We start from the raw sequence: 58,994 nt of genomic DNA, 5'->3' as shown, positions 1-58,994 counted from the left end.
GGTATTTTTCGGAGATAATAACTCACCGACTAAATATTGATCTAAAAGTTAAGTCAGTGAGACAAAAGAAAAGATCTTTTGCTTTCCGAAGATAGAAGGTCATCGATGAAGAAGTTGATAAGCTCCTCGCGGCTAATTTTATCAGAGAAGCTAATTATCTTGATTAGCTCGTTAATGTAGTGATGGTGAAAAAGTCAATAAAAAATGAAGAACTTACATCGACTATACAAATCTAAATGAAGCCTATCCGAAGAATAATTTTTTCTTATCGAAGATCAACCGAGTCGATGCGACTTCGGGGCACCGACTCTTAAACTTCATGGATGCTGTTGCAGGCTATAATCAGATTCGAATGGCATCCGAAGATAAGGAGCACACAATCTTTATAACCAACAAAGACATCTACTGTTACAAAGTAATGTCATTCGGTTTTAAAAAATGCCAGAGCTACTTATCAACGGCTAGTCCATAAAATATTCAAAGCATAAATCGGATGAAATATGGAATCTATGTAGATGATATACTGGTGGAAAAGTTTCTCAAACTTCTGATCATGTTTGAAATCTGAAAGAAACCTTCAGTACACTTTGACGACATTGGATGAAACTAAAATCCAACAAAGTGTGCATTCAGAGTAACTTCTAAAAATTTTTTTTGGATTTTGTGTGTCACAATGAAGAATCGAAGCCAATTTTAAAAAAATAAAAACTATCATCAATATGAAGCATGCAAGTTTTAAGAAAGAGATACAACAACTTAATGGACAGATCGCTGCACTCAGTTGATTCGTATTCAAGATGACAGAAAGATGTTTTGCCCTTGTTCAAGACCTTAAGACAAGCAAACGACTTCTCATGGTCAGACAAGTATCAACAATCCTTTAAGATCTGAAAAGATATCTGCATCTCCATCATTGCTTATAAAATCAAAGGTCGGAGAAACTTTGTATCTTTATTTGGTGACTTCGACAGAAGCAGTTAGTTCGGTACTCGTTCAAGAGGATAAAAATGAATTCAACGATCTATTTACTACACATTAAGGGGCTTCATAATGCTGAAAATAAGATGTTCAAGGGCGGAGAAGATAATTTACACTCTGATCATATTAGCGCAGTGACTTCGTCCATATTTTCAAGCACATCTTATTGTTGTCTTGATAGATCAGCCGTTGAAAATAATTTTATACCGGCTTGATACTTCAGATAAATGGCAAAATGGGCTATAAAACTCAGCGAGTTTGATATCCAATATCGTCTACGTCCATTGATGAAGGCATAAGTTTTGGCCGACATCATCGTCGAGTGTACTATACCTGATAATAATCTTAAGGATGAATTCAATAATAAAATAAAGTAAGTTACAACTCTTAAGTCTGACTTAAACATCGGTGTGCGGTGCTACATATTGATGGAGCATCTAATACACAAAGTAGTGGAGTCAGTCTCATCCTCACTAATTTCAAAGGGATTGTAATAGAATATAATCTTTCGATTTAATTTCAAAACTTTAAATAATCAAGTCGAGTATGAAGCACTCTTAGCCGGTTTAAAGATTGCTAAGGAGCTTGACAATGACAACCTAAAGATCTTCATCGACTCACAGTTGATTATTGGACAAGTTAAGAGCGAGTTTGAAGTCTAAGACTCCGTTATAATAAAGTATCTTCAGAAAGTGAAAGATCTTACATTGACTTTGAAATATTTTGAGATCTCTTACATCTCAAGAACAGAAAATGCTTGAGCCGATGTATTTTTTTGACTTGTGACTACTTTATTCAACTCACTGGGTAGGATATTTAGCGAATGCTTTAAATAACCGAGTATTGATAAAGTTGAAGAAGTGCTACAACTCAATGATGAGCCAAGCTAGATGAACCCGATCATTCAGTACTTGACTGATGGAACTCTATCAATAAACCCTTCAGAAGTCAAACAACTCAGATGGATGACCTCCGCAATATATTTTGATGAATGGCCAACTTTATAAAAGATCATTTTCTCTTCTCTTACTGAAGTGTTTGAGATCAGCAGATGCCGACTATGCACTCAGAAAAGTTCATGAAAAAATTTATGAAAATCACTTGGGGGGCAAATCTCTGACTTATAAAGTCTTACAACAAAGATATTATTGATCCACCATGAAGAAAGATGCAGCTAAACTTGTTTGTAGATGTGAACTATGTCAGAAGTATGCAAATATATAGCATCAACCGATCAGTCAATTGATATCAATTATTGCACCATGGCTCTTCACACAACGGGGAATTGACTTACTTTGTTCTTTCCCTCCGGCATCTGGTCAGAGAAAATTTATAGTGGTTGCCATTGATTACTTCATCAAATAGATGAAAGCTGAACCTCTGGTACAGATCACTGAAAGTAAGATAGAAGACTTCATTCAGAAATTGATCATATATAGATTTGATTTATCATACACCATCATCACTGACAATGATCAACAGTTCAACAATTAGAACTTCAAAGAGTTCTGTACGAAATTTCATATGATGCACAAGCTCACATCAGTCAACCATCCACAATCTAATGGTGAGATGGAACTAATCGAACAATCTTGCATGATCTCAAGATCAGGCTGAATGAAGCTAAAGATCTCTGGGTAGAAGAGCTGTATCCGATCCTATGAGCATATCGAACAACTCCTCACATATCAATGGAAGAATCGTCATTTAATCTGGCCTATGGAATAGAAGCGATAATCCTACTTGAGATTAGATTACCATCAGTAAGTGTGGAACAATACAATAAGTCGAGCAGTTCAGAATATCAAAGAGCCGATCTAGACCTACTTTCAGAAGTCCGACAACAAGCTCAAGTTCGGATGGCAGCATACCGGCAAAGAGTAGTCCGATATTATAATGCAAAAGTTAAACCGAAAATCTTTCGTCCAGGAGACCTAGTCCTAAAAAAGGCAAAAATTTCAAAATTTCTGGATCAGAGAAAATTATCTTCAAATTGGGAAGGACCCTATAGAATAACCAAAATACTTCGATCGGGCACATATCGGCTAGAAACTTTTGATGGAACAACTATACCTCAGACCTGAAATATTGATAATTTGAAGATATTTTATCAATAAAGTTGTGTTGGGTTCTGGTGACATAGCGGAATATGAATTTTTAAAATTTTTAACATATATTCAACAATTGAAAATAAAGTTTAACAATTAAACTAGTCCATTGAAACACAAAAGTCCTAGGAACCCCTTGATGATTACAATCAAACGATCAAAAACATATATATCAGGAAGAGACCAGAAGTCATATACCAACGAGAAGACCACGATCTGATAATTTTCAGACCTCTACGAGACTCCAAAGTAGAAGCCCTCCAATGGTGATTTACACAGAACTGATCAGGGCCCTTCCTAACTCGACATGGTGCCGCAGCCTTCTTCGCAAGTGCACTGCCGATTGTTCTTTACAAGAACTGGTTGCACCACAGCTTGTATACCTTCATGACCTCCACTAATACCTCTTTAGGAACCTTTTTTCAAAAGATCTCACCATATATAATCAGATTTTATGTTCAACATATGAACAATCGATTTTTGGACAAGCATCTCATGCTTTCCATTTTCACTCTTCCCTTCCTTTCCATTTTTCTCTCTCTTTTTTCTTATCTTTTTTTTAGATTTTTTATATTATTATTTTTTCATTTCTATACCTAACTACAGCCCAATTTCATATGTTAAGCCTGGTTGTAGCGTCCCCTATTTGTAGAAAATAAGGGGCGACACCATGGGACGCGAACTCTTGGCGTCCCTTCATTCTTACATGCCTTCATTTAATTTTTAGCATGGAATACAAGTAGATGGAGTGGAAACTAAAGAAGTTAACCAGTAGAAGAACTCTTCCTCTGCTTAGGAAAAATATAACGCCATCATATGGCGCATGGGATAAGAGAGAGGGCGTGAAAAATCAAGAGTCCATGATATTATGGACTCTTCCATATCAACGCAAATATGAAAGGCTATCCAACTTATTTGGCATCCAAATTTCTTTCAAAAGAAGGACTCTTCCTCCTCTTCCACACCCCATATCCCAAGTGCCATCATATGTCACGAGGAATTAAGGAAACACCTAGAAATAATAGAAGGAATCAAGAGTTCAGTATGAAATGGACTCTTCCATTTCAACGCACAAAAAGTGGGCGTCCTATATTTATTTTAATATGGAGTTCCTTCCTAGAGAAGGACTCCTCCTCTTCCACGCCCACAAGTCCCAAGGCACCATCTGATGGTGCAAAAAATTAAAGGACGTGTGAAAGATGTAAGAGAATTAAGATAAGTAAAGGAGAAGGACTCCTCTCCTTAACTACCAAAATAAATAGGATGCGACAAATAAATTGGCATGTGGTTTTTGGCATGCAGATGGTGGATTCACATGAAACTTTTTCATAAAATCTAAAGAAACCAACTAATAAATAGATGGTTCAAACTCAATCATATTAGGTCAAGGCAACAAGCAAAGGGTTAGCACAAACACATTTGCACTGAATCCAATTGGGAACTTGAGTTAATTCATGTGCTAGCAATTCAATTAACCCATTGGATTTAAAATAAATCTAAATAGATTGGATCAAAACCAAATCTCTATTGTGTGTGACCTATTGGGCTCCAAATCTAATCAACAGTGGATCCAAACTCTCGACGTAACCCTAATCCGATTGGATTAGGTTAGCTCAAGAGTTTCAATCAATTAGGACTCTTCCTAATTGATTTTTGAATTAAATTCTTTTAATTCTGATGAGTTCACAAGTCAAGATTGACGTCTAGTAATGTATCATGACTATCCGAAAGATTTAAAATTTCATAAAAATATCAAAATTATTCTTCCGTGATGAGTTATCATGCAATTCAATCCTTCAATCACACAACATCCATGGGTATGAAAATATATCAAACCCAAATACCTATCCATATGTATCTCGATCTGATGATGATGATTCGATTGATGAATCAGTAGAAACTATTTCTACTGTTTATCCCTGCTCTGGTCAGAGACTCTCAGAGTCATCATCCTATGAGATCACATAGGATGTTCTCTCCTCCCACAAGGAGTGACCGATTCTTTATTGACTACTCACAATCTTCATGCATACTTCACCATACCCAGAATATTTCACACACAACTCAAAATGGTATGCTAGAGAATAAACTAAAGTAAGAGTCCATATACATAAGGTACCATGATGATCTCAGATCAAAAGATCATATGCACCACTCCCACTGAAGATCCATCTGTTGACATGCTGTAAGGCTCCATTAGATGTTCTTTTGATGGGTCAATTCAGTGAACTCATTTTCTAATGAGTACCTACATATTTGTATTAGTGTCACCACATAAGTGGTTATGAGATCAACTATCCTCTCCATTGAGCATACATAGGATGTACCAATCTTATCGGAATCATCAATCTCTGACTCGATGATCCAATAACTGAGAATATTTTAGATTGGGACTATCAAGATTTTAGGTCTCACTGGCGTGATCTCATCATGACCCTAAAATCATTATCCTAATCTATGGGGTTTATCATAATCATAAAAATATGATGCAGCAAATGATAAAGCATAATACCTCATAATAAAAATAACTAATGTTATGCAAATGAGAAGGAAGAAAATAAAGAAAAGTTCTTTCGCATCCCTATGCGATTGACTTGTAAGACATTATTCTTTCAATCTCTCACTTGCACTAAAGCCAAACGCCCCTATACCTGATGCCCATGCAATCAGGATGGCGAACACATTGCTACTGTGTAAGGCTTAGTGAACTGATCCTATTATACTATTCTTTATATAAACTTATTTTATGATCATATCATGAATGAGGTGAAAGTGCCTAAGATGTGCGTGGGTTTCTAGTGAGACCACACCCAACTCAATGATGAACCCTTCATTAGACAACTTTCCTTAGCAATCTTTACTAACAATGTTTAACTGAAACTAATACAGTTTGCTGCTTGAAACTCTTTCAATTTACTGCTCCTCTAGTACTTCACAAGTACTATGAGAATGCTTTTCATAGTTTTCATAAGATCCTATCATGGATTTACCCGAAATCAATGATTATGCATAGAACATAATTCACATCTGGCTTGGTACATTGAATGTATGGGTAAGTAAACTCCTTTACACCCATTCATATTGAATTTTTTCAACATAAAATCTATGTACCTAAACTGGAACAAGCCTAACATCCACTTACATCTATCCCTATAGATGCTAAGAAATATCATATGCTTAACCCAAGTCTATTCCATGAAAATATTTGTGACAAGCAAGCCATTGATCGAGTGCAATATTGGGACTACCTTCTCAATAAGCTGTATGTCACCAACATACATAATCAAGAAGTTAGTGGGACTCCTACTTGTCTTCTTGTATACACACAGTTCATCTATATTTGATAAAGTCAGACATTTTGACTGTCTTATCAAAAATAAAAGTATCTACTCCTCAATGTCTATCTGAATTCATAAATGCATTTGCTCTCCCACTAGAGACAACTTCTCTAGATGATGTATGGCAATAGCAAAAATTTGAATAGACATTCCTGATAGCAACCTGTTGGGTCATACCCATAGGTGCTTCAACCATAGTCCATACTTGGTTGATGTACAGAGAGTTCATTTTGAAAGTCATGGTTTCATGCCATCTATCAGAGTCTCTACTCTTGACAATCTTCGAATAGGTTAACGAAATACCATTCTCAATGATGTATGGTGTATCGTCATTCTCAATGATAAATCTATATTTGAGTGGTACATTACACACTCGGATTGACCTTCGGTGAGGAGGTATGTATCATGGTCGTGCCTTATCAATGAACATATCTGATCGAGAATCAACTTGTGGACACTCCACAGGTTATGATAGGATAGCTCATAGGTCTTGAACTTTTCAAGTTCAATTATCCTCCCACTATCCCTTCTTAGAAAAATTTATTTTCCTAAAAAGTGGCATACTTACTAACAAAACACTTTTGTCAAGTAGTGTAGTAGAAGTAGTATCACATACTACTCTTAGGATAACCTATAAACTAATACAAAATCTAATCTAGCACAAAATATATGTACATCAACACTTTTCACATAAGTTGGGCCACCTGCCTTTTGTCCTTTTCATATCTCATATGGAGTGCTCGTCACAGATTTTGATGATATCTAACATATACAGTAATTTCTAAGATATTTTTCAGAATGAGACAATAAGATTTGTGAAGTATTTTAGAGAACACATCATATCATATATGAAGTGTCAATTTCTGGGTTGAGATATTATTAGTCTTTGAATATCCATATGTTCAAGACTTAATATTTTACTTATCTTGAGATATATCACTGTCACATATTTATTTCTTATTCTCATCGATATAAAGAATAACATTATCGAGTGATAGAAATAAGAGACCATAGTCCTAAAATTTATCGGAAGGAGAGTAACTTTTACTCTCAACATTAATTTCAAAAACTATGCTACAATAGTAAAAGATTTGAAATAATGTCTCCGATAAGTTCAGGCATATAACAACGATCTACTAATTTCTAAATCTTTCTAAAAGGTTATATAGGTTCCTACAGCCTCAGCATGAATGGACTATTCATTAGCGCCAAAAGACAAGTAGTAGCCATACTTCAGCTTTATAGTTTCAGCAACACTTTGCATAAGAGGAACCTATATATAGTATCATATACCTAATATTATAAAGCTAAAAATATTCAATGATAATTAATTTGTATCTCATACAAATTATTAGTAGATGCAACTTTTGCATCCTGCTCTTACTTTACATTTGCAAGGCAACTCTTACAATTTAATTCTAATGTTCATCATTGTTGTAATAATTAGATACCCTTAGTGAAGACATTCTTCACTTTTATTTCCTCAACCATTCCATGAAGTTCGATCAATTTAAAAATATATTATGCAGTGATAGTAAAGATGCATATGTGTATATAAGAATATTTAAGGACTACTCATGATGACATGCACAATTTAGACGAGATTTTTATCTAATTGTGTCTTCCACTATTTTGATAAATTTTATAGCCCTCAAGTATGAAATCGAAGAAAACTATCATGAAGTTCTTTAGTGGGGTTGAAATACCAATTCTTCATAAAAAATCTTGTAGATAGCACAACAAGCTTCTATGAGTTCAAAAGTAGGTAACTCTTTACCAATTGCATCTCATGCAATTTTCAACATAACTTTTATCTCTAAAATATTTATAGTCTTGTGGATAGCACAACAAACTATAGTATTTCAGTCAAATCATATCTTTCAATCTTATATGATCATATCTGAATAATACTATCCTTGTGGATAGCACAACAAGGCAGCACTATCAGAATATGCCATAAGCATCACTAAGTCAATATCATGCCAATCACTATAGCAAGCTTTGTGGATAGCATAACAAACTCACTATAGTTTTTGACATACTCTATTGACCTAGTGTGAGCTAAATATAATTAGCTTCACTATGCACCAAGACAGTATCAAAACAGTCTCCACATCAAGCCTTGTGGATAGCACAACAAGTCTACTATAATTCTTGAGATAATACTGGCTTAGCATGAAGGAAAGTATGGGTAGTGTTCTTAACATTTCGCTATTATGATTTAATATATTTTATATGAGAAACTTAAGTCTCATGCACATCCTAAACATATACATGCATCATATGCTATGTAAATTTTAATTTCTAACTATCAGTATGTAACAGCATATAAAGAAAGACAAATGGTTATGGATATTTGAAAAAATCATCCGAGCCACAGGATAATATATGGGTCTAATCCTAGGTGTATTATAGATTGAACCATCTGATAGTCAATCTTAATGCACCTCTACTCTCCAATTGCCTGATAGTCTATTCATCATTTTCATGAAGTCTACCATGAATGCTTAATCTTTATTTGAAAATAGTATGAAATAATTTCTATCTATTCTTAAATATTTTTTTTTAATAATTTTACATCAATATGTAAAAATTTCAATCAATAGTTAGGAATATAGAAAAGAAAGATTTAGCTGATAATATAATACATCAAGGACACCTAGCCCCTATTGCAATTCTTGTAGATGCATTAATATAATCAATTAGCATGAAAGTATTCATGTATACATCATCACATGGATGTACCATAGTTTATAACCATCAACATATATTTTATAATAATTATAAAATATCATAACAAACTACTCATGTTATTTCAATTGCGATATCATTCAAACACATGTCAATGGAGATGTTCAAAATTATGGACATAGGGACCATCTAGGGTTTTTGATTCGGGTTTAACACTTGACCCAAATTTTAACTGTAAGTCAATTATTTATCATTCATTTGAATTAAGTTGACCAATTCTTAGATTAACCATAATCTGATTAGGTCAACATAGATTCGGTCAACCATGACTCAAACCCTAATCCAATTAGGTAAATGATAATTTTGATTAACCTAAATTTAAACATGATTTCTAATCAAATTAAAATCATAAATTTAATTTAATCTATAATCATTAACTCTAATCATATTAGAACAATGAACTATAGTTAAACAAATTCATCAGCAAAAAATCTAATCCATGTCTGATGTATCCTTTCTATGATCAATTTTTTTGGCTCCATACATACCTCGGGCAACAACCAAAATGGTTAACTCATAATGGTGAGTACCTGATAATATGGTGGTCAGTCCTTGAATCTTAGGTGAATGCATCATATGCAAAAATCCTAAGTTTTGATAATGTATATCCATATGTGTCATTCTAAGACCCCCGCGCATCACATACACTGGATTTCAATTCCATCAAAAAATAGATTGTGAAATCTAATCTAAATTTGTCACACAAGTCTAAAAACTATGAAATTTCATATCCAAGATTCGATCATGGATTGATAATACTTTATCATAGATAAAAATATATCAAGAACATCAATTAAACATCAATTAGAAGACATAGTTTGAACTGGATCTAATCCATATCATAAAAATAACATAAAATTTGATTGAATCAATCAAGGATGGATCTGATACCATTGTTGGATTTTGATGATACAGCAAAATATAAATTTTAAAATTTTTAACATGCATTCAACAATTGAAAACAAAGTTTAACAATTAAACTAGTCCATCGGAACACAAAAGCCCTAGGAACCCCTTGATGATTATAATCAAACGATCAAAAATATATATATATCAGGAAGAGACCAAAAGTCATATACTAATGAGAAGATCATGATCTGATAATTTTGAGACCTCCACAAGACTCCAAAGCAGAAGCTCTCCAACAGTGATCCACACAAGACTGATCAGGGCCCTTCCCAACTTGACATGGTGCTGCACTCTTCTTCGCAAGTGCGCTGCCGATTGTCTTTTGCAAGAACTGGTTGCACCACAACTTGTATGCCTTCATGACCTCTACTAGGATCTCTTTAAAAAAAATTTTCCAAAAGATCTCACTACACACAAATCAGATTTTATGTTCAACACAAGAACAATCTGATTTTTGGACAAGCATCTCATGCTTTCCATTTTCACTCTTTCCTTCCTTTCTATTTTTCTCTCTTTTTTTAATCTTTTTTTTATAATTTTTTTCATCATTTTTTTCTCATTTCTATACCTAACTACAGCCCAATTTGGCATGTTAAGCCTGATTGTAGCACCCCCTATTTATAGGAAATAAGGGGCGACACCATGGGATGCCAACTCTTGACATCCCTTCATTCTTATACGCCTTCATTTAATTTTTAACATGGAATACAAGTAGATGGCATGGAAACTAAAGAAGTTAACCTCCAGAAGGACTCTTCCTCTGCTTAGGAAAAATATAACGCCATCATATGATGCGTGGGATAAGAGGGAGGGCGTGAAAAATCAAGAGTTCATGATATTATGGACTCTTCCATATCAATGCAAATATGAAAGGCTATCCAATGCATTTGGCATTCAAATTCCTTCCAAGAGAAGAACTTTTCCTCCTCTTCCATGCCCCATACCCCAAGCATCATCATATGTCATGAGGAATTAAGAAAATGTGTAGAAATAATGGAAGGAATCAAGAGTTCAGTATGAAATGGACTCTTTCATTTCAATGCACAAAAAGTGGGCATCCCATATTTATTTTGGCATGAAGTTCCTTCCTAGAAAAGGACTCCTCCTTTTCCACGTCCACAAGTCCCAAGATGCCATCTAATGGCACACAAAATTAATGGACGTGTAAAAAATGTAAGAGAATTAAGATAAGTAAAGGAGAAGGACTCCTCTCCTTAACTATCAAAATAAATATGACACCACAAATAAATTGGCGTGTGGTTTTTGGCATAGAGGTGGTGGATTCACATGAAATTCTTTCATAAAATTCAGATAAACCAACTAATAAATAGATAGTTCAAACTCAATCACATTAGGTCAAGGCAACAAGCAAAGGGTTAGCACAAATACATTTGCACTGAACTCAATTGAAAACTTAGATTAATTCATGTGCTAGCAATTTAATTAACCCATTGGATTTATAATAAACCCAAATAGATTGGACCAAGATCAAATTTCTGTTGTGTGTGATCCATTGGGTTTCAAATCCAGCCAGCAGTGGATCCAAACTCTTGACGTAACTCTAATTTGATTGGATTAGGTCAGCTTAAGAGTTTCAATCAACTAGGACTCTTCCTAATTGATCCTCGAATTAAACTCTTTTAATTCTAACGAGTCCATAAGTCAAGATTGACATCTAGCAACATGTCATAACTATCCGAAAGATTTAAAATTTGATGAAAATATCAAAATTATCCTTCTATGGTGAGTTACCATGTAATTCAATCCTTCGATCACACAACATCCTAAAAAAGTCATGGATATGAAAATATGTCAAATCTAAATATCTATCCATATGTATCTCGATCTGATGATGATGACTCGATTGATGAACTAGTAGAAACTATTTCTACTGTTCATCCCTGCTCTAGTCAGAGACTCTCAGAGTCATCATCCTATGCGATCATATACGATGTTCTCTCCTCCTACAAAGAGTGATCGATTCTTTATTGACCACTCACAACCTTCATGCATACTTCATCATATCCAGAATATCTCACACATAACTCAAAGTGGTATGCTAGAGAATAAACCAAAGTAAGGATCCATGTACATAAGGTACCATAGTGATCTCAGGTCAAAGGATCACATGCACCACTCCCACTGAAGAGCCATCTGTTGACATGCTGTAAGACTCCATCAAATATTCTTTCGATGGATCAGTTTAATGAACTCATTCTCTAATAAGTACCTACATCTTTATATTAGTGACACTACATAAGTGATTGTGAGATCAACCATCCTCTCCATCGAGCATACATAGGATGTACCAGTCTTATCGAAATCATCGATCTCCGACTCGATGATCCAATGATAAAAAATATTTTAGATTGGGACTATCAAGATTTTAGGTCTCACTGACATGATCTCATCATGGTCCTAAAATTATTGTCCTAATCTATGAAGTTTATCATAATCATAAAAATATGATGCAGCAAATGATAAAATATAATATCTCATAATAAAAATAACTAATGTCATGCAAATGAAAAGGAAGAAAATAAAAAAAATTTCTTCGCATCCTTATGCGATTAACTTGTCGGGTACTATTCTTTCATATGTACAATATTCAGAATGAAATATTGAATTTCAGAATCATGAATGCTTTAGGCAACTACAAAATGATAGTAGACCGATAAATGAACGGTCAATTCTTATCGACTGTATCTCAATTTTTTACTATAAAAATCGACACACCTACTATATTTTAATTTTTACAATAAAAACCGACTCTAGTCGAATAACTACTTATGCCGACTTAGTTTTAACTAAACAAAATATTATACCGATTCGATCTCAGTTGAATCAAAAATAACCGACTTGACTATAGTCAGTCAAAGGATATTCGGCTTACTACCGTTTATCAAATATCTAGACATACCAACTTGACTACGATCAATCAAAAGATATTCGACTTATCATCATCTATCCAAATACCTAAAAGGTAAAGTATGTCTATCGACATTTGACTAATGGATAAATTCTACAACTGTTATTACTGAATATTTGATTCGTCGATCGGTATTCGATTGTCCAACTATGATTCTACAATATTGAAAGTACACAAAAAGAAGAGAGAATTTATGTTTTGAAAATTTTTCTTTTCATTCATTGAAAAAAAAATTATAAAAATTGAATCAAAATCCGATTACAAAATTTAATTACAAAAAGAAAGTGAAAATGCTACACCAATCACCAATCATTTTTTCATCTCCCTGCTCCAGTGCAGCTTTCGATGGTTGGAGCAGGTCCTGATGCAATCGGTATATCATCTTCAGTCGGTGCAGTGCCCTCTTCAGTAGCTTCTTCTAAAATAGGAGGAACGATGCCGCTCAAGTCCAAATTCGGATACAATTTACCGACCCATCTCGACCGTCCTCGTATCCGATGTAGTAGATAGCACATCCGCCTTCGAAAATTTTTTCCTTGAATTCTTTCAAATTCTTGTAGTTCTCAATGGTCAGACTTAGAGCATCCCTCACTGACTCAGCTTCAGCTCTTGTAGAGGTTGACTCAGCATCGGCCAGTGCCAGCCTTTTCAGGGTGGCCTGATGCCTTTCGCGCTCCGCTTCCAACTCTTCAATACATCCATCCCTCTCTCTCCAGAGCCAATGGATGGAGTCCTTACTCCTGATCCAAGATTCGAAAGATGTGATATTTTGATGAGCTGACTCAAGCTCGGCTTTGGAGGACTGAAGGTCGACCGTCATATGGGAGACTTCTTCCTGAAGCTTCTTCTCCTGTTCAGTTGCCGCCTGAAATTTTTTCACGACAGCATTCTTTTCAGCGATGACGGCTGCCACCTTATCCATCCAAGATTGATGAAAATCGATGATCTTCTGATACTCGCTCTCCAAAGCGTGCATATCATGCACCCATTGAAAATAGAAGATAAGTCAAGTCAGATAAAAAAAAAAGAATGTCAGAAAATTATCCTAAGTATCGTCAGATAGAAGAAGAGAATATTTCGATCACCGTCCGACTCTTCCTGTTCTCTCTATCTGTCAAGAGAAGGACAGCTTCGATGAGCCACCTGGCCAAGGCCGACTCACCTTCAGATATCATGATATCGAAGAGTGTGGGAAGGCCCGCAGATAATCCATCATTGGCGAACCTGTCGGTGCCTTCCTCCGTTCTTTAGTTGGTGATCACGTGCTTGAGACTGTTGAAAATTAGTACTTGATTGTGCTCAAGACCATTTCGTTGGAGGAATGACTGGCACAGCTGCTGACTGTGAGGTTCGATCGCAACCGATCAGCCTAAACCCCCACTGATGGAGCCGCCGATAGTTCTACCACAGCTCCGTCGTCTCTCGCCATCCCAACTTCAGCAGATGGCGCTTCATCGGAAGAAGCGTTGTCGGGACTGACAACGCCAGGACTGGCTTGAGAACTATCTCTGACGGAATATTGGTTTCCCTTGTCGGTACCGATGGAGTAGTGATCCGACTCTTCTTCGGTGGTCGGGAAGATCCAACTTCAGTTACTGCCTTCTTCTTGGCAGCATGTGTGCGGATGTCAGTGGCTGATACTCGTGTTCTTGTCCGCATAGCTGCAATCAAAATAAAAAGATCAGTACAAAGCTTAGAAACAAACAAAAAAAAAGTAAAATGACCGACTATGTTGTACTAAGAAAGTTACCAAACTAAGTCCGCATCGTAGAGAGCTTATTCAGTCATCAGCTCTCATTGCGGTGGAACTTCTATATTTTTTAGTCAGATGAAGTCTTCCCGATCATTGGCATCTACCCGACTATTCTTGTTGGGGCTAGTTCTTGGATCGCCCCTACATGAAGAAAAGCTCCAAAAAAAGAAGAAGAGGCAAAGCAAAATTATTCTTCCATCTATGAATGGACGATAGAAGACGGAGATGAAAGAAAGATCTTTTCTCGGGTTGAAGAACCACCAACCCTTGACCTTGGGATGAGGATAAAGAATAAAGAAAGACCGAAAGAGAGAAGGATGAGGTTCGATCGGGATAAACCGACATAACAAGGCAAAGCTAATGATTAGTCGGATGAAATTTGGAGCCTGCTGAGCAGGACAAAGATCATAGTAATCAAGAAGATTTCAAATGAACTTCGAAATTGAGAATCGAAGATCGGTCCGAAGGTCTTTGACATAAAATGCGACTTGGCCTGGAGGAGGAGAATTTACTCGACCATCCGACCAGGGGCGGAAAGCCGATACTGCTCCAGGATATGGTACTATTCCCAGAGTCGTTAACATTGGGTCCGGATAAGGAAGAAACTTTCATTTTCAGATCTAAAAGGGAGTCATCGGTTGGATTCTTCGACCGACTATCTCAAGAAGATAAAGCCTTCTTACTAGCCATGAAAATTAAAAAAACTAGAAAAGAGGAGAAAATCCTAAGAGAAAAACTCTAGGAGAAAGAAGGAAAACTCGATTTGAAGCCAAAGATGTGCAAAAGACAATCCAGAAAGCTCCTAGTATTAGGGCAGCAAAATCTTCTGTTGCAGAGAGGCGACAAATACAAAAGTAAAGCCTGGATTAAAGTAACTTTATATATATAAGACCTCTCAACGGTCCGGATGAAATCAATTAAATCAGGATCTCCTCATATGTCAACACGTGACGACATCAAGATCGATCGTTGGTCGGATGGTTCGATGTACCTGCTTCCAGATCACACCACTTCACTGTTATCCGCATGAAGGATACAGAGCCAATGACATTTGGACATGTAGACACGACCTATTAGTCAGAATCAAATCATTCGGATTCTCCGGACGATGAATTATCTTTTCGAAATGACAGTCCAATGATGATCTCACAATTATCAAAACAATAAAATAACTGAAGATCTCTTATATTTTAAAAAATTATTAATGCTAGCAGCTGAATCGAAGCTCGAAGCAACAACTTCCTTCATCCAACGTGACAGACCACGTGACAATATGCACATTAGGCCACCTTGGACTTGGGAGTGGGGGGCAACTGTTGGGATAATTCTATCGACCCTCGATTCTGACTATAAGTCAGCTTCGTAAACACAGCATACCGACTGACAATCAGTTGATCGATCTATGGTCAGCTATTTTCAACCATCAACGGACAACCATGATAATTCAGTTAATATCCGATCGATGATCATTGGCATATCAGAGTTACCGACTGATGCTCATTCGGATCTTCATGACTATCGACATATAGTCGGCTTATCTTCCCATGATCACATGATGCCGGAATATGCGGAACCTATATATCTAACCATTATAAACGGTTATCAACTACATGTCACGATTATTAACGGGCATAAATAGCCCATTAACTCTATGATTATGGTCTGATAATTTAGTGCCATAAAAAGTGGGACTACGTGCTTAACAGTTATATCTGAATCATCTATAAAAGGGAGGTAAATGAATAGCACGGGTAAGACAATTCTGGGCTGAGACTCTACTATTCAAAATTTTCATCTGCTGTTCACCACTCTCCACTGATTTAAGCATTAGAGGATCCTCGTCGGACATAACTCCAATCAGTGCGGACTTCTTTTACCGGTGCTCTTCTCCGATGACAGATGCAACAGGGCATTGGCTATAATAAAAACTAACAGTACTTGAGATATCTTTAGATCCATGATTATTGTTGGAGTTTTAGTCTCACATCAGTCGTGAGTTAGAGATACTCTATCTTATATGAGATAGAAGCACACTCCATCATCAAGAGATGCCTTTTGGACCAAAGTTCAAAGGATAAAATTGTGAGGTCCAACAGCCGCAAGCGTAGTAGCTATGGCCCAAAGACTGACATCAGCCGTCTCAGCCAATCTCAGAAAGCTTGGGTTATATTAAAAAGACATCTAGCTGTGATTAGGAGGGTTGCCACCAAAACACCCAAGTGTACTAATCATAATTTTCAATTTTTTGTGTATTGGTGTTAGTACAGAGTTTTTCCCCAAACAGGAATAACTGTGGTCTGCCTCCTAGATTGACTTTAATTTTATCTTGAATCTGTTTAATAAGTATTTTACTCCGTCTTTATCCCTCACCTGTGCACATAATTAGCATAACCATGCATGGAGCTGGCATAATCTTGTAGAGAACATACCTCACTAGGTTAAAAAAATATGGTATTTATTTTGGGGTGCCCCGTGGACCGGGGCGTAACAAACACTTCCTGTTGACTGGGATATTTATTTGCGGTCCACAAGATATTTCATATTGTAACTTACAGTCCCTAAGGCCGCATCTTTAAAGTTAAAATGTCAAAAATACCCCCGTCGAGCATCCGATCCCGATGAGATTATTACAAGATTAAGCAAAGCAACCTTCAGAAATTTTTTTTTTAAAAAAAATCCTTTCAAAATATCGCCTTTATCTATCAGCAAGATTAGAGCATTATTTGTTTTTATGTATTAATTACCCTATACTGCCAAAAAGAAGCAAGCTTTTCCTCTGTCATTTTCAGATGGGGATAACATTAACGGGCTTAGTTTGTAGCTTTTCCTTCATGATATTTTATTAGGGATATTAACAATCCAACCCCAGCCCCCAAGCATCAGGCTTCATCATATTCTTTGCCACCACGATGTGTGTATATTCTTAATATTCCACGGCATATAGTTAATATAATGTTATGTACACACTTAATATTGGATGGTATGCACTTAATACAGAACGGTGCAAACTTAATATACTAAACTACACATTTAATATAATGCAGTACATAATTAATATAAATATAATATATAGTTAATATACAATGATATACAGTTAATATGGTACAATACACAATTAAACTCCAACAATAACCCTACATCGTTCCCTTCATCAATTTAAAATCACTATTGGGGGCTATCGGTTCTTGTCCTCCATCACCACTAGATATATATATACACATAATATACCATAGTAAACAATTAGTATATTATAGTATATAATTAATATAATATAGTATACGATTAATATAATACTGTACACAGTTAATGTCCTCTTGTACACAATTACTGTATATATGCACACAGTTAATATACCATAGTAGACAATTAATATAATGTAATATACAGTTAATATCCTCTAGTGTACTGTTGTTAGATACATTTATGCACTTAATATGCCACTGTACATGTTATATCATAAATTCTGTGAGTATTCACCTCAATTAATGACTATGCTATGTTAGATATTTTACTAAACATAAATTATTTTGCATGTATAAAAGCAAGGCCAGGTCTTGTCAAGCATACATTATCTTGGCATGTAAAAGCATGATGAGAAGCCGCAAACCGTCTAGTTATCCTTTCTTGCAAACAGTTGTTAACAAAATTGATAAACCGAAAGACAATAAAATTTGTTTAAGGTGCATAATGGTTTGTTCTGTATTATATCAGGTTCATTTATTTTATTTAATCCAAATCTAGAAATTTGATTCATCCTGATTAAGTTCATGACCAATTAGATCTAGATTACTGCAAAATCAAATCTGAATTGGTTTGATACGATTTCACCCAATTTTACTTGAAATTGACTCGATCAACCAACTAGGACATGCTGAAGTTTTATCAATGTGGATTGAAACGACCCACCAATAACCTCTTGTCCCAGCACATGCGTTGAATTTCTTTTAAATATTTTAAAAAATATACAATCAAAAAAATATTTTTTTAAAAAAAGCCTCCCATCCAATCAAAAAAAAAAAAACTAATATCTCCAACAATGGCAGTGGATCGGGGTCAGACACTGACCTTATGTCATGTGCAAGAAGGGAGAGAGAGAGAGAGAGAGAGAGAGAGAGCCGAGATGGGGAATGCCAGCAAAGCTGAAAGGGCAGTAGAAGATAGAGGAGGATGGCTGTGGAATAGATGTAAGAGCTAGATAGTTGTTATGGATGAGGAGATCTTGATTAGAGATAAAAGATTAATTATTTTGTAACAAGGTGGAGAAAAATTTATAGCGATCGAACCAGAGAGGGGCGAGGTGGAAGAGACATACGGACGGAGGTGGCGAGATGGGAGAGGATGCAGGGGAATATGGAGTTTGTCAATATGGGAGTGGGAAAGTCGGAAAGGATTAGGAGAATTGGGTATAAAGAAATATGAAGGGTATTTTTGTCTTCCAAAAATTTATAGTTAAAATCAAACCAGTCTGTCGATCGGATGTTATAAATCCAGTCCACGGTCCACGGAGGTTAACGATTAAGGCATGGTTAAAAGATGGACCGGTTATTAATTTTTGAACTCGAATTCTTTGCTGTGCACCACATGGTGTAATGCATGGTATATTGTCTATCATATGATAAATGGCTGTGTATGAATATACATCTATTATATATAATCATGCACGATCGTCCACCATATGATGAATGAGATATGCTGTACCCCGCATCATACGGTGCAAAGCAGAAGATCCATGCGGTTGACTTTTTTTTAAATATAATGTTGCGCACAAATAAAAAATCAAATGGCAGCCAAAACGCAGGAACAACTGAACAAGTTCCCCTTTCAGAAGTTTCCGGAGTCCTCGGTCGGTTGCCACCTGAAATTGCTGTGTCAGCTAGAGTTGTCAGCATGCGCATCAAAGAAACGTTGACATACCCACCTCACACTCCCAAAAAAAATAGAAAAAAAACACAGAGAGCTGGAAGGAGAAGAAGAGATTACCATGAATATTTCTCCAATGTTGATTACCAGTGCTTCAGGCCGCGGGGAAATTCGCTGCCATTTCCCCTCCACAAACACCTCAAACCCTTCCACTTGGTCTTGTTGTAGCACTGTCAGCGCTGACGGGTCGCAGTGTGGCCCGATCCCCAGCACCTCCTCGGGCTTTTGGCATGGCGGATAGCTGATACATCTCATGTTCAATTCTCCGTACTTGAAGAATTCTTGAAAATACTCTCGATCCGAACCCAAACCGATCGCCAAAAGCTCCAAGATCTTTAGAGACAACTCCTTCACTTCTCTAAAATATCTGTCGTAGACCCATCTGCTACAAGGAAATTAATCAACCAAACCTTCGCGTTACATTGTATGACGTCTTTCAAATTAAAAGTTAATTAATTTCAAAATGCGTAGTATAAATTAAGAAATTAATCATGCATGCATACCCCATCGGCTCGAAATCCTTCCCAGAGACGGACTTGAAGTAGTCGACGATGCCATTCTCAGATGCAACACTGTTGTTGCCGAGGGACCGCATTTCCCTCCAAGGCAACTTTGAGGAAGTGCGGTCGAGATGCGCTACGGTGTAGCCCCAAAAGCTCCCGGGGTGCCGGTGGATTCTTAGCTTGGCGTCCAAAGGGAGCTGGAAGAATTCTTCCAGGGAACTCATTGCATCATGAGAAAGAGATGGGTCGATGCCGTGGTTGATAACCCGGAAGAAGCCGTAAGTGCTGCAGGCAGCACGGACGATCTCGGCAGCTTAGCGAGCGGATGGCTCGTCTCTTTGGAGAAATATCATGAAAAAATTGATCAATTTTTTTATTGATCAACTTACTCATATTCTCACAGATTTCAAGATAGGTAAATTATTTTTCATGAGTGACATTTACCCATGAAATAGGAGGAAAATTTTATCCATCCAGGAGATGGCTAAATGATTTTCCCATCAACCGGTAAAGTGATCTCTTAATTTTATTCTTAAAATATTCTTTTTCCGATGCTTCTATCGTTAATGCCTAATAACTCAACTAATAAAATATATCTTTATTAGAAGTTGATAATTTTATTATGTTAGGATAATTTGGCATAGACTAAAAGCTTAGTTTGGTACAAAAAAAAATTACTTAATTTGGTACAAAAAAAATTAAGCTTTATAAATAAATCATCAAATTTGACCCAAGAAGCATAAAGGGTATTATGGGAAATATGGATAAAGTTTAGCAACTTACCCGGGAAAGTAATAATGCAAAAGAACATGGGTAACAGATTTCAAAACCACTTTCTCATGTATAAAAGAACATAGGTAAGTTATTTTTTTGTCTAAATGTTACCTGGGAAATACTTACTCAGAAAAATATAGTTTCATGAGTAAATTTTTTACCTACAAAAGAACGGGCTCTGAATGTCCACCACGGGGGCCTTGAGCTCTTCTACAGCATTGGGCCTCAGAGAAGTGGGCCAACTGAACGCTTGGGGTATCTCGGTTTCTTTTCGGAGGAGAGAGAAGTCGTATAGCGTGCGAGCATGGCAGTCTTTTTCTTTGTTAAGGTCGGAAGAAAGGTTTGAGGGGGCGGCGGGGCTGGAGTCCATGACAAGATGGAATGAAACAGACGTTTGCGCTTGTAAGGGGTGGGATGAATGAGTTTTGGATGGGGTATTTGTAAGATAGCCGAACAACAAACAAAAGAGGAGATAGACCTGAAATATTGAAGTGTAGTACCCTTTAGCCATATCTTAAAAATCATTAAACTCGAGTGTCACACCTGGATCGGCCACGTGACACAGTTACTTACCCTTTGGGAGAAAATCCCATAGAATATGCGAGATATGTAATTTGAATACAACATCAACAAAATTAGATAATAGTTACAAAATTAATCATTTAACTGGTATCAGTGATACTCTACCTGTTCGGCATTTCATCCATTATCCCAAGTATTAAGCACATGATTAACAAAAATAAAGAAGTTTTAACTATTAGGTGAAATAAATAGAAGCACTGAAGGAATGGATTAATTTTTTTCAGAAAATAAAAGCAGATGCGTCAAATTTTTGGGCATAGATAGTGATAATGGAAAGTAGAGGGAGTATGCACTTGCATTAGAGTTTATCTTGTGTTTAGTTAGGGTCACGAGAAGAAGAAAAGCACGTGATCAATAAAAATAAAAAAATTTTAACTATTAGGTGAGATGAATAGAAGAATTAAAGGACCATATTAATTTTTTTTAGAATATAAAAAGAAATGCATTAAATTTTTGGGTTTAGATAGTGATAATAGAAAGTAGAGAGAGGATGCACTTATATTAGAGTTTTTTCTGTATTTGATTGGGATCATAAAAGGAAGGATGGATAGTCTCCATCTACCATTTGGTTTAAAAAATTTTAGGAAAGATGGATGAAAAAAGAGATTGTCCATCCATCTAGGCCTATCGTTTTACATCTTTTCAAATTAAGGAATGCTATGAGAGGTGAATTTTTATATTGACAAAATATTTCTTATTAATTTTTTTAATAAAATCTTAATATTTCTTCATTTTTTTATTTTATATATATATTTTTTATTTTACCTATACTATTAAATTTTGTTACTAATTATTTTAATTTTAACACATAATGTCTATAATTATAAGTAAATAATTAAAATTGTCTACTATTCTTTATTTACATTTACTATTTTTAAGTTAACTATTTGAATAAAAATAATTAACTATATACATTAATTAGTTATTTATGTAATTAATATATATATAATTATATAAAATTATTTAATATATAATTAAAAATTTATATAATTAAAAATTTTAAAGATTATAATTTATATTTTGCTTCACTTCTACAGTACAAATAAGTATTATAAATTAAAAATAATAATAATATTTTTTAGAATAGTATAGTTTAATAAAAAAGTTTATAAATATTATCCATCATTTTTTTTATTCTTTTTCTTTCTATATCAAATAGAGGAGGGAATCATTCATATCTATCTTTTCATATTTTATCAAATAAAGAAAAAAAAAATTCATATCTTCCATCCATCCTTTCTCTTATTTATCTTTCCTTTCCTATCAATCCTTCCATTAATCCATCCTTCGTACCAAATAGAGGGTAAGCACATGACCAACAAACATAAAAAAATTTTAACTATTAAGTGAAATGAATAAAAAAAGCTAAAGGAACACATTAATTTTTTTACAGAAAATAAAAAGAGATGCATTAAATTTTTAGACTTAGTGATAATGGACAGTAGAGAGAGGATGCACTTACATTGGAGCTTAAGTATCCTACGACTTTGAAAGAAGAAGTAAAGATGCAGAGTGAGCTTTACAGTCCAATAAAAATTCTTACACATACACATCAATAAAATGATAATAAATAATTATTATCAAATAATTATCAATGATGTAAATTATATGCCACAAAATATCAAAATTATAAAATATGCATAGCAAACACATATATTCTTATATAATAAATCGCATAAAAAAAAATTTAGATGAGCATATATTGGATCCGATAATATTTAGTCTTCAATTATGGACTACCATAATCACATCTAGCTTATGGCGAAGCATTGATACTACTATATTTTTGATCTGTGGCAAGTCATCAATAGTACCATATTTCTAACCTATGGTAGAGCGCCAATAATATCATATGTCCAGCCTGTATTGGGGCATCAACAAGTACCATATTTCTAGCTCATGATGGGACATCAATAATGTGGCTAATTCGGGGCACTACAACCCATCATTCATATATATATATATATATAATTTAATTATATGTATGTTAAGTAAATACATTTCAAGATCATTATATTCTTTTGCAAAATTTGATGCACGTAAGTGCCAAAGTCTATGCAAACTAAGATCAGTAACATATGATACATAAATTTATAAAGAATCATATATTACTTCTGCTATTGACAAACTCAACTTAATCCATATCTCAATTTAAAAATTAGAGTGTACAATATCCTACTCAATATTTTCTTCCGTAGATGGCTACTTTCCTACAGAATTCAAACCAAATATCAAAACCATAAAAGGGATAATCGACAACTCCATACCATCTACAAAATTACTAGGGTAAACTACTGTGTCTTATGTATCCCTTCACTCAACCCCTCGAATCAATTAAACAGAGAAAGGAAGGGAAAGTAAAGAGGCAAAGAGAGGAGACAAGAGGGAAGGCTCTCTCTCTCTCTTTCTTAGAAAAGAAAAAAAAAAACAGAGCTCTAGGGATAGCGGCAACTAAAGGAGGGCGGCCTACGGCAATGGTTGTGGTGGCAACCTATAGCGATGATCGCATCATGGCCACACTTGGTGATGGTGGCTAATCGGATGAAATAAAAAGCACAAAAATAGAGGGCTCATCGAATCCAATGACTAGTTGGCACAAATCGAGCATGTAATAACTGCTTTGAAATAGAAAGAAAAGAGAAGAAAGGATTCTTATCTCAACTTTGGTAAGATCCCATGGCCCCATCATCAAAAAAAACTCCAAGAAATCCTTCATGGAAAAATCTAGAATCATAACTATAATTGAGAGATTTTCAAAGGCATATGCCAAAGAGGAGGTGGAGGAGGCGGGGTCTCTTTTATAGCCATGGTGAGATCTACCATGCTTCTATTGTGCAGTTTGATCCAATTCCATAAAAATTTCTAATGATCTAAAATCTAAACTCTGATACCACTTCTATCATGTCTGTCATGTCCCTAATGATCATTAACCTAAGCTCTGATATCAAATAAATATTTAAATTTTATAATTTATTAAATTTTATCATTTGATAATGATGGACTTATCTAATTAGATTAATTTAGTTGAATTTCATGATTGATATGATTATTCTAATATTATTGGATATTTTGTTGATTTTACAAGTCTTATATAATTTTTAAGATATTGTTCTAGAATTTATGTGGTTGTATCACATGATTAATCTAGATAATGAATTCAAGATATGGCAAAGATGGTATCATGTTATAATGCTAGCCCGATATCCTTGGTCACATAATGCCGATTTGAAACCCCACTCAAAGCCAACCAATATCTACATAAGTACCTGGTCCCTCCAAGCCATTATTTCACTCAAACCTCTTTTCATTCACCGTTTTAGCCTAACAACTAAGGGGTAGTGACTCTTTTTCTTAAAAACATGGTCCTCTTGTTCTTTTATTTATTTCACCGAATTGTTGAAGTTCTTTATTTCTTTCGCGACATGCTCAGGGTTACCGAAACCCAATGCAATTAACCCCCACCTTACCCTTTGCCTTTTATTGTCACAATCCTATGCCAACACTAAAAGTGCCTTTGGTGACACGATGGAACTCAATAAATCCCAATATAACAATATTCTATCTCTCCAACTGTCATTGTCACTATCTTACCCAATAATTAATGTGCTCTATCCCTGAAAATAATTAATGTGATCCTATTGGCTGTATAAAAGAAAAAGAAAGATAAAAAAATCGACACCAACTCATAAGTTATAATAATTACAAAAATTTTTTTTACACCATGACCAATATAAAAAATCCGATGCACTCTCCGATTAATCTAATATAATTATTATTTTTTATATATATTTAATATTTTTATATTTATTTTTTTATTTAAAAATTTTATATAATTATTTTTATTTTTTGAAAAAATTTTGACATTATATGTCCATGTTATATTATTTTGTAATCATAATATACACAGAATGTGATAATTTTTTTAAAAAATAAAAATATTTTTATTATTTAAAATTTTTAAATAAAAAAATCGATCTGTAGGCATTAAATACGTGTTGAAAAGTGATTGGACAAAATAAAAAATGATTGGACAGAAATGCCTCTCTTATATTATGATATCTTATGCCATATTATGATATTATGAGCTATATCACGTCACAGGATGTCATAATTTTTTTCAAAAAATAACGATATTTTTATTATATAAAATTTTTAAATAAAAAAATCGATTTATAAAAATTAAATATATATTAAAAAATAATAACTATATGAATCAATCGGATAAGATATTGCACTCCATATTGAATTTTCTACGCTACCCGCGGTGCATTAAGAATTTCTCTATAACGGACCAAGGCTCGGACCCGCGTGGGCCATCTTCTCTGGTTCAGACGTGTATCCGCGTTGACAAACTAACCAAGGAATCTTTGTTTAGTGATTAAATCAAATCAATAAAATAAGAACATGCAAAAATCTGGGAAGCAGATTTCCTTGGTTCAACAGAAACCCAACTAAGCTTAATAGGCTTAGTTGGGTTTGGCTGGCTCGCTTAGTGTCGCAAGGTCCCGGGCCAACCAGAGAGCTTCAGTATTAATGTCCAGGCCAATGCAATTGGAAGCTGGTATATAAAATCCAAACAGCAGTGCCTAATAATGTGTATATGTTCCATTTCTTGTTCTAAAAAATTCTCTAAAAATTTCAATTTTATATAATTATGATTTCCTGACAGTGATTGGCATAATCAAATGATACCATAGTGGGTTTCTTGGCCTTCATATAATTCTAACTAGGGAAAACTGGGTCACGAACCCAACTCTAATAGACCGGGTCATCTAATCCTTAACTGCAACAAAATGATGCTAAAAAAAAGATCCACCCTTAGCATACAGAGCTCTCTTTGATTTGGAGAGCTATTATTATGAGAAAAAAAAAATCTTTAATCTCATAATGATTGTGAGTCAAAAAAAATTCTGACTTATATGGAATGAGATCTTCTCTCTCCTGAAATATTTTTTTAAAAAATAAATTATGAGACTCCAAATAATCAAGATTCACTGAAGCTATCAGAGCATGATAGGATCGATACAGATAATACCTCATATATGTGAGAGTGAAGATCGATCCAGCCATCCGAATCATTTGATTTTTAACCGCAACAGATTGTGTTCCACCGTATACTTCAATCCCAACCAAGACGCATTAATGTCCCTGATATTAATTTTCTTACAGATATTGACATCCCACACGTTTTGTTCCGCGGTTTTGTTGAAATAACAACCCACACGTTTGAAAGAAGACCCTTTCCTAACAAAGATTTAAGTGTATAGTCCAAATAATCAAGATTTAAGTGTATAGTCCAACCCCATTTGACTTGGGAAAGTCCATAATTGACCCAAGCTCCTAACTAAAATGTAATCCTAACTCAAGTTTGAGCATCAAGTTGAGACAAGGTGATTGAGGAACAGTTTGATTCAAGAAGTCAAGTTCATGAACTAAGAACATGTTACCAATAATGAATCCAAACCAAACGAATTGAAGAGAGCAAGTACCAACGCTTTATTTCTTGCAAAAAAAACAAAAGGGGGGGGGGGGGGGGGGGGGGAGAACAAGTACCAATGCTTTAGGTTAGCCTGAACTCTGTTCTAGGCCTAGCGAGGTCCAAAACTCGTGAGTCATAACCTGAGGAACACACTGGAATAAGGCCCAAGATAGCCATTTATGCTCTAACGTTGGCATGTGAATAAACGTCATTTCACGTCGCCCCTTCCTTCGGTAACTTTGCTATTCGAATGGCACCAAATTCCACATCCGACTGCTTGTGAGACACAACAACAATGATGGACAGAGCTTTCACACACACACACACAAAAGAAGAAGAAGAAGAAGAAGAAGGAAGGTGAAAAGAAAAGAAAGGAAAGAGAAGTGACACTATAGCACAAATCAGATTAAAACAACCCTTATATAAATAGAAAAAAAAAAGTATGGAGAACTGTATGAAAATGTTAAAAAATAAAATAAAATATCTCCAAGCAGTCAGCAATTGCAGATGATGAGACTAGGATGAGGAATATCAGAGAGTGGTCGTGCTGCGAGAACAAAAGATATAAGAGATGATGGACTTGGAGACATCGCCGATGCTGCGAAAGAGAGAGCATAAGATCTGACGCTTAACTTCACCTCTTCTTGGCACTATTCTCTTTTGTTCCTTCTCAGATAGATTCCTTAACTTGAGACCCATAGTTTTAGAACTAAAAGAGGGGAAGATCGATAGAAATGGGGAAGATCTCAGCAATTCTATGAGAAGAGAAATGCAACCTCCAGTGCTATTTATGGGGCACCATGGAGATAATTTTTAATTTTTCCACTCCACCATCCGTCGCTTTTATTGGGCTATTTGGAATGACCTCTTTGCCCATCGGGGAGTATTGGTTGGACTAAGTTCACCAACTCAACGGTGGATCAATCCAATTACAAGGCAACGTGCTCGCATTGTATCTTTTCTTTACCAAGCATATCGCTTTATAATTGGATTAATTTAATATTGAGTTGGTGGATCTGATCCATCAATAAACAGAAGAATTATAATTAAAAAAAGATAATTGAGGACTTGACGAGAGGTACACTTAGGGGCCCCACACGGTCACACGGGTTCGCAGATTCAAGGCTAGGGGGCATGTGATGGGACAAAGTCAAGAGAGAGATAGCAGAAAGGAGGACAACAGATGAGATGTCCTGGAATTGGACAGCTATCAGATCAACGTACCAACTTAATTTGTAGACTCGTAGTGATAGACTTGTGTCATCATGCTAGAAGAACTCTCGGCAATCAAGTTTCCTACGGAGAGAGTTCATAAGCAAAGTTTAACGGCTACCACAAATATTGTATATAACACTCAAAATTTAAATTTTTTGCATCAAATGTTTCTGAAAAATGATTGTATGGTCCAGAAACTATTATCATAATCAAATGAATAGTAATTGAGATAATAATAATATTTTTTTATTATTATGCTTTATTTTAACGTTATTGCTTAACAGTGATTATTTCAAACTATTTAAAAAAAAAAAAAGAGTTTTTGAGCAAATAATCCTCACTGCAAACATTTTAGTGATCAGTAGTAATTTGAAAAGTATTTGTTGATTACCATACAATAAAAACGTTATTAAAACCTTGTTTATAAACCACCATGATATATTCAAACGAAATAGTTGGACATGCATGCATTTCCTGTTGCTATCATTTGATTGGCAACCATACAATGAGGATCATTTTAGTGTGGAATTTGTGTATATTAAATCACTCTTAGATCCTACATATTGTACTTTTCATCTTCAAACGTTTATGAACTTAATGTATTGGTCTGTCTATTTCTGCTTCTTTGTTTCACTTAGAAACTTTTTGTAAGGTATGATATTGTATCAGTTTTTATTTTATCAAAAGAGAAAAATCACTCTTGGATCAGAGAGCCACCTCCTTTTCATGGCAATTTATTACTTATTGTGCAAATAGGCACCACATATCCATTGGCCCACCGGTAATATCGGACAAGATCCATCTCTGGATTTATATTTCTGCCCTTCGTAGTTGTGAACATGTGCTCTAAGTTTGGATAAACAAATTTCTAGAAAATGACGTTATTCATCTTTTACTGAGAAAAAATAATTCAGAGTTTGGGAAAAAAATTGGAGGAGGACACAATGAAGAATGATACTTGCAACTTGCAAGTATTTTCTCAACATTATAATGGTCACTGAACAGATACGTGCAATTAATTGTTCAAGTAGAAAATCTTCTACTACTCGGTGCAATATCATATGATTAAAAGAGCCAATGGATCTAACAAAAGAAATGGGAGGAGTTGCAATGGATCAGCATTAACAAAAGAAGCAGAATTACAAAAATAAACAAATAATAAAAATAAATTATTAAAAATTGCAGTTCATGCAAGGAATGGTTGATTTTAAGCTATATGTCGCCAAGTAATTGGTATTGTCACGTTTTTTAGTAGATTACTGATAGTAAACAGGGTAGGCAGTATGTGTAGATTTTAAAATTTTCAAAACATGCAGTGAAAAATAAATCGGGTTAAATTCTTTAACCCCACGTGCAAGATATCAGATCTAAACCTACCTAAGCTCAAAAAAAATCACATATAATTAATCTAAAATTTAAAAAAAATATGAGATCATATCTCATTATCTTTGCGCGGATAGAAATTCACCGCTTCAAATGATCTCGGATTCATAGAAGATAGAGCCGCACACATGTCCAACCTCTACGAGTATGACTCTGATCAATTATTTTGATCTTAACTGAGAGATCAACTCCTTGATCTGCAGTCTTCTTTTTCTTTTCGATCCTTGATCTCTAAGTCATCAGAACTCCTTCTAGACATGTGGAAGAGAGAACACCCAACTTTTGGGTATAGAAAGAAAAAATATGAGAGAGAGGAGGCGTGGAGATGGAGAAAGAAGGTTTTCTTGATGAAAAATCAATTACTAAAAAATCCTAGAGACCTCCCTTTAAATAGACATAAGCCCCGACACATATTAGAAATCCTGTCATCTTAAAAAGGTAGATCCTTATCTCATAAGAATCCTCTACCTTTTAAATATGATTTATACCAAATAAAATCAGATATAAAAGATCATTAATCAGCCCTTTTAAGCATGTACAATAGCCATCCATGGAATACATGTCAGGTGGTTGGGACGCCAACTCTTGGCGCCCCACAAAAGGATCTCCAACCATAAGAGATGGGGTATGGACCCCACTCTCTCTCTTTCACATCATGACACATAAGAGGGGGTAGGCCCCTCTAGGATATGGCGCTCAATAATTTTCAAAAAAAAAAATTGCACCACCCATTCTTCCATCTATTCTCCATGCATACTTAGAGATAATTAGGAGATATAGAAAAGATAATGTTAGGATAATTATGCCAACTAATTGATTTAATTAAATCCTCTTGGACTTATAATTAAGAGCCCAATTAAATCCAAATGAATTTAGATTAGGTTCAAGGCTATGGACTCGATCAAATCAAAGTCTCAAAAAGAATTAGGTTTAACCATGTGCTAGCATGATTCTCATGAACCTAACAAAGTTTCAAATAAATCTTAACCCAATTGGAACTTCATAAGCCCAATTGGCAAATTCGAGATTAAATCTCTTAATGTGCGACTCCATATGTTCCATTCTATCTGGTAGTGAGATATATTATGATCTCTATCACAATATCATCGAAACTCTTTTCGATGGATTGGAACATATTCAATTCTACCTTTTAAGGGCCATCGATCATCAAGATGACGCCCGATAAGTCTCACAATCCATCAGTGACACCTAGCAGTATGTAGTGACGATCCAGTAGAATGAAAATACGAATCTCTAGGTGCAGTTATCGTATGATTTAGTCCTTCTATCGTGAGTCCCGACTTGACGGAGGTCATGGAGAACTCGTCAAACCCCATCGTCAGTTTTATGTAAGATTGACTCGACTCGAGTTCATTTATGAATTTCATGAAAACTCTTTTTCAGTATTCATACTTGCTTTAGCCAAAAAATTTCTGAACTCAATCTCACAAATCACATAAGACTTCTCTTTTTCTACCAAGGTCGATAAATTTTATCTAGGTGCATTCTACTCCAAACAGCGAATCTGAACCTACTGAAGCCAACATACACAGCAAAGATCCGAATGGCTAGGAACCAAGAGAACGTGCAGTCAAACTCAGTAGTCTTACTGTGAATAGCCAATATCACCGCAGATCAAAGGACCACTCATACCACTGCAGCATCGAGAAGATCACTGACGAGTGAGTAGACATCTATGTGGTTCTCGTATTGGTCACACTCAATGCAAGTTGTTCTCTAACAACCACCTACACCTTCACTCCAGTGTCTCTACACTACAGATCCAAGATTCATCTACCCACAAGGGAGGTGAACCATGCACCGATCTCAAATGGATTGATCACTATCCTTCGTGATGATCCCTTGATCGGGAGCACTTAGAAATTAATCACTAATTAATGTATGTCTCAAATTCTTAATTATTTAAGAATATACAAAAATCATCTTTGTTAATTTCTAGGATAAATCATGGACACATAAGCATGACTGGAAAGAAAAAGTCTTTTATTTATAATGAAAGTATTATAAGTACAAATTTAGGTCCTGAAAATATATAATTGTCAGCCAACAATTGACTTCTAGGACACAAATCCAACAAATTTTTACTTGACCTAAAGACAATTGACCATATACCTTAGACCTATCTTCTCAAGGTGAGCTTCGATCTTCTGTTGGCTGAGAGGCTTGGTTAGCGGGTCCGTTACATTTAGCGCGGAGTCAACTCTCTGCATCTCGACGAACTTCTTCTCGAGGTATTCGCGTATGATGTAAAATCGTCGCTCTATATGTTTGGACTTCTGATGAAACCTGGGCTCCTTAGCAAGGGTTATGGTGCCGTTGTTGTCACAGTGCAGTGCAATGGTATCTGATGGTATCACACCCAGCTCTGTAAGAAACTTTTTGAACCAAAAGGCTTCCTTAGCAGCTCCAGAGGTGGTGATGTACTCAGCTTCCATAGTCGAATCTGCAATGATTGGCTGCTTGAAACTCTTTCAGCTAACAGTACCATCATTATACAAGAAGATACACTCCGATGTAGACTTTCTATCATCGACATCAGCCATAAAGTCTGAATCAGTGTATCCCTCAACTTTCAGCTCTGATCCTCCACCAAAGACCAACATTAAATTCTTAGTCCTTCTCAAGTACTTAAGGATATTTTTAACAGCAATCCAGTATTCTTCACCTAGATTTGCCTGATATCTACTTGTGATACTCACAGTAAGTGCTATATCAGGACGTGTACATAACATGGCACATATGAGGCTCCCTATTAACGAAGCATAAGGGATCTTGCTCATACGTTGGATCTCCTCAGGTGTGTCTGGACACATCTTCTTGGAGAGATGAATGCCATGTCTAAGAGGCAAAAGATCCCTTTTGGAGTTTTCCATACTGAATCTCTTCAACACCTCCTCTATGTACATATACTGTGAGAGTCATATCATTCTCTTAGATCTATCTCTATAGACTTTTATACCAAGAATGTAGGAAGCTTCTCCTAAATCTTTCATGGCAAACTCTTTCGAGAATCATACTTTGACCGATGTCAGCATGGGAATATCATTCCCAATCAGGAGGATGTCATTTACGTACAATATGAGGAATGTGACAGCACTCCAATTGATCTTTTTATACACATATAGCTCCTCCTCATTTTTAATGAAATCAAACGTTTTGATCACATTATTGAAGCGAGTGCTCTAACTCCGAGATGCTTACTTGAGTCCATATATGGATCTTTGCAGCTTGCAGACCTTGTCATCACTATCACTGGACATAAAATCCAGAGGCTGCTCCATATAGATATCTTCCTCAAGATATCCATTTAGGAAAGCTATTTTCACATCCATCTGCCAAATTTCATAATCATTGAATGCTGCTATAGCAAGCAGAGTACGGATGGATTTCAGCATGACTACAGGAGAAAATGTTTCATGATAGTCGATGCCTTCGCATGGACTATAACCTTTCGCAACTAGTCTTGCCTTATAGGTCTCTACCTTACCATCCGACCCAATCTTCCTTTTGTAAATTCATTTACACCCAATAGGTATAATACCTTCAGGTGGATCTACTAAGGACCAAACCTTGTTGGAATGCATGGAGTCAATTTCTGACTTCATTGCTTCCATCCATTTCTCGAAGTCTACATTTAATATTGCCTCATCATAGATTTTGGGATCATTCCTAATATCCCTATCTCCCACAAGGAATGCTTCCTCTAAATTCTTTATAAGAATACCTAAGTATCTTTCAGTAGGATGGGAGACCCTACTTGATCTACGAGGTGGAGGAGGTATCATATCTACTGGCTCGTTACTGGGTTCAGGTTCTTGGACTCGATGCTCTTCAGAGACTTTCTCTTCGAGCTCAATCTTTCTCCCACTGCCTCCATCTTGGATAAACTCTTTTTTCAGATATACGGCATGATGGCTCACAATCACATTGTGATCCTTAGGAATATAAAAGTAGTATCCCATGATTTTCTTAGGATACCCTATAAAATGAGTCCTAAAGGACCTAGCCTCTAACTTGTCCGCCTGCTGTCTCTTGATATGGGCCAGACATCCCCAAATCTTGAAGTACCCAAGAGTCGATTTCTTACCATGCCATAACTCATATGGTGTAGTAGGAACGGATTTAGAGGGAACCCGTTTCAAGAGATGAATCGCAGACAGCAAAGCATGTCCCCAAAGAAAGTCAGGAAGATCTGTGAAGCTCATCATAGACCAAACTATATCCAATAGGATTCGATTCTTCCTCTCAGATATCCCATTGAGTTGAGGTGTCCCTGGAGGTGTCCATTGTGAGACTATGCTATTTTTCTTGAGATAGATCCGAAATTTTTCACTAAGATATTCTCCTCCTCGATCTGATCGAAGAACCTTTATGGATTTTTCGATCTGTTTTTCTACTTCATGTCTGAATTTTATGAACTTTTTAAAGACTTTAGACTTTCGGTGCATCAGATACACAAAACTATACCATAAATAATCATCAGCAAAGATTATGAAGTAGATATAGCCACCCCTAGCTTCTACATCAAATGGACCACACACGTCAGTGTGTACCAGGACTAATATCTCAGTGGCCCTTTCTCCTTGTCCCATAAAAGGCAATTTGGCCATTTTTTCTTGAAGACATGATTCACAGACTGAATAAGACTCGAAAGTCAATGATCCAAGAAGATCATCTTTTTCCAGTTTGTTGAGTCTGTCCTCTCCAATATGGCCTAGCCTAAGGTGCCAAAGATACTTTTGGCTGATCCTATCTCTAGATCTCTTAGACCCTATGACATTCACAATTTGCTCGTTAATGTTTACACTTACATCAGTATGCAAATGATAAAGATCGTCAATTAAGAAAGCATGTACCACAAGTTTATTTCCAAAATAAATAGAATACATATCTTTATTAAAATAGAAATTATAATTATCCTGTGCCAGCACAGAGATAGAAATCAAATTTCTACTGGCTACAGATACAAAGTAACAATTTTTCAAAACAAACTAAATCCTAATAATAGTCGCAAAGGGTAGGTTCCAATAGTCACAACAGCAACTCTTGCTCCATTACCAACTCGAAGAGTGATCTCGCCTTCCCTCAGCCCCCTAACTTTTTCAAGACCCTACATTGAAGTGCACAAATGAGCACTTGAATCAGAATCAAGAATCCAACTAGAAGAAGAAGAAATCGTTAGGTTAGTTTCTATAATAAGCAACTCAGACGTACCTTCAGAAGGCCCATCTTTTTTTCTGTTCTTGACAGTTGCCAGGTAAGCCAGACAGTTCCTTCTCAGTGGCCTTCAACATTACAATGGAAACATTTTCCTTTATCGTTGGCCTTCTTCGGAACCTGTTTCTTGGGCTTGGCCTCATTCTTTTGCTTCTTTGCAGGCTTTTTCTTCTTCTTGAAAGAAGACTTCCTTTTGGAGGAAGCCCGCTCGACACCAGAACTATGCCCCTTGAACTTTTCAAGGTGCCCTCTGCAGTCACCAGCATATTCAATAACTTTAGCAAAGTAGTATCAATCTTATTCATATGGTAGTTCATAATGAACTGTCCATATGAGTCAGAAAGAGACTGAAGGATCAGATCTACCTGTAGTTCCTTGTCCATGTTCATACCGAGATTCTGAAGCTCCTCTATATCCTTGATCATTGTCAAATAATGATCACTGACGGCCTGCCCATCACGCATCTTTGCTCTGAAAAGTGTCCGAGAGACTTCAAAACGAGTTGTATGACTCTGTTCACCATACAACTCTTACAGGTGAACTAGCATTTCTTTGGCAGTCCTCATGTCTTCGTGCTGTTGCTAAAGATCATTGGACATGGATGCTAAGATGTAGCACTTTGCTTTGTTATCTTCGTCCATCCACTTCTCAAGTGTAGCTCATTGATCAGCGGATGAGCGAGCAGGTAACTCAGGCACTTCCTGATCGAAGACATGGGTGACCTTTTTGGAATTGAGAACGATTCTCAAATTTCGGAGCCAATTTTTGTAATTGATGCCGGTCAACCTATTTGTATCGAAGATTCGGGCTAAAGGATTTGAACTCGACATGGTTATCTATAGAGAGAATAATTTCTAATTAGATTTTATATTTATAATATTATTTATTTTAGAAACTTTAAAAACAAACCAAAAACTTTCACTATTTTTTCAAATCTCCCACACTCCTCAGGTGGAGAAACGAAAATCTATACGCGATCAGTTTCAAGTGGGTACTGCGGTCTCATTAATCTATACACACCTCACCTAACAGTTATTGATGAGTACAGACTAATGAGTGGACAATACTTTATCCATTGCTTCACTAAGCAAGATGCAGCGGGCTAGGTCTCTAAGTCCTGTGGCCTCACCTAACAGTTATTGGCACATTTCTTAATTAAGTCAAACCCATCGTTTACCTGCAGATGCAAAGCCGTCATTGAGATCCTCACCTAACAGTTATTGGGTCCAACCCTATCTCTATCCTGAGACATCACATGTCAATAGAGTGGTGGTACCTTCTCGATGCAACCGAACCACTGTAACCAGCAGAGAACGATCAACGTCAGGAAGGCACCCGCATCTCTACCATGATAGAAAACCTCTAGACTCAATATTTAATGAGGAGATTTGGATTTAGGTCTCTTCTAAATCAACAGATCTGACATCTGACTGATTAAATTAGATTAGCATATCAATATGTCTAACCAGCCTAGCTGGCATGGGTGAACTCGAGTCAACAAATAACCTAATATGAAACTAAATCTTCCAATATGTCTAACCAGCCTAGCTGGCATAGGTAAACTCGAGTCAACAAGTAACCTAATACGAAACTAAATCTCCCAATATGACCAAGTAAGTTAAGATGCATGGGGGTCCCCCCGTTGCTTTCCTTAGACACCAATCAAAATTGGTCAGATCAGACAACGGAATCAATTAAATAATCACCATCTAAATACTTACCTTAGACACCAAATTGATCGATTAGAATCAATTAGATTAACCTATTGAAATGGACCCGAACCATTGAGCCAAATTTTGATCTTGAGTCAATCAACTCACATCAAAATATGAATCGATGCGACCAACTACAACTAAAGTTGACTTTGAATCTCTTTGATCTAATCCCAATCATCCATCGATTATGTTCAATCAACTGCTTAAAATCGAAAAATAAGTTTTAGCCTGATCTAATCAATTAGATCCTAATTGTAGTTTGATCACTTAGACCTAATTTGTTCAACCCATAACCACATGCAACAACTTAATTTTAGATCTAAAAATGATTTTAGATTATATTTCATTGCATGCTATTAATGGCTTATGATCTTGAAACTGTTTCAGATCTAAACCTAGTTTCATATATCGAATATATGTAGTTTCAGATCTAAATTAAATATGCATCACAAATATATTAATTTCAGATCTAAAATTAAATTTATACATATCAAATATGTATAAAATTATATTTAAAATAATGATTAAAATATTTTGAAAGTATCTTTTCAAAAATTGATTCACATCAAACTAGGACAACCTTTACAATATAGGGGGTAAACTCTATATCAGGATAACCTTATACCAGTTTGATGTGAACTTTTAATCATTCTAATTTCAGATCTAAATCAAAAATATACATATCATATATGTTAATTTTTAGATCTAAAAGATTTAATTTTATTATTTTGAAAATAATTTTTAAAACTAATCAATCTCATGCTAGGACAACCTTTGCAGTATAGGGGATAAACCCTATATCAGGACAACCTTATATCAGCACAAAATTGATTTTAAATCATTAAAACTTTCAGATCTAACCTAAAAATCAGATTATATGTATTTTCAAAAAATCTGGCTCTGATACCACTGATAGTAAACAGGGTAAGCAGCATGTGTAGATTTTAAAATTTTGAAAACATGTAGCGAAAAATAAATCAGGTTAAACCCTTTAACCCCACATGCAAGATATCTGATCTAAACCTACTCAAGTCCAGAAGAAAGCACATATAATTAATCTAAAATTTAAAAAAAATATGAGATCATATCTCATTACCTTTGTGCGGGTAGAAATTTACCGCTTCAAATGATCTCAGATTCGTAGAAGATGGAGCCGCATACGTATCCAGCCTCTACGGATATCCATCGAGATCAATCTCGAACTTTTCTTCTCGTAGAAGATTCTTCTTCTCAAGAATAACCTTGGCCTTGAGGAATTTGATCAACTCTTTTGATCTTAACTGAGAGATCAACTCCTTGATCTGCAGCCTTCTTCTTCTTTTCCTCGATCCTTGATATTTAAGTCACTAAAACTCCTTCTATGCATGTGGAAAAGAGAACACCCAATCTTTGGGCATAGAAAGGAAGAATATGAGAGAGAGGAGGCGTGGAGATGGAGAGAAGAAAGATTTTCTTGATGAAAAATTAATTACTAAAAAACCCTAGAGACCTCTTTTTAAATAGACATAAACCCTGACACATATTAGAAACCCTGTCATCTTAAAAAGGTAAATTCTTATCTCATAAGAATCCTCTATCTTTTAAATATGATCAAATAAAATCAGATATAAAAGATAATTAATCAGTCCTTTTAAGCATGTACAATAGCCATCTATGGAATACATGTTAGGTGGTTGGGATGCCAACTCTTGGCGCCCCATAAAGGGATCTTCAGCCATAAGAGATGGGGCATGGACCCCACCCTCTCTCCTTCATACCATGACACATAAGAGGGGGTGGGCCCCTCTAAGATATGACGCTCAATAATTTTTAAAAAAGAAAACTTACACCACCCATTCTTCCATCTATTCCACATGCATACTTAGAGATAATTAGGAGATATGAAAGAGATAATGTTAGGATAATTATGCCAACTAATTGACTTAATTAAATTCTCTTGGACTTATAATTAAGAGCCCAATTAAATCCAAATGAATTTAGTTTAGATTCAAGGCTATGGACTTGATCAAATCAAAGTCTCGAGAAGAATTAGGTTTAACCATGTGCTAGCATGATTCTCATAAACCTAATAGAGTTTCAAATAAACTTTAACCCAATTGAAACTTCATAAGCCCAATTGGCAAATTCAAGATTAAATCCCTTAATGTGTGATCCCATAGGTTCCATTCTATCTGGTAGTGAGATATATTATGATCTCTATCACAATATCATCGAAATCATTTTTGATGGATTGAAACATTTTCAATTCTATCCTTCGAGGGCCATCAATCATCAAGATGACGTCCGATGAGTCTCACAATCCACCGATGATACCTAGCAGTATGTAGTGACGATCCAGTAGAATGAAAATACAAACCCCTAGGTGCAGTTATCGTATGATTTAGTCTTTCTATCGCGAGTCCCGACTTGACGGAGGTCATGGAGAACTCATCAAATCCCATCGTCAGTCTTATGTAAGATTGGCTTGACTCGAGTTTATTTGTGAATCCTATGAAAAATTTTTTCTAGTATTCATACTTGTTTTGGCCAAAGACTTTCTGAACTCAATCTTGCAAATCATACAGGACTTCTCCATTTCTACCAAGGTCGATAAATTTCATCTAAGTGCATCCTACTCCAAACAGTGAACCTGAACCTACTGAAGCCAACATATATAGCAAGGACCCGAATGGCTGGGGACAGTCAAGCTCAGTAGCCTCGCTGCGAATAGCCAATATCACCGCAGGTCAAAAGATCACTCATACCACTGCAGCATCGAGAAGATCATTGACGAGTGAGTAGACATTCATGTAGTTCTCGTGTTGGTCACGCTCAGTGCAAGTTGTTCTCTAACAACCACCTGCACCTTCACCCCAGTGTCTCTATACTGCAGACCCAAGACTCATCTGTTCATAAGAGAGGTGAACCGTGCACCGATCTCAAATGGATTGATCACTGTCCTCCATGATGATCCCTTGATCGGGAGTATTTAAAAATTAACCAGTAATTAATGTATGTCTCAAATTCTTAACTCTTTAAGAATATACAAAAATCATCTTTGCTAATTTTTAGGATAAATCATGCATACATAAACATGATTGGAAAGAAAAAGTCCTTTATTTATAATGAAATTATTACAAGTACAAATTTAGACTCTGAAAATACATAATGTGTCAGCTAATAATTAACTTTTAGGACATAAATTCAATAATTATATTTGTTTATATATTGCTGCCAAACAAAGTTATAGGCCTATGATTACCAAAAGGACAAAGTGTCTCTCATGTTGATCGGTCATCTTGCATTTTTTTATTAGTTGATCAAAGTCTAATTTTCAAGTTTCCAGATCGTATATTAGAAGCGCTAATAACTATTGACTATATTGATAATCTACCTCGTGCACTTGGAAGGATTTGGTTGAATGTAGCCATCAACTTGACCTAAGAAGAGCAGAAAGGAGCACTCCCTTGAGTTTTCTTTGTGTCCCAATCTTTCAGGTTCCAACCATGTGTCATTGTGTTTATTGTTTAAATAAATCAGTCTTCTAAAATGTGAACACATTTTGGAATCTTGAAGAGGAATGGGATTTATTTAGTTCATGACTGACTCAACTGCTCCGATTTGACCAAGGGGAATTAAGAACGGAGCTCTGCAGTCCAATAGAGCTGAATCCGTTCACCACCATCTCTTGTAAAAGAAAATAATCAGATTGGCCAATTTTTTGATGATCTCTCTGATGAATATTGTTTGCAGTAAAATGGTAAGGGGATCGGGAACTAAACAATAGTTACAATATGTTGCGGCCAATCCCCTCGTCGCCTGATCGTCGGAAAACGAGCGCCTAGAAAAAAAGAAGTCCACACTGACCAGAGGCGGCTCCGGCGGGGACCCTCCGACGGTCAAGTCAGAGAGGAGACTGGACAACAGTGAAATGAAGACAGAGAGCTCAATCGAGAGAGAGAGAGAGAAGGGGGAGCAAGCCTGTGATTTTCCCGGGGTGTCCCTGCACTGTTGCCTTCCCCGATATTTATAGTGGAGCGTGGTATGGTGCCGTCATTAATGGCACGGACAATTGAGGAATTGTCAACTCACTGTAGACTGTCAGAGTCACCGTGAAAGTGTCATGTCGCCGTGGGGCTGTCAAATCACTAGGGTTGACAATGCCCTCGGCGGGACAATATTCCTAGATGGCCGTGCCGCATGCGGCTGTCAGAACTGACAAGCTCTGGCGGCTGTACGGCGATCGGAGGAGTCGACCGACCCTAGGTCGGTGGCCAGCTGTGTGGCACCGGGTGGAGATTCGGGCCCCTCCGATGGTCAGCCGAGCATGTTGCGAGAGACGGCCATCAGACTTTCTGGTCGGTCGGCCAGTCGGTCGGTCGGTCAGTCGGTCGGTCAGCCAGTCGGTCGGTCGGTCGGTCGGTCGTCCGTCGGAGTCGTCTGTCGGAGTCGGTCGGTCGGCCAGTCGGTCGGCCAGTCGGTCGGTCGGTCGGTCGGCCAGTCGGAGTCGTCCGTCGGAGTCATCCGTCGGAGTCAGTCGGTCGGCCAGTCGGTCGGTCGGCCAGTCAGTCGGAGTCGTCCGTCGGAGTCGGTCGGGGTCGGTATATCCCAACAGTTGCCCCCCACTCCTGAGCCCGATGTCGTGTTGGCTCGCGTGAACACGTGGGCGACGGCTTCGGACGAAAGGAGTGATTTTCCGTCTTTTCTTGCCCCGACTCTGGCGATCACATCAACGAACGATCCAATATCGGTCGCCCCGACTGTAGGTCGAGCATGCACGTCGGGTCGGAGGTCGGCCAACCTTCGAACGTTGCTCGTCGACACGATCATTCCGCACAATCTGATAGTCGAGTAGCGTCCGACGTATTCGGATAGGATAACGATGGCAAGTCGAATATCCATTGTCCGACCCTTGGTCGGACGTATGCGTCGGGATGTATGATAAACGGTGGCAAGCCGAATATCCTTCGATCGATCGTGACCAGATCGGTATGTCGCGAATGCGACTGCGGTCGTCTTGGCGTTTTGCCTTTCTTAGTCGAAGCTAAGTCGGCAAGTTAGCCAGCCGCATTAGTCGAAGCCCTTTGCCTTCAGAGATGGGGGCCGTCGTAGATATTCTGCTCCTTTGATCTCCGTCGTAGAATTCGATATGTCCTCGACGATCGAGACGTAGATTGAGCCGTTGGTTCGGCGATTCGTCGATCAGGCCGACGACGGAGTCGTAGATTCGGCGATCGGCAATCGAGCCATGTTGGTCGGGGCCTTTGCCTTCAAAGGCTGAGGCCGTCGATTTCGGCGATCGGTGATCGAGCCGTTGATTCGACGATCGATGATCGGCCATGTTGGTCGGGGCCTTTTGCCTTCAGAGGCCGAGGCCGTCGGTTCGACGATCGATGATCGAGCCGTTGATTCGACGATCGATGATCGGCCATGTTGGTCGGGGCCTTTTGCTTTCAGAGGTTGAGGCCGTCGATTTCGGCGATCGGTGATCGAGTCATGTTGGTCGGGGCCTTTTGCCTTTAGAGGCTGAGGTCGTCGATTTTGACGATCGGTGATCGAGCCGTTGATTCGACGATCGACGATCGGCCATGTTGGTCGGGGCCTTTTGCCTTCAGAGGCCGAGGCCGTCGGTTCCGGCGATCGGTGATCGAGCCGTTGATTCGGCGATCAATGATCGGCCATGTTGGTCAGGGCCTTTTGCCTTCAGAGGCCGAGGCCGTCGGTTCCGGCGATCGGTGATCGAGCCGTTGATTCGGCGATCGATGATCGGCCATGTTGGTCGGAGCCTTTTGCCTTCAGAGGCTGAGGCCGTCGATTTCGGCGATCGGTGATCGAGTCATGTTGGTCGGGGCCTTTTGCCTTCAGAGGCCGAGGCCGTCGGTTCGACGATCGGTAATCGAGCCGTTGATTCGGCGATCGACGATCGACCGTGTTGGTCGGGGCCTTTTGCCTTCAGAGGCCGAGGCCGTCGTAGATTCTCCGCTCCTTCGATCTCTATCAGGATCTGCGCACGAGGAGCGGGGAGAGGGGTGTAGGAGTCATACCTGCGATGCGTCGGTCTCGGACTCCATTGTCGGGGCCAGACCCATCTATCGGTGGAGGGCCTGCTGGGTTCAGCATGGGCCCGACCTTTCTTCCATTTTTCTTTTCGGCCCGTGCCTTAAGTCAGGCGCCGGTCGGAAGCTCCTTCGTCCGCGCGCATGTACTTGTACGCGCGCTCCAGCAGTTCGGCGTATGTTCGGGGGAGGATTTTGTCCAGGGAGTAGGTGAACCGGGATGTCCTTAGCCCCCGTTTCATGGCCGAAATTGCCATGTCTCCATTGAGGTCCCGGACCTCAAGCGTGGCCGCGTTGAATCGCGTCACGAAGTGTCGTAGAGTCTCATTTTCTCTCTGCTTGAGGGAGAAAAGACTGTCCGAGGTTCGTGGCGGCTTCCGACTGGTGCTGAAATGGACCACGAAGGAATGCTCGAGCTGTCCGAAGGAGTGGATACTTTTCGATCGAAGACCGGAGTATCAGGCCCTGACAGCTTTGCGGAGCGTGGTGGGGAAGCCGATGCAAAAGAGAGCGTCGGTTGCCCCTTGAATCGTCATGAGAGCTTTGTAGCTTTCCAGATTGTCGATTGGATCGGTGGAGCCGTCGTAAGACTCCACGTGCGGCATCTTGAACCGACTGGGAATCGGTTCGTCGAGAACTAGTCGGGAGAGAGGTTGGGCGGTCTGGAAGTCGACGTCGTTCGAAGACTTCTGGCCGTCCACCTGCAACTGCGCAAGCCGGCGGTCGATCTCCTCGAATCGGCGCTCGTAGTCGTCCGCCCGTCGGTGCTGGGAGACCCCAGGAGTGGAGTCTCCAGAAGATTCCGAAGGGGAGGCGGACGGCGTTCGAGGCCGCTTCTCCTTCCTCGCCCGTTCCAGCAGGGAAGGAGAGGGCTGCTGGGACCGTCGGTCGTCGCGCCATGGTCGTCCCTCCTCCTCTCCGTGGGAGCATTGTTGGGGGCGCTCGCGCGGAGGCGATGGGGATCGGCGCGGTCGTCGGCGGCTGCTCCTGGAGGGCATCGGACGGGCCGCCGGTTGTTGCCGGAGGTCTTTGACCGCGTCCGTCAGTACGGTCATCTGCCGTACGATGGCCGCGATCCGCGCCTCCGTGGTCACCGCGGGGTGTGGAGAGCTGGGCTCCGCCGCCGATGGTGGCGGGGCGGCCTCTTCCCGACGGGAAGAGCGCCTCGCCGATCCGGTGATCCTCGATCGTTGGGCTCTTGTCTTTGTCATCATTTTTCTGACCCCTACCTGGCGCACCAATCTGTTGCGGCCAATCCCCTCGTCGCCTGATCGTCGGAAAACGAGCACCTGCAAAAAAAGAAGTCCACACTGACCGGAGGCGGCTCCGGCGGGGACCCTCCGACGGTCAAGTCAGAGAGGAGACTGGGCAACAGTGAAATGAAGACAGAGAGCTCAATCGAGAGAGAGAGAGAAGGGGGAGCAAGCCTGTGGTTTTCCCGGGGTGTCCCTGCACTGTTGCCTTCCCCGATATTTATAGTGGAGCATGGTATGGCGCCGTCATTAATGGCGCGGACAATTGAGGAATTGTCAACTCACTGTAGACTGTCAGAGTCGCCGTGAAAGTGTCATGTCGCCGTGGGGCTGTCAAATCACTAGGGTTGACAATGCCCTCGGCGGGACAATGTCCCTAGATGGCCGTGCCGCACGCGGCTATCAGGACTGACAAGCTCTGGCGGCTGTACGGCGATCGGAGGAGTCGACCGACCCTAGGTCGGTGGCCAGCTGTGTGGCGCCGGGTGGAGATTTGGGCCCCTCCGATGGTCAGCCGGGCATGTTGCGAGAGTCGGCCATCAGACTTCCTGGTCGGTCGGCCAGTCGGTCGGTCGGTCGGTCGGTCAGTCGGTCGGTCGGCCAGTCGGTCGGTCGGTCGGTCAGTTGGTCGGTCGGCCAGTCGGTCGGTCGGTCGGTCGGAGTCGTCCGTCGGAGTCGTCCGTCGGAGTCGGTCGGTCGGCCAGTCGGTCGATCGGTCGGCCAGTCGGTCGGTCGGCCAGTCGGTCGGTCGGTCGGTCGGCCAGTCGGAGTCGTCCGTCGGAGTCGTCCGTCGGAGTCGGTCGGTCGGCCAGTCAATCGGAGTCGTCCGTCGGAGTCGGTCGGGGTCGGTATATCCGAACACAATATAATCTCCCTTCAAAGATCTTGGAGAAAACCTGTGGGTCTAACCTTCTTCTATACTACAAAATACTTTGGACTGACAAAATCGTGATCTTATTTTTGTCTTTTAGGACCCAGAGGGAGTTGCAACAGCCAGTGTTCAGATATTATTAACTCTGAAATTCCGGTTCTATTTCCCTTTTATGGTACCTCTATAAACGTTACACCTTCTAAGGTTCTGAAGAATGTATCTGTATATCAGAAGGAAAAATTGGAAAAAAAAAAAAAGAAAAAAATCTACAATGAACTTGTAGCAAATTAGCTCTCTATCCATTCTCAACAAGAGGCAGGCCGAATAAATGAAACATTGCGATATGAGACATTACTAAAACAAAGTATTGACTCTACTTCCTAAGGCCCCACGTCATCTTGTGGACACAAATCCTTTGTTGGTCTTAGACTAGAACATTCTGATTTCCCAATTCGGTAAAATAAAATTTGTCAAGGAATTAAGACAGAGAATAAAGCTCCTTCATTAGTACAGAGATTAATTTGCCAAATAAAGGATAAAAGATAATAATAGAAGTGCTTCAGCCTGACAGCTTCTGGAGAACGACAATGAGGGCAGATATGACTTGTAGATCTCTAACGTGGATATTCGTGTTGGGCAGAGTAGTTCTTCCATATGGAACATCTGTGCTCATGCTCCAGCTGTGATAGCACGCATCAAGTGGCTAGTAGGCAACAGGCAAGCTATGGATCTTATTTGAGGTCCATGGATTACTAATTTTTCGTTAAGTTGAAAGCCGACTTTTGTCAGCATTGAAGCTGTAGAGTTGAAATGGGTTTATAACTTACTCTAACCCGAGGGGAGGGGTAGGAATGTCGAGCTGGTAGCTCAACTCTTTGGTGATCATCTGGTAGAGAAGGTGTTGTTCTATGCGATTCCCATTTATAGGGGCTCCAGACGTGAGGGTTTGGATATCGTCTTATACTTCAAGAGTGGCAGCTAGAGGTCTTTATGATCTGTATCGAAGGGAGTCGGCTAAGAGGCTGGATAGAGTATGGATTTAGAGATTCAAGGTTCATTCGAGAGACGGCCTGTTTGGAAGGTTGGATGGACATCTCATTTTCTTATCTGTGCTATAGGTTAGAGGATGAGATGGTAAAGCACATCTTGTTTCAATATTCAAGAGTTGTGCAAGTTTGGTAATGGACTAGCTTTTTTCTAATGATTGTTCACTCAACATCGTCTATTCAGTCCTTCCTTGAGGCACTGTGGTGGAGTATGGGGGTGAGACCTTCAGGTTGTTGAATATTAGAGTTGCTTATATTGCTTATCACATCTAGTTGGCTCGGAATAATGGTGTCTTTGAGATGAGATAATCATCGATGAGGTTTATTTTGAAGCAAGCTCTGATTCAGACCATCAAGATAATTTATCCAGTGTTTACTAGCATGACTTGGATGACTTAGCACACTTGAGATTCCCTATCTACTCATGCAGCAATTTAATAAGTTTTCATCACCAGAGATCTCTTATCTTCGAGCTTCCTTAAGATCAATTTTAATAATAGTATGATCGGTAGCAATGGCATAGCTGAGTTTATTACTCAAGGTCCGGACTTGAGGGTTATAGTGGCTGGAGAGAGTCATCTGTTTGATCTTACCATCACAGGAGCTAAGTTGTAAGGGCGTGGGTGGGCATCAGGAATGCAAGGCAGCTTTTGGGAGCTAATTGTCTTATTGTCAAGGGAGATTTAGTTATTGTGGCAAGTTGGATGCGAAAACAGGTTAGGACAATTGCTATACATCCATTTTTGTATGATATCTGGAGATTAGTGAGTGAGTGCGCCTTTGTTGACACTAGATATACCTATGGTGAGGCGAGCAGCATCATAAATTTAGATGCTAATTTTATTGCTAAGCATGTCTTATGGACAGATGCAGCGGGTATGTCCGTGCCGTTTTGGGATTTTCTTTGTTTTTTTCTTTTCTTATTCTTTTGGTTACATCCATATTCGTACTCAGTCTAATTTTTTTCAAAAAAAATGTTCATAAAATATCATGTGCAGGTGGTACATAAAAATGATGATGAAGAAGGATTTTGCTACGAGGCTTCAGAAATATTTTAATATTTTAATATTTTTATTTATTTTAAATTATTGAATTAAATATTGATCGATTTAAAATAGCTAAATGTCTCTGGCTGGTGCGGTAATTATTTCGAAAGTTAAGGTTCATTTATGCAGCAATTTTTTTTCTAAACGATTCTCTGTCTGGGGTTGGGTGTTGCGCCGAAGGCCGGAGGGAAGAAGACGACGGAGAAGCTGTGGCCGGCCGGCCAGCCGGGAGGGGAGAAGACCGCGGGCCGCCGCCGGCGTGCTGGAGCGCATAGAGAAGAAGCTATGGGCCTGGGCCGGGGCCGGGGTCGGGGTCGGGGCCGGGGGGGGGGTTGGGAGGGGGGAGGTTGGCGGCGGCACGAGCACGGGGGGAGGAGGGGCTGCGGCAGAGAAGAAGCAAGAAAGGGGGGCCGCGCGATCGCCGGAAGGGGGTGGGGGGCGGCAGCACGAGCAGGGGGGAAGACCGCCGAGGGGGAGAGGCCGCGTGGGCCGACGACGAACGAGCCGCGGGTGGCCAGGGGGGCGCGGGGGTGACCGTAGGCGGGGCGGGGGGGCGGACGACCCACGGGTGGCCAGGGGCGGATGAGCCGCGGGCGCCAGGGGGTTGGCCGCGGGTGGAGGACCCGCGGGCACGCGGGGTTCGGGCCTGCACGCAAGGGGGCACCGTGGGGGGAGAGGGGGGGGGTTCGGGGTTTGCGGACGGAGGAAGGAGGACCAACGGTGTCGGGGGCGGGGAGGTGACCGCGGCGTGGAGAAGCAGAGGGAGGCGGAGGGAGAAGCGGAGAAGAAAGAAGGAAAAAAAAAAAAAAAGGTTCCTACGGTGCCCTTTATAATAAAATATTATAAAGGAGCACCGTAGCATTTGCCTGATGAAGAAATATCATCTCAAGAATTATTCTCCATGCTTTCTTCCCGACGTGCGAAGAAGATGATGCCCGCAAGAAGAGTAGCACCTACTTACGAAGATTCAAAACTTTCCTATATCTCCACCCCGGCGCCGCCACCTCCTCTGTTCCCGAACGCCTGCCGGATGGTGATGCGAGCTGATGGAGCAGTGGACGCCGGCGGAAATGCTGCTATCGCTGGGGATGGCGGCCGGGGACGGCAAGGGGGAGGCGACGAGAAGTAGAGGAAAGAGCAAGTATAACTCTCAAGTGTTAACCTGTTTCTGAAACTGAAACATTGCCATTCCAAATAAATCGCATTTTCTTTATCTAATTGCAAAGATATTATTATAGAAAATCAAAGCCTGCGATAGTTGAGTAGGTAACATAAAGTAAAATAGTCCACAATATCTATAAATAGATGACAGGACTACATAGAGGAATCCGAAGAACAAAAGATATAAGAGGGGACACGCTTAGAGAGGAGGCCGATGCAGTGACAGAGAGAGCAGAAAAGTTGTCGCTTAATTTGGCCTCTTCTTGGCGGTACTTCTATTTTCTTCTGTTTCTTCTCAGTTGGAGAGCTGGTCCTCTGTCCCATGTTCACCTCCATGCTCCTATATTAAAGCCAACTTGAAGGAGGAAGAGGAGAAAGGGAGAGGACAAGAGAGAGTAGGATTAAGGAAATGGAGAACGGTTCTCTCCCCCCTGGTCTAATTGTTTCTATTGATATATACCTGAAAGACTGGGATCATGATGTCCACTTTGAGTTGGTACCAGGAAAATGCTATTGTGTCATGCTATTTCAAGGCTTCGGCACCAAAAGCACGGAAACTTCATCCTTCCATGCTAGGTTCGATGTATCTTTATAGATGGCCACCCCTTTTTTTGGATTATAGATGGCCACTTTGATGCGAGAAATTATTAGTCTCTTGACACACTACACATACCTCTCCAAGGCATTAACTACGTTCACACCACCAGCGGAAGAGTTATATATGTACGCATGCTTAATAGATTCTTCAGCGAGTTTCCCGTATTTTTTCTCCTTTTTCTTTTCACTTCTATTTCTTTGTATTATTATTTTTGAGCTCCTCTTGATTCTTTCTTTGACTAAGCATATTTCAGACACTCATGCTCCAAGAGATAGCAATATAGGATGCATATTGATGGAAACCAAGCATATGTCTCAATTTATGTAAATAAAAATAGAAAATTATGAGACAAATTCAGTTGCTAAAATTTCAGCAGTCAGGGCCAGATAATTCTTTATCAAATCGATATTAATGATGTGCACATTTAACTAAAGTTGTCTTTTGGTCTATTAGTTGCTAGTAGGCGAAGCTCCAATAAACAGAGGAGAGCAGGTCTCTCACGTTGACTCTTAACGGTTTTTTGTTTTTAATTAGTTGATCGATGCCTTAGTGGCAAGTTCTTTGCACCAGTTTTTAATTACCAAGTCAATTTTTCTTTTGGGTACCATTTACCATAGTCGCAAGGTCTGCTTATTTGTCCATGTATAAGGCTTCGACTGTATGAACACATTGATCTAGACTTGCATCGGTATCTAAATTTTCTCTTCCTGGTGCAATTTGTTCAGTGTGCCATGAAATGAATGATGTTTGGCATTCAGGGAATGCTACCCAAATAATGCTGGCAGTTACTTTACCAAAAAAAATAATAATACTAGCAGTTAAAAATCTAACTGATAACCATCACAGTAAGTGAGAGAGAGAGAGAGAGAGATTTGACTATGAATTTACTTGCCGACCCAGCTAATTTGGAATTAAGACTTAGTTGAGTTGAGTTGTATTAAGCCTTGACTATGATTTTAACCACCTATCCATGATACATACTTACCTTAATTATCACCTGCCAATGTTGATATTCTTATACAAGATAATATATTAATAGAATTTGCAACTTAATCTCGCTGTCTGCAAAGAATAGTCAGGAATCAAAAGATGGAAGAAATTTGGAAGTTGACAATATAATCTCCTCACCGTAGTTCAATAAATTTCTTTTTGGTGCCTGACAATCCTCTACACAAACAAGAGGTTTATGAATTTTGACACCGTTTCAGTCTTTGAGAGTCTGCAGTTTTGAGATAGCTGTTCTCTTCCTTTCCATTAGAACAGTCAGCACTACTTCTGTGATTCCGTGGGGCACCACAACATTAATCATCTTACCCCAGAACTTAAGCCATCAAGAAGCACTAATAATCTCTTAAAACAATTTCTCACACCTACCCCATTCACCAGCAAGAACCAAGTTACTACAGGCACTTTAAGCTCACTGAAGTATGTTATACAAAATATTTTTTTCATGTTAGGGTCTACACCCCATAGCATTACCGTGTCCCTATACACATCAGACCTAAGGTTTTGAAAGTGAAATGCATTTACCAAAAACATAAGAACCAACAATCAAGTTGTAACAAATCACCTCTCAGATGCTCAACAAGGAACCATAATGGAGGAAGCAAGCAGCAGAAACAGCTCAACACCATATGGGTTAACTACCAAAAAAATGATTAAATTTGTCATTCATGTTAAGAGATTGGTGTCGTGCTTGACGCTACTTCTTTTGGCCGCCATATTGTCTTCTGAACACACAGCAATCCTTCGTCATTCTTTGAGTAGGTCATTCTGATTTCCCAATGCAACGATTTTGCTATGCTCTCAACTTCATTAATAATCTCTGCATTGTCCCTCACAAGTAGCTTCCCTTCTGGTCTCAATATCCGATCCACTTCGACAATTACTGGCAATAATTTGCACCTGCAACGTAAAAGCACGGCCAGGCTAGAGATAACATTGTTGAAGAAAGAGGGAAATAGGGTTCTTTCATTAGGTTCAGCATAGACTGATTGGCCACATGAGACAGATCAGATATATGATGAAAGAAGGGCATCAAAATATCTCATGTGCATCCAGTGTTATAAACGACAAAATATCATCTAATGAATTCTTCTAGCACCCATTTTACGTGACAAGAAGGCAATGATACTTTTGACAACATAACAGAAAAAATACTAAAACCTAGTCATGGAGATTCAAATCTTAAGTGCCATGCTTAACAAATCTTTGATGACATTGCAAGCTTAGTCAGAAAGCCTAGATTTCTGTTTTCAGCAGCCAAGAAAATGTCCATTAACCCAATTGCAGTGTTCAAGTGACAAAGGACTCGTCAAAGGAAGGTGGTTTTTATGGATATATACTAGCAATACTAACCAAGATAGCACCATGGGATGGAAATCATTTTAGTTCCTGAAGGATGAAAATTCTTAAAAATCAAATGTTGTCTTAATTTGTTTGAACTTTATGGGAACAATTTTCTATTGCTAATTATAGGTTCTATATGCTGAAAAAGGATAGCAGAGTATCTTATTAAGATCTCATGCTTCTAGACTGGATGGACTAGTTGTAGATACGCAAGAATAATATAAACAGCATGTAAACTGGAGAATAATGTACAAAGCTGACCTCTTCTTTAGCCTGGAAAATAGATGGTCAGCATGGAGAAGATCGTATGTTCGGGGATAGGTGCTGAATGATTCGCACCAATCATGATACATCCCAAAAAGTCCGCGTTCATAAATAACAGGAAGTGTATCTGGTGAATCAATTGAGACAACATTCATAACCCACACCTTCTTGTCTCGCAAAGCAGCGGCAAAACTGTCAAAAATTATAACAGAATGTACAATTAAGGTGACAGCATAATAGGACTCACAATTAGAACTCAAAAGGCATGTTTACAAACAAAAACACTGGTAATGTTTACAAACAAAAACACAGATCATAGTAGAAAATATGACTTAAACTTACTCGAAAAAATTCTGTATGGAGATGGATGATATCATCTGGCAGTAACTAAACCAAAAGCACAATTTGATAGAGAAATAATAGTAAAACTGCTGAGAGTCGTGCTTATGTACTCAAAACTCTAATTAGGGCTTTTAACAAATGGTGGAAGGAAGCTTGTCTTCCTTCTCCATTTTTTTCTCAAGAAGATATAGAAATAGTAGGTTGCCTTAGCTTCATACGAACACTGACTGCAAGATATAGCACATTAGTTCAACCTCAGCCAATTATTCCAGAAGTTCCATTATCACTAAAAAGGCATCTCAGTGCACAAGGTTCACACTGTTGCAGGGTCTGGTGAGGGTCAAACATATGCAACTTTACCCGTGCAGAAAGCCTGGTTCTGTGTTTCGAACCCAAAGACCCAGTCACCATGAAGCAACCTTAGCTTTTGTTTGAAGCCCACCCTCTACTAAGAAATTCCATTATCAATCTACATAAGAATTTCTTGACATGTAAGCGATAACTAGAACAGTTCTAGTTGGTCCCATATTTGCCAAAAACTGTAACCATCAAGCCATAGCCCAACAGTTTGGCTTCATGAATCCAGATTCACCTCTTGTTCATGTAAAGGTAAACCCCCAATGTTCAAGCTTTTCGAATCCTTGCTGGTTCTATACCTATGATCTTAAAATATGTAGGAACTAAGAAAATTGTGAACTATGATCATACAAGAATTACTTGAAAGAGATGGATGATGCTCATTGTTCAAGCTCAAATACAAACTAGCAAATTCAGTGTAGACCATGATATTGACAAACATTTAAGAGGAAAATTGTCAATATTGAGCAGATTGGTGATCTAGATATATGAACTACTATTTCCATCAAAAAGTTATGCAGCAGTTTCATGATAAAATATATTAAGCAGAATCCTAGAATATGAGAAAAACTGCAAATCCAATTTGAACCAAAAATTGCTGCAGTTTGCTGCAAATACGCATGCTTTTTGCTTACCCTCCATATACAGATCTCATGTCCATGACATTCCTCACAATGGTCCAGTTTATTCCCATTCCATTCAGATATGATTTGCTTACAACGCGCTTCCAGTGTTCATAGTCTACGCAAAGTCCTCAGGGGCAGGTTTACCGTAAACCCCAACCTGTGAGCTATTTAGCCAGTAAGGTGCTTTTTCCAACCTTTGTGGCCATTCCTCTGGCCATTGAGATCCACGAACAGCAGGACTCACTGGCAGTTTGTGCATACATGCTTGCAAGGGGACATTCCTACACAAATATTAACACATTTACGGCACATACATTGCAGGAGAATGAAGCAAGCAGGTTAAAGAAGCATAAATCTACTCTGTAAACAAGATGCTTACCAGGCTGCATCTGGATCGTCAGATTCTTGGCAGAGCGGAGGGTTGTTTTCTGTTCTTTCTCGTAGCACTCATTATTGGTGGGCTTTCTATATACTGCTAAACCCACTTGGTTGACAAATTCCTTTCCTGTTTTATTTACCATTTCCCAGCACATGGACTTTGTCAGCGAAGACATAGCTGTCATCAATTTTCCACATAAATCACAAGTTAGTCCTGCCATCAGCCTGGTATCCCAGTATCTTCTGCTCTCCAATCAAAGTAACAATTAGAATTGAATGGATATTCTTAAATTCTAGAGGCTCATAACTCTTCAATAGGGGTATTACATCATTCAATGGCCTAGGAAAATCAAATATTATGGTAGATTTTGAGGTTCTCTTGCCAGCAGTTTGCTTTTACTAGATGATCTTACAAAATCAGAACAAGAGAATGATTTTCATTAAAAAAATGGTATTATAGATGCATCCATGGAACACATAAATGCAATCAATGTTTGGTGCAGATTAGCACCAGCCTATTCAGCAGAAAGAGTCCTATATTATAAAAGAGTCCATATTATAAGTGGCTCTTGAGAGTCAAAAGCCTAGGCCAGCTTCATCTTGAGATACTTGGGGTCTGTTTGGATGGTTGGGCCAAATCTCATAGGATTCATGGGTTGGGTCAATACGATCGCTAAGTTAGGCTGGACTAGGCCTATTTTATTAAATCCAGCAAATCACTGGAGTGGGCTGGCCCGAATCCCATAGGGAGAAAAAAAGATATCAGCATCTTTTTTAAAGAAATGAATTCAGCAATCTGTCTTCAGACTTCTAATTATCAGTAGCCTTTGCAATCCTTGTCTTCGCAACTCTACATCAGATTTTCAGGTATAATTGAAAACATAAAAAGGAAAAAAGGAGGAGAAAATGAAAAAGAATACCACTCCAGATTTCAACATCTTCTTGAATATTTTGGTACACTGGAGTAGCAGACCAGACAAAGTAACCGCCGGGCCGCAACAGTCGATTGAGCTCCAGCAAAAGCTTTCCACCTGCAGGTTACCATATCGGTAGTCCCAAAGATTGAATGTCTGCAAAACAAAGAAAGTTAATGCTAAACATTGAAAGTACTTCAATGTGCCACGGGACCCTACAACGTGCACAGTGAACAACATCAAAGACCCTGCTGGGGAAGGGAAGTCTCTTGGTGCCCATGACTGCTGAGATAGCAGGAATTCCTCTTTCAAGAGCAAATTGCACTTGGGCTTCATGCTCATCCTTAGGAGCAAACGACATGGTAAGCACATCTCTTTCAAAGAGATAGCCTCCAAAGCTAGCCACTCCACAGCCGACGTCCAATACAACTCGGCTTGTCTTCCCCATGCTATAGCAGGCACAGACTGCAACAGAGGAAAAAGGATAATGACATCATGCTATGCATGCCAAAAAGAAATTCCAGTAATAAATATCTTTCTTTGAAAACAGAACTTCAAAAGCGATTATCAGACTATATAAGTATTAAAAAAATATAAAATTGCATGTACAAAATCAAAGTTGGAAAACAAGACATTGTGCAACATTAATTGGGCACAAAGTGAACATGTTTATGTAAGGAGATTTATGGACTATAACTTCCTCATTCTCAATACACGTGATATAGGATTAAACAAGAATGGAGGAAATATCTCATGAAAGAGCATGATTCTGCTGCAGGCATTTTGTAAAACATAAGCACTCATTAGCAGATACACCAGACACATACAAATAAACAATCGACAAAAGATAGGACCACATTGACAAGGAATCTTCCCAGTAAAACCACTTTAATGGAACCGGCAAATGAAAATGACTGCATGATGTCCAGGCTGAGATAATGGGTACATAAATTGATCATTGACAAAAAGAGGACAATCCAGATGAATATGAACCATGAAAATATCATTAGGAATGAAAGGCAAAGTACCATTAGTGAGACAGGAAAAATGATCTATGGAGCCAGAGTATACAAAGCTAAGAAGCAAACCTCCTTGATGAAATCGATGTAGCGGATTGCACCATTCTTGAACTGAGTTCCACCACCAGGAAAAGTAAGGTACTCTCCCAGAACCTTTACCCAATTTTGGTGCCCCTTAAAATCTGCAAGCGTGGATGAGAGGACATTGTGGTACCATATCTGCAGTAAATTTTAAAAAACTATTTTATGTGAGCCTAAAACATGAAGCAGTTATATGTTAGTATCAAAAACTGCGCATGTATTACATACCTTACCCTGCTATTCGCCATGCAATTGCTGTTTATACCTTCTGGAAGAGGACAAGGCAGGCGGACCTCATCAGGACAATGCCTTTCGATGTTCAAAGTGCCTAGTGGATCGAAGCTTCTTGATAGCTTCCTCATTGTCCAGCAAGGTATATAATCAAATGCCGTAGTGACATTACAAAGTTTCCAAGTGTATGCCACATTTGTCCTCTGATGAAGAAGTAGCTGCACTTCCTTCTCATTCCTCGACTCTGCAGCCTGAGTAGACCATGCCCCATTCTGAGTATTGGTCTCATTTAGAAGCTCTGACTGAGCTACATCAGGAAACACCTCGCCTGGAAGTTGATCCTTTGTCTGGTTCCCAGTTTTGATGTCTCTAAAATTTTGTTAGCATCCTTGTCTTGGTTTTGTCCAACCTCCTGCTCTAATTGGCCTTGATCCTTTCCATCCTGCACTTTGTCACCATCAGGTTCCTCCTTTTGCATGGGTATCTTGTCGCTGTCTGATTGTTGTTGCTCGTTGCTTTTAGTTTCATCAGTTTTCTGTTCAAGTTATCGGTTTGCTCATCACTTGCAGTTTCATCGATATTACATCAGTGTTGTTGCCATCTTCCTGTTGCTCATTACTGTTAGATTCATCAGGATTTTGTTGTGGATTCTTCTTTTGATCATCATTTGCTATTTCACCAGGATTTTTCTCTTTGTTATCTTCCTGGCTCATTGTCTGCGTTTTCAGCAGAATTTTGTTCTTTGCTTTTGTCTTGTCCATCCTCCTGACCAGTGGTATTCATGTCACCACCTTCTGAAATTGTGGTCTTCACCTTTCTTAGCTATTTCTCCACCTTCACCCTTCCCATTTTCATCACTAAAGGCCCGGCCATTTGATCCATTTTCTGAATCATCCTCTGTGCTTTCTTGGCTCCTCTTTTCCGTGGTTTTCTCTGGCGCATTCTGGTCCTGGGCAGGCCAGAATCAGTTCATTGGAGACTCATCCCTATCAATGTTGCATCCTTTTCATCACACCATCAGGTATGTCTCCTGAAGTATCCTCAAATTGCTTAGAATCAGTCTGAGAAACCTGTTGTTTGCTCCCTGATGAAGACATGTCGACAGGAACTACAGTTGATGATGTCATCATCCATACCCCCACCAAGCCAAAGGAGCAACAAACACGATGAGGGTAGCCGTTGAGCATTGCGAAGATGACCTCCTATTGTCGTCCGTGGGCTTCTTCCAAATGCCATTATACATAAAGACTCCACTTAAAGAATATATCTGAAACAATGAAGAAAATAGTCAAAAATGAAGATCAATTCATTACTGTTCCTACTCCATTCCACATCGATTCCCCACAACAAATACAAATTCTTGATAATTATGGAGATGTAAAGAAAGACGGCAGCAAAGGAGATATTCCTAAACCAAGAAAATTATACAGAACATTTGCCAAAACAGATCTACTAAAACTGGACCACAAAGGAAATGACTCAACCTATTACCCCAGCTTCCAAAATGTCAATCTTATAAAGGAAAGTCCCATTGTTTAAAAGGACAATGCTCGCTAAGAAACCAGATTTTCACCATGGCCATTCCATCAGACAAACATATAGATAATAACCTTAAACATATAGATAATAACCTTAACGAAGAGTAGATTATAACAACAGCAAAGCAACAGAATGCCTGACCGGTTAAATAGCTCTTGATTTCTATAGAAGACATTCAGCTAGAGAATATTATTAGCAAGCAATGAGATCATAAACGCCATCGCACAATTTGTAGAAGAAAACTTCCGCATTGTATTAATGTCACAGACAAAAAGAAAAAAGTGAAATCTGAAAATGAAAACTGATAGATGATTAAATAGATCAAAGAAATTAATCGACGGAGCCATGATATCGAAAATTTAAACTTGTATTATGAAAGTTTAAACGCTCCAGATCTGCATCAAATCTTCCCATTGCATTAAAAGATACAAATTATCCAAGTGGAATATCCCATAATAAAAAGAAATTCACTTAAGCTCCTACCATTCCAACAAAATAACACTCAGAACCATAAAAGAAATCCACACAAATATATGTATCACAAATGTCACAAAAAACAGTAGCATTTGCCACGACATAAATTCCGCATAGAATCCATCAGAAACCTAAAGATCATCTAACAAGCATTTAAAATCCAAAAATTTCATGAAGACGAGGAATAGATGCATAGTTAAAGATATCGAAAGCAGAGAAAAACCTAGATTTACCCTCAGCTGGAAGCACTCCGGATCTGGAGAAAAATAGAAGGAAAAAAAAAAATAGAACAAAAGGGCTTCCCCGATCGCAAGAATGGGACAGAGGAGTCGGTCCTCAATAAAAGCTGGGCGGCTATGTTCTAAGCCTCCCTTTTATATATATATATATAAAAAAAGAGAGAGAGAAATTTTCTAATTGAAACATTCCATTTTTATTCTGAAAAATATCTGCCATGTATTTCGACATTTTGAGGAAATTTTTTTCTAAAAAAAGGTATTTCTTTCATTTTATATTTATTTTTCCGATGGCGGGGAAACGGACGAGGGAGTGGAAGCGAGGGAGAGGTGGCTGGCCACACGAGTCCCGTTTTCGAAGGGGCTTCGTGTCAGGTGTTCCTCCAGAAGAGTTTAACGACGGGAGCTGAAAAGGTGGAGGGAAAAACGTTTGCCGACGTCAGCAGCGCTTTCATCTTTCGTTTTGGGGAAAGACGAGGTTAAGATAAAGTGAGGCGGGAGAGAGGAGAACGGTGTGTGGTGTGGAGTGGACAGTGCACCGGCAAACAAGGAGTGTCAGCCTTTTGCTACCTAAAACCGACAGGAAGAGGATCAGGCTTCGACAGAAATGCCCTCCATCTAAATTTTCTATGAATCCAAGACATTATGATACTACTTTGCACCTCGCACGTGAGAACATGGATAGGTGGGATGTTTTAAAAAAATCTATGTGAAATTGGATTTAAAAGTTTAGCACAAATTGGTACGCTGGATATATTGAGATTCATAATTTTGTAGAAAATATCGTGAATAATTTTGTGAATGTAGACTCTTAAAGAGAGAGGTTTAGTTTTTTTAGAATAATTAGATAATTTTTAAAAAATATATAATTAAATTATTATTTATAGGATACTGACAGGATATAAATCTCGATACATTGCATCCTGAATATGCAATATAATTAATAAAGATAAATTTAGATCGGTATATATATTTTATTTTCCTATTTACAAGAGATCATTAGATTTAAAAATCAACATAATTTTTTTTGATAAAAAAATATATCAATTGAAAAATATAGACTAACGTGATTCAAAAAAATTAAAAATTTAATTTTTTTTTTGTTAACAATTTTTCAATATAATTATAGTTTAAAAAATTAAAATATAAAATCATATAATATTTAAATTATTCATCATTTCAACTCCAATCCAATCATCGAAATGATTGGCGACAAAGATAATGATTTAATCTATAATATTATTTATTTTTTTATAAATATAATAAATGATCCTCATAGTGAGTGACAGAGAAACTCACAAATATCTTGAAAATAAAGATGAACGTCCAATTGATCCGTATCGTCAAATTGAGACAGAAGCATAAATATATTTTATTGTAAAAATTTTGCATAACAATTCTGTGACTGGATTCTTACCTTTTGATGATAACAAGGTGCCAGACATATGGCAGATAGGGCGTGATGAAGACCGTTGACGGTAGCGTTGGATTTTCCAGATATCTATTGTTATTTTCATTTCCAGCTGCGCAAAGAAGAGGGAGAGGAATGCAATTTCGTCGAACATGTGGGGTCGGACCGGAAAGTCGGGGTCACGTGAA

At 38.5% G+C, this 58,994-nt stretch overlaps 2 pseudogenes; both read right to left on the bottom strand.

The window, feature by feature from the left end:
* Window positions 1-14,414: 14,414 nt before the first annotated feature.
* On the bottom strand, window positions 14,415-21,474 carry LOC114914500 (gibberellin 20 oxidase 2-like; annotated as a pseudogene).
* A 28,508-nt stretch (window positions 21,475-49,982) lies between these two features.
* Window positions 49,983-56,382, bottom strand: LOC140851765 (probable methyltransferase PMT24; annotated as a pseudogene).
* Between the last annotated feature and the right edge of the window lie 2,612 nt (window positions 56,383-58,994).

This window comes from Elaeis guineensis, chromosome 9, assembly GCF_000442705.2.
Source record: "Elaeis guineensis isolate ETL-2024a chromosome 9, EG11, whole genome shotgun sequence".
Lineage (NCBI taxonomy): Eukaryota > Viridiplantae > Streptophyta > Magnoliopsida > Arecales > Arecaceae > Elaeis > Elaeis guineensis.
Note: the sequence above shows the minus strand (reverse complement) of the source record. Positions and strands in the feature narration are given on the sequence as shown.